The sequence below is a fragment of the Grampus griseus genome (assembly GCF_964374135.1).
Source record: "Grampus griseus genome assembly, chromosome: 11".
Taxonomy (NCBI): domain Eukaryota; kingdom Metazoa; phylum Chordata; class Mammalia; order Artiodactyla; family Delphinidae; genus Grampus; species Grampus griseus.
In genome coordinates, this window is record NC_139005.1 from 74,743,141 (window position 1) to 74,815,229 (window position 72,089).

General features: G+C 40.5%; 1 protein-coding gene and 1 pseudogene across 2 annotated transcripts; one reads left to right on the top strand and one right to left on the bottom strand.

Moving 5' to 3' along the window:
• Positions 1-3,793: 3,793 nt before the first annotated feature.
• On the top strand, positions 3,794-11,010 carry LOC309829922 (large ribosomal subunit protein eL39-like; annotated as a pseudogene). The gene is made up of 2 exons: positions 3,794-3,820; positions 10,843-11,010. The product of its transcript is annotated as a large ribosomal subunit protein eL39-like (transcript).
• Positions 11,011-49,177: 38,167 nt separating this feature from the next.
• On the bottom strand, positions 49,178-51,848 carry BTG1 (BTG anti-proliferation factor 1). The gene is made up of 2 exons (XM_082666777.1): positions 51,401-51,848; positions 49,178-50,489 (listed from the first exon to the last, which is right to left on the bottom strand). Exons 1-2 carry the CDS (start codon positions 51,546-51,548, stop codon positions 50,122-50,124), a joined length of 516 nt encoding a protein of 171 aa, XP_082522903.1. The 5' UTR covers positions 51,549-51,848; the 3' UTR covers positions 49,178-50,121.
• Positions 51,849-72,089: the final 20,241 nt, after the last annotated feature.

Below are 72,089 nucleotides of genomic sequence, written 5' to 3' on the forward strand. Positions count from 1 at the left end.
GGAGTCCTGTGGAAACGAGTTAACTATGTTTAGGTCTACCACCAAAGACTCCATCAGATAGGGCAGATAGGGATGCCACTTTGTAAATTCGTGTAAATACTCTGAATTCAAGAGGGTCCATGTTAAGGAGTATAGATAGTACTATACAGGATATACTGCCATTTCTAGAGAGACAACTCAGTAATCATTTTCTACTATTGTGTATCTGTATCATCATCACCAAGTAGAAAGAAGAGTCCATTAGACACCCTTCCAGAATAACATGGGAAAAAGACTCGTACTAAGGGGGTGTAGAACCAGAGGAGCTTATACTGCCTGCTCTCCTCCCCCCATGACTTTATGATATGAAAGAAACAACACCTCTTTGTGCAACCAACATTAGAAACAGACCAATCAGCCACCTTGCAGATGAAAGGTGTTATAAAAGGACAAGAAGCCGGGGGATGGCAATTGCAGATAAATGGAAAAAAGATACCATAGGGGACGGTGGTTCTTAACCAGGGGTCCATTGATTAACTTCTGAGAATCTCTAAACTCCTAATATTCTGACTCTTTGTGAATTAGGAAAAAGATCCTTCCATTCACAGGTTTCTCAGAGGTGTGTGACTCCCAAAAGGTTGAAAACCACTGTTCTCACATGGAAGAAAAAGTAACCTGAGAATTTTGTGAGTTAGGACAACCAACCAATAAAATGGAAAATTGGGATGAATGACTGGGCAAGAGGAGAGGACAGGCAGGAGTTATATTTGTATGTTCACATGCGCTAACGTTCATGAAACGATTGTCTCCAAAATGAATGGGAGAGGAAATGGAAAGCGTGCCGGGCTTTTGACATCACCAGCTGCATTTCTCTCTTCCTCCCCCGACACTGCACAGCCCAATCCTGCCACCTGGTCCTCCTAGCAACGTGGCATCTGGCCTTTGCCTTCGGTTCTTGACACTGCTCGGGACAGTGGTCTCAAATATGAAGGGACTGCATTTCTAAGACCCTAGGAGCTGAGATGTTCTAAAGACAAAATTACACACACATACACACATGCAGGTACATGGCCTTTAGTAAAAGGGGCCATTACTGCACAAAAACGTAATGTGAAGCTTATTAACAGCTCCCCCAAGGTCCCTTTCCTATCCTATTAACCCAAAATAGAAAGGAAAAAAAGATAGAACCACTCTGAGATGCACTTTTTCTTTTTACAGCACATTTTTAATGGTACAGTTTATAACCACCACCATCCCCAAAGAGAATGCATCAGCAAATGCAGATGGACTCTGCACCAGAAGTAGAAGAGGGGTGGAATCAGTCTTCTGGAAATATTTACTCACATTTACCTATGTTTACTGTGTTAAATGCCAAATTCTACAACTGAGTCAACACACACTGATCTCTCACTGTGTCTTTTTAATCACTTTCTCTCACATAAATAGTTTGGGTTTCCAAATTTCTGCTGTTCCATTATAAATACAGCTCATTCACATTTTGTTAAAACACTCCATGTTACTTCTTGGATTCCAATTACCCAACAGAAGGTGCATTGAATTTGCCTGGGAAACAAGGACAATGTCTGTTTGTAAAAATTTATGGCATTCCCTCCCTCCCCTCAGAGTGTTTTAGACATCTAAGAAAGTCAAACCCTGGGGGAAAATATAAACAAGCTGCTTGGAATAGACACACAATTACATATCCTATTTGTAAAAAATACCGCCACCATCTTGCCAGGCAATGCAAAAAAGAAAACATTTATCCCCATATAACTCACACAAACATTTTTTTTTTCTTCATCCTCACCAATGTCTAAATGGCTTAAATGACAAATACATCATTTGGTGGAAATAAACCACAGTTGCAAGTGTTAAGATTCCAAGTGTAAACTGGTCACATTGCATCCTACTTTTATTGATAAGTGAGGCAGTAAATATTAGAGGAATCAATAAGCTTCACGGAAAATAATAACACGAAAATTCTAAGAATAGCAGAGCAAGAGAATATATTTTAATAATCCTTTCTGGTGGTTGGAAAATGCATTTAATTCCCTAGAAAGCAAGAGACTTTATCATATATGCGTATGCATCTGCATATACACATATACATATATATCTTACATGTGACCTTGCATGTGGAAGCACCTCAAAGGTTAAATAAAATTGATTACATAGTGTGTCCAGACAAAATAATTCAAGATTTGGGGTCAAACAGATCTGGGTTCGAATTCTGTGTTTGCTACTCATTAGGTATTTGATCTGGGACAAAAGATGTTACTTCTCTGAGCCTTGATTGCTTTCCTCAATTATAAATGTGGGAAATAATGCCTCTCTTGTAAGAATTGTTGAGAAGACTGGCTTGTACCTGGCACATGGTGGGCACTGGAGAAATGAAATCTGTTAGCATTAATCATTAAATCGCTTAATTCATTCACCAGACGCTGAGTTCCTACTCTCTCCCCTGCACTGTGTCTTCACGGGATCCTAGACATACTTTGATCTTAGTGTACTAGGTATACATTTTAACTCACATATTTTTTTTTTTCTGTTGCTCAATATAACTTACATTTTGAACCCTGATTTGCCTGTTGGTAGATACCTGAGCTCAGGCCTCAAGGGCCTTCCTTCATCTTTTCTCTGGGGTTATGTCATGATTTAGAAGGTGATATAAAGGAAAGGTATAGTTTTTCTTTAATGTGATGACTACTATTATCCAAATAATGCGATGAATACTGCGACAGTGGGATAATGATACTTTGAAATATTAACAGCCCTTCTTCTCTAGAACCCCTGGTTTTGGCCCCTTTTTAGCATTATGGGATTCATTGCCGAAAGGCTGTTACAGCAAAAAGCAGAGTAAAAGTTTTTGAGTTTCAAAAGCCTGGGCCTGAGGACATAGAGATGACAGGATGGGGTTAGAGTTAGACTTCCTACACCCTCCTCCCACCCTCCACCCGTCTCACCACTGTTGAATAACATTTCCTCAGCTTGAGGGGAGTTACAAGAGTCACAATAAACACAGGAGAATTTCCGTGCAACCGGCTCTGCAAGAAGGGCCCACATGCAGAGAAAGACGGAGTGACAGGGCTCCCGAATGACCCTGAGAGCTCCAGTAATGGAGGGATTCTTGCTTCCATCTCTTGTGGAGCCTGGGAGGAGCATCAGAGCCCACAGAAGAAATGCCAGCACACTGCATCTAGGAGAGCCTCACTGAGTTAACAGAATGGGCTCATGTTTCTGAGAGTGATCCAGAAAGAGACAGACCTTGGCACCCTAAACTTTCCCATTGCCCAGCACAGCCTGGGAACATCTATGACTGTGTGCCCAGGAAGGGCACCAAAGCAGGGAATTTGCTAAACCTGAGAGGCCTTCAAAGGTGGGAAGGAGAGTAGGAATTCCCTGGCGGTCCAGTGGTTAGGACTCTCTGTTCTCACGGCCAAGGGCCCGGGTTCAGTCCCTGGTTGGGGAACTAAGATTCCACAAGCCGCGCAGTATGACCAAAAAAAAAAAAAAAGAGAGCTGGGAAGGAGAGTGATATTACAACCACCTGTCTGGACTGACTACCAAAGGAACAGTGGAGACAATGGGCATCAAGTAGAGGCCAGCAGGAAGAGGTGATAGCCAAGACCACATTCCCCAACCCAAGCGCTCTGGGTTTACACGAGCTGTGTAAGTTACGTGTTTAGACATAACCCCAGAAAAGAGACGGAAGAAGTACCCTGCTTTACCTGAGCTTAGGTATCCAACAGGAGGCAGAATGAGGGTTCAAAATATAAGTTAAATTGGTCAATATAAAAAAACTCTGTGAGCTGAAATGCATACCGACTGCAACAAGATCAAGGTATGTCCAAGGTCCCATGATTCCAAAGAGAAGAGGCTGGAGAAATCAGAACAGGGCAGCTTGACTTTAGCACTGAGGATGGAAAGGGCTTCCACCTGGGATCCGGGGTGCCCTGCACAGCGGGAAAATCTGTGCAGAGGAACAAAGCTAGAAATGGTGAATTGGGGAGATAGTCAGTGATTTGGTGTGGCTGATCTTAGGGGACAGGCTGGGGAGTCGTAGGAGGTCCAGCTGGGAAGGAAATCCTGGGTCCAACCATGAAGATTATTATTCACAAGCTCTAGTCCTTTAGAAGGAACATTCTGGCAGTCACGTGTAGAAGTGATTTGGAAGGGAGAGTGAGAGGCCTAAAATTAGAGGCCGCAAGTCCAAACTAGCTCAGACAGAAAATGAAAAGAGAAATGACTACAGGAGAAAGCCCATAAGAATGAAGCTGAAGAAGACACCCCAGCACCTGGGAGGAATAAATACAGAGGAAATAGATTCAAATGACATTTAGTTCACTAATAGGAATCCCAGCTGTGTATCAAAGTTTGGCTTTGCTTCTCTTCTAGACTTTAGCAATCACGATCAGAGTGGGACACAATCACCTGAACTGATTAAGAGTGTGGTAGAGTCTGTTATGCTAGCGGTCACCAGCCAAGAACACATGGTACACTAAGAACACGTGGGAAAAACATGTATGCACATGGTCCTATCGTGGATTTTTATAGACCTTTTATTTTTAGAAAACATTTTAGAGATAATAAAATTGTAATGGAACAACTCTGCACAACTATGATTAAAAGACTGTCCTGGAGTCATGCTGTCCTTGAATTTGATTCCTGACTATACCGCTTAGCAGCTGTGTGACACTGGGCAAGTTACTCAGTTTCTCTAAGCCTTAGTTGCTTCATCTGTAAAACAGGAAAGATAACGGAACCACCTCTTTAGGTTCTCATCAGAATTCAATCAGGATAATATATCTGAACAGTGCCTGGCATTTACTAAGTGCTACTGGCTGTTATTCTTTTGAGGATTGAGACAATCCATGTAAAACAGTGTTCTGCCTGGCACAATGTGTGCAATCCTTATATGCTGGCCATCACCGTAATTATTAGCCGAAGTCACTCAATAAACCCTTCTCCTTGCCCAGCCACCAAGAGGGCAGCAATGGTAGCAGCAGGGGAGTGGACTCTTGCTGCTACAGCAGCTGTGCTAATAAACACAGCTTCAGCTGCTATTGAGTTGTCCTCCCAGATAACGCTGGACTTGATACTGCCCAACTCTGATAAGGGAGGGGAATTATCTCCTACAAAAGCCTTTTGGAAACTCAGAGTGGGCAGCATCCTTCTCCACGTTCCTTCCTTTTTCTTGTTGGAAGAACAGACCCAGGCATAGGGCAAGGCCGGGAATGATTACCTGCTAGCTGAATGGCTCTCAATATGCTGACACTGCACAGTCCTTAACAGAGAAGCACTGTCGGTCTCCTCATGGCCGCTGCAGTCAGGCAGCCATGGTTGCTTTCCTCTCCCTCCTATAGAGCTGAATGTTAGTTCTCCCAGGATGTGGCGATGACACCCTTTATCATGTCAAAGAATTTCCACATGAAGGCACCTCAAAAATCCATACAACGTGCATTTTTAAATAGACTTTATTTTTAGAGCAATTTTAGGGTCACAGCAAATTGAGTGCAAAGTACAGAGATTTTCCATAGACTCCCTGTCCTGACACAGACAGGCACAGCCTCCTCCACTATCATCTCCCAAAAAGTGGTTCCAATCCACGAACTTACACTGACACATCATTATCGCTCAAAGCCCGTAGATTACATTAGGGTTCACTCTTGGTGGCATATATTCTATGGGTTTGAACAAATGTATAACAACCAGTATCCATCATTGTAGTTTCATGCAGAATAGTTTCACTGCTCCCAAATCTTTGGTGCTCTGCCTATTCACCCTTCCCACTCCCCTCTGATCTTTTTATCATGTCCATGATTTTGCCTTTTCCAGAATGTCCTAGAGTTGGAATCATACAGTATGTAGCATTTTTAGTTTCGCTTCTTTCACTTAGTAATATGCATTTAGATTCTCTCCATGTCTTTTTATGGCTTGATAGCTCATTTCTTTTTAGCACTGAATAATATTCCAACGTCTAGATGTACTACAGGTCATTTATCCATTCACCTACTGAAGGACATCTTGGTTGTTTCCAAGTTTTGGTAATTATGAATAAAGCTTCTATAAACATTCGTGTGTAGGCTTTTGTGTGGACAAGATTTTTCAGCTCATTTGGAGCATGGTTGCTGGATCCCATGGTAAGAGTATGTTTAGTTTTGTACGAAACTGCCAAACTGTCTTCCAAAGTGGCTCAACCACTTTGCATTCCCACCAGCAATGAATGAGAGTTCCTGTTGCTTCACATCCTCACCAGCATTTGATGTTGTCAGTGTTCAAGCTTTTGGTCGTTGTAATATGTAGGTAGTGATATCTCATTTTTGTTTTGATGTTCAGTTCTCTAATGACATGTGATGTTGAGCATCATTTCATATGCTTACCTGCCATCTGTATATCTTCCTTGCTGAGGCATCTATCTGGGTTTTGCCTATTGTTTAATCAGGTTTTTCTTTTTTAAAATTTTCTTATTGCTGAGTTTTAAGGGTTCTTTGCATATGTTAAATAACAGTCCTTTATCAGATATGCCTTTTGCAAATATTTTCTCTCAGTCTGTGGCTTGTCTTCTCATCTCTTGATAAAACTTACGTTTTCACATTTATTGCAAATATCTTTCTTTGCAACAAGTCTATTGTTATTGCTTTTTCTGTAAGCCATGAAAAGAACACAAAAAATGACAGAAAAGGAAACCACAATGAAAGAAACAACACACATTGCAGACACACTCAACTCAGGAAGTACAGATTTGTAGTCATTGATCAAACATGTATAGAATAGTTTGCTGGACCAGATCTTATTGGCTGAGAGCACATGATAACACTCAGAGTATGGAAACAATATGTGACCACAGTGTGCTGTAATAGATTATTATATATATTTTATTTTAGGAAAATATTTCTGAGACAAATATCATTCTGATGAGTCAACCATGTAAAACCACGATAAGGAGAATATTTTGGACGGCTGGGGAAGGAGTCTCTGGGACCCCACTTTCCTTCTGAATTACTGCCCTTCCAACTTGAAACAAAGGCTGACTGGAATAAAGCAAATGGTCTTCATGGGATCCTGAAGACCTCCTGAAACCAGATAGAAATTTATCTTGATTTGGTTAAGGAAGCCAAGAGTGCATAAATCCCTGAATCTGTCATAGAAGAAGAAGGATATTCTGCGTCTGATACGGTTTTTGTGCACTGTGCTCAAGAGCATGGAAATTTCCAAGAGAATATTCCCAGAGGCGGGTCTTGGGTCACCTAAGTGCATTATGTCTGACACATGGAAATTGTACACAAAGGTATTTTAGGTGTTGCCCGAATCATGCAGAAAGCTTGGAGATACTTGTCTCTGTTATGCAATGCCAAGTGTCAAACACACACGTTCACAAATTTATATGGAAAATGCTGAGCTCTGATATTACACATAGGCAAAACACTTATGGAGGTCTCTTGCTGTTGGAAATTTCAGTTGTTAGGAGAGCCTAGGGCTCAAGATGTTGCCTGGGGGAGGGGCCATTTCCTTCAGCCGTTCTCCCTCTAATCCAGCACTAAGGATGGGCTGTGTAATCCTCAAAGTCTAGGAAATGAATCACAGGGGTCTTCTACCTTTAGGAGAGCCTATGCTCACATTTCCATAATGTTACAAAGGCCAACACAAAAGGGTGTGCAGACTCTCCACTCACCTTCAAATATAGAAAACTGTGTTAAATATACTCTTGGGGAACTCCCTGGCGGTCCAGTGGTTAGGGCTCCGTGCTCTCACTGCTGAGGGCCTGGGTTCGATCCCTGGTCAGGGAACTAAAATCCCACAAGTCACGTGGTGTGGCCAAAAAAAAAAAAGAAAAAAAAATTCTCCTGGAGCTGGTCTTTCAGCAGAGTCCCCCAACTCCAAGCTGGAAGTTGACCCAGCAGAGAATTCTGATATACACCCTTTCTTTGTCCCTTTCTTCCAATAGCTCGTCAAGTAGAGGAAACAGTAAATCAGAGTACAGAGGCATCTGGGATTGATCACACCAGCTTTTGAGAACTTTGCATCTTAGTCCTATACTCAAAAATGCATGCTGGCCCTTATGCCAAATATCAACAGTCATTATAAAGGCTAAATTCTCTGTTTTTACTTTCCCTTCAACAGATTATATTTGTAATATCATAATATAACATGATTTTTGTAAGTTAAGACTTTAAGAAATACACAGAGAGTATAAATTAAAATGTGACAAAGTTCATGGGTCTAACCTCTTAATTTTTTTGAGAAAGAGAAACTAGATTCAGTAGAGATGAAGTGACTTTCCCCAGCAAGTTTGTGATAGATACAGCTCTATCAAGTATCTCATATAAGCACGAAGACATAGTATAATGGACTCTTCCTGCTTTTGTGCTCCAAAATCCACTCATCCTTCTCTTGGTTTCCCAATTTTCCTTAGGGGAACACTACACCCCCCCCCAAAAAAAACCCAGACACATAGGTACTTTTGCAGTCCATGCCATTCCAGTGGAGCAAGTGATACAAGCATAAAACAATTAGCACACAGCATTTACTCTGATCACAATAATTGGTTCAGAAATCAGCAAAGCTGCAATCAGAACAAGAGACAAAATGAGATTTTTGCTGGTGATTCTGACACAAAGACCTTTACTCTTCCCATAGAGTTGAAGTACAAGGAGGTAAGAACGGGAGACACTATAGCTCTCCTAGAGCCACAAAAGGCCAACCTATAAAAGATTGAAACCAACACACAGAGGAGAACAGAAAAAGAACATGTTTTCCTAATCCCTTTATCAAGCCATGCCTGAAGCCAGCCTGAGCCCTTGAGTTTTCAGATACATTGAGCCAATAAATTCCTTTTCTAACCTAGAAGTCTTTGAACTTTGCATTCTTCTGCCAGAAACACCCTTCCTCCAGATTAACCACATAGTTAACCTTCCCTTCAGATCTTTATTTAAATGTCACCTTCTCAATGAAACATTTCTTGATGATCATATTTAAAATTGCAACCCTCCTCTTCAACATGTCTATTCTCCTTCCCGCCGCCACCCACGTAGCACTTAACAGCATCTAACACTCTGTGGATTTTATTTACTTCCTTCGTTGTCTGTTTTTCCACTAGAATGTTAGCTCAATGAAGGCACAGATCTTTGCTGTGTTCAATGCTTTATTCCCAGGCTCTGGAAGAACCCCTGGTGCAGGACACATACTCAATAAAAATGGGTTGAATTAATTAATTTACCATATTTAACATATCGCCTATAAATGATTTTAATTTTAAACATTTTGCTGGTGGTCATGATGGGGATGGGAAATGACCACCATGGCAAACATGGACAAGTTACAAAAGTCTCCGAACCTGACAATGATTTCATTGTCTTTCTTTCTGATCTGGAGAATCTGACTCCCCACTGAGCAGGTTACCTGAAATCCCAAAGACCTCAGCTTTTTCTTCTAAAACACTGAAATTTGATTTCTCCCTCTTCTGGCCCTTATCTTTCAGGAGAGTCCTCTCTTTATCAAAGAAACAGTTAAGAAACACATTAGGTGCTAATGTCATCAAAATTGAGGAATTTGTATCTCTGACACCCACAGAGATCAGAATAATACATTTTCTGACTCTCAGAAGAATATCTCTCAGGAATTTTCTCACAAGAGCAAGAAAGATAAATGAGTACATTTTCTGTGATTAACCTCTCTCTCTCTCTCTCTCACACACACACACACACACACACACACACACACACACACGCTACATTTCCAATGGCTAAGATGAGAAAAAACCCAGAATGCAGCCCTGCAAGATGCCATGAATACCTACCTCCTTGAAAGCTGCAGGGTAGAGTATAACTTTTCCTGTCCCTTCCCGTGTTCTTTCCTGGGACTTCAAATTAACACCTAGGGCCCAGGAAATTCTCCAAACTCTCTGTGGCAATCTAAAACTGATTGTGTTACATCACTTTTTGATGGCTTTTTGAAATACACCATTTCTTGGTCCAAAATGAAATAGTTGGCAAAAGCAGGCTGAAGGACAACTCATTTTGTTGTGAGTAGAATTAAGAGCAATAGGGTTTCCCTGGTGGCACAGTGGTTGAAAGTCCGCCTGCCGACGCAGGGGATACGGGTTCGTGCCCCGGTCCGGGAAGATCCCACATGCCGCGGAGTGGCTGAGCCCAGTGAGCCATGGCCGCTGAGCCTGCGCGTCCGGAGCCTGTGCTCCGCAACGGGAGAGGCCACAACAGTGAGAGGCCCGCGTACCACAAAAAAAAAAAAAAAGATTATCATTATTATTACCCACCAGCACCAGGGCATGGGTTTCTACTAGTAGGGATGGATTCCCACCGAACTTATCACATATTCCATCCCAGTCTCTTCATCAGCATCCTCACACATCTGTGAGTTGACTGGCTAAGACTGAGGTATAAGTGGAGGACAAGATTCAGACAGTCTTCTGACCCTAGCTTCGATGTTATTAGAAGCATGATATATAATACTCGGAACATTTCAAATGGAACCAACATTTCAACTTTTGCAAACCTTTATTGCTCACTACCATGAACAAAGCCTTGTGCTTGTGCTCATCCTTAAACACAAAATTGACCATTCTTCTAGCTTCCTAAGGGGGCATATGGTGTAGACAAGACAGATGACTACTCTCTAGAATTTAGTGTGTGCTCTTGTGTGGGGCATAAGGGGTGATTCAGTGGTGAGCAGAGTGCGCCAGATCTCTTCACTCACAGAGTTTAAAGTAACGTGGGGGAGACAGTTCTTAATCAAATAATCTCATAAATATCAGGTACCTTTTAGTACCAGAGCTATGACAGTTTAATCTGACTAGTATAAGAATGGGCTCTCTTCTCTTCTCCACCATCCTACGTGTGGTTGAAGTTGCTCCTTGCCACGTCTTCTCACAAGACTTTCAGGATTAAGCGATTGCTGGCCAAGAAACAAAAGCAGAATCATCCCATTCCCCAATGAATTCGAATGAAAACTGGTAATAAAATCAGGTACAACTCCAAGAGAAGAAATTGGAGAAGAACCAAGCTGGGTCTATAAGGAGCCTCGCATATGAAGTGGCACACATTTATGCTATGTCAAGGTCACTTGCCTTTTACCATATCACTCTGAGAACATCACTACTATATGAACAGTTGGATGTGTTTTCTTGCAAGATGATGTTTTCTCTTTCTATTGGTGTTTCTTCTCCACTAGTGCTTTGGTTTAGTAGTAAATCCAGGGATTGACACCGAAAAAAAAAAAAAAAAGATTGGGAAACAGGGAAGGCTACCTTGGAAGGGATCATGGAAAGCTTCGCCGTGAAGTGATTTTGGAGTGAGATCTGGAGAATGAGTGACAGTTAAACAACTAAGTGCAGTTGGCAGACAAACCGGGGAGGGCATGGCTGGCAAAGACTACAGTGGGAGAGGTCTTGTAGGGCAATTAACTGAAAAGAGCCTGTGTGGCTACAGCACAGAAAGATGGAACAAAGACTAGTTGCACAGATTGTGGGGTTTGTCCAGGAAATGACAGTACACTACTACCCAGGCTGGAGAAGAATGTGCATGGCAGGAGACAGAATAAACTGAAAATAATGACTGGGACTCTTCACTTTCTGGAAGAATATGCAAAGCAGGTTAGACGGTTTGAACTGTATTTTATAGGCAACAAGAAATCATCACAGACATATAGGGATGGGGGTCACACACGTTTAAGGGTGATTGTTCTAGAAGCAATATTAAAATGGATTTCGGTGAAGTGAGAGAGAGGAGAGAAGGAAGGGATAATGAAGAGGGGGAAATTTGAATGGCCAAGTGAGAAGGAGCAATGTCTTGAACTAGGGCAGTGGGAACCATATGAACGGAACAGGTGTAGAGACAGTGTAAAGTAGAATCGACATGTTTTGTGGATATAAAGGGGGGTGGGGGGAGAGAGAGAGAAGAGAAAAGGATCGAAATGATGGAAACAGGCTGAGCCTAAACATTAGGAGGAGGATGCCAATATCAGAATTTGGCAATAAGAGTCAGAGGCTTGGGGATGTCAGACTGGTTTCAGATATGCCATAATGAAATCTGGGGCAGACAAATCGCTAATTCGGAGAAGCTGGCATTTTTCAAAAGTTCTGTTTGGAAATAAAGGAAGACAAGTCATTCAACCAACAATATTTTCTGGGTACCTACTATATAACAGGCATTATTTTATACACTGAATAGAATTAGAAATTAGATTTAATTTCTGCCTTCATGGAATATGACTTGTATATGAAAGGATGTTTGGCAAAAAAAAAACCCCACAGAAACCCAAAGGTCACATGATATACCTCCAAATAAACCATAAACCCGTGATATATAAGTGAGACAACAGTTCAAAGAATTGTCCATTATCTAGTATCAAATTTGCCAAGTATAGCACTGTGAAGCTTAAGGCTCTCCTCTTAGGAGAGACGTGAGAATGCAAATTCAAATCACCAGCTATCATCAAACGGGAGGGAGACCTTAAAATCTCCTTGTGATTTTCATCCAAGAATTTAGAGGACACAGCAAAGGACAGGACAAATAATAGCTTGTTCTTTGGAAAAGAGAAAGAAGACATAGGGAAATCCCACTAGCAAGGACACTTAAACATCTTGGCCCTTCATCAACACTCAGAGTATATATTGAATTTCAGGGAAAAAAATAAACCTTTGTCATTTTTACTTCCAAGTAGGTGCCAAAATTATCTCATATTGGAGATCCTAGGGCTCTTAGCCCTTATCATTTTGGGAAATAAACAGATAATGGACAAAATATAATATGCTAACTAAAATTATCTTCAAAAGGAATGAAAAACAAAGGATCATTAAAGGCTCAAAACAAGAAAATAAGTCTGGGGAACTGTACTCAATATTTTGTAATAACCCATAAGGGAAAAGAATCTGAAAAAGAATAGATGTATATGGATAACTGAATCACTTTGCTGTACACCTGAAACTAACACATTGTAAATCAACTATACTTTAATTTTAAATATATATATAAAGAAAAAGAAAATGTCTGAAGCTAAAAATAAAATATTTTTGATTAATTTAAAAGCTAAAAACCAAACATATATACACACACATATATCTACATATATATCTCTATATGCAGATGTAGAGATATATAAAGATTAGATAGATAGATATAAATTTATATAAAATTAAGCCAAGATAGTAAAAAAAAATTAAGTAGGAGATTAAAGCTAAAATATCTATATTATGCAGCTTGTCAATGAGTTATTAAAAATCTGGTCTATTTAACTACCTGATGCTAAAGTTCCTTAGTGAACTATACTAACCGTATACTAACACATATATATGGAATCTAAAAAAAAAAAACGGTTATGAAGAACCTAAGGGCAGGACAGGAATAAAGACGCAGACCTAGAGAATGGACTTGAGGACACGGGGAGGGGGAAGGGTAAGCTGGGACGAAGTGAGAGAGTGGCATGGACTTATATATACACTACCAAATGTAAAATAGATAGCTAGTGGGAAGCAGCTGCATAGCACAGGGAGATCAGCTTGGTGCTTTGTGACCACCTAGAGGGGTGGGATAGGGAGGGTAGGAGGGAGAGCCAAGACGGAGGAGATATGGGGATATATGTATACATATAGCTGCTTCACTTTGTTATAAAGCAGAAACTAACACACCATTGTGAAGCAATTATACTCCAATAAAGGTGTTATAAAAAAAAGGTTCCTTAGGGCTTCCCTGGTGGCGCAGTGGTTGAGAGTCCGCCTGCCGATGCAGGGGACATGGGTTCGTGCCCCGGTCCGGGAGGATCCCACATGCTGCGGAGCGGCTGGGCCCGTGAGCCATGGCTGCTGGGCCCGTGCGTCCGGAGCCTGTGCTCCGCAACGGGAGTGGCCACAACGGTGAGAGGCCGGTGTACCGCAAAAAAAAAAAAAAAAAAAAAAACAGTTCCTTAGAAGAATAAATGTGAGAGAGCAGTGAGAACATGTTGAAAAATAATTCTAATAGGGGTGTAGAGGGAGCTTACTCACTAGTTACCAACACTACTTTAAATCTACAATAATTAAAAACAATGCAGATTAGGCAAGAAGATTGATGAAATAAGAGTTCACACATAGACCCAAGTATGGGAATTCAGTGAATGAAAAAGTTTCATTTCAAACCAGTTGGAAGAACTGATCAGTGCCTACATACATGGTGTCAAAATAGTAAGAAACTCATTTAGAAAAATAAAGTATGATCTCTGCAGAAAAGGAGCAACTTGATGCCATTGATTTGGCCCCAAGAACCTTTTCATTCTGGTTTTATCAATACAAACAATTTTTAAAAATCATAATTTTACCAACACTGAATGAATTTTCCTTGGAAAATTTTCTGGAATCAAACTATTTTTATTTTTCCTTGATGAATTTGCTATGTAGTATAACTAAAACATTTCTCTAATTATCACCATTTCCATTTTTATCTTACCAAAAATTATTTTGAGACCCAAAATTTATTTTTCATGTAAATCTTATAACAGCTTACAGAACATTGCTTTACCCTTATTAGATCTTACTAATTAAAACTTCTGGGGCTTCCCTGGTGGCGCAGTGGTTAAGAATCTGCCTGCTAATGCAGGGAACACGGGTTTGAGCTCTGGTCCGGGAAGATCCCACATGCCGCGGAGCAATTAAGCCCGTGCGCCACAACTACTGAGCCTGGGCTCTAGAGCCCTCGAGCCACAGCTACTGAGCCCGCGTGCCACAACTACTGAAGCCCGCGGGCCTAGAGCCTGTGCTCGGCAACAAGAGAAGCCACCGCAATGAGAAGCCCGCGCACCGCAACAAAGAGTAGCCCCCGCTCGCCGCAGCTAGAGAAAGTCCGCGGGCAGCAATGAAGACCCGACGCAGCCAAAAATAAATAAATTAATTAATTAAAAAAAAACAAAAAACAAAAAAAACTTCTGCCACTCTTAGCTTTTCTCTATGGCCACTGCTTTTATCAAGTCCAATTTTTCCCAAGTCAAATACTGCAGATATAAATTTGTCAAGATTTATTCTTCTGGAAGCAACTAGTTAGTAACTGATTTTACCATGTGCACTTGTAACTGTCAGCTTTAATTTGTGTTGATTACAAAATGGTGGGGGTCAAAACATCCTACCTCAGATTCCCACCTCACAATTTATACACAAATAAATTCCAGATGGATTAGAAATTGTACAATAAGCACAAATAACAAAGGAAAACATACCTGACTATATATATAATACAACCTTGGAGCAAAGAAAGCTTTTCCATGCATAACTCAAAAACCTGAAGCCATAAAGAAAGTTTGACTCCTTTTCCCATCCCAGATGAGCTATAAGACTAGCATTTTTCAAATGTTCCATGGAGGGTGATCTAGGGATCTAAGAGTCAGGGTTGCTTGCCATGGGAGGGGGTGGGAGTGAGGGGCTGATTAATAACAGATGTAGGTGGGAACAATGGATATTCAAAGGGTCTGTGGGAAATATATGTTGCATTGGAGTTTTTAAATTATTTTCAAATATTGTTTATCATTCTAAATGTAATATATTATCACAATTAAAAATTTAAAACAATCCATCAAGTTTAACATAAAGTAAAAGTATCCATTACCTCTCAGTCTACTTACGGAGATACCTACTCTTGATAATTCAATGAGAATTATTCCAGGTCTTTTTTTCAGTTTGTTCAGCTTTTTACTTATTGTCCTTGGAAACTGGAAGTCCAGGTTTGTTTGTTTTTTAATGCAAGTACAACGCTCTCAGATACTCTCTATCTCTCTCACACATATGGTTTTTTGATAAAATCATAATATATAAAGTTGATCTATCTAGTTTCATGGGTTTAAATACTATTTGTACACATCTGGGCACACTTCAAGAAGAGATGGAAGGAAGGAAGGAATTGAGACACACTCATCAGTAAGTAGCGATTATTACCAAATTGTTACTTTAAAAGTATTTTCCCTTTTTTTAAATCTTTTTTTCTCTTTGATATGAAAGAAATACATGGTCCCCTTAAGAAACACAGAAAAGCACAAGAAAGAGTCACCCATAATCCACCATATAGAGCCAACTGCTGTATCTTTTCATGAAGAAAGACTCTACATTTAATAGACCCCCGAACGGCTGTGGTCCATAATCTTGCGAAGCCAGAGTTCAAAAAGAAGGTCCCAGCACCGTAAGATAAAGTGGAGTAGGTAGGAAGTTACAGACCACACACTCAGTCCCCCCTGACAAACAGGATGAAGAGGAAACAAAAACGTGGTCAGTGACTCTGTTTGAAGAAGACACTATTCAAACTAAGAAAGGCAGAGCTCTGAGCAGAAACAGACACCAGTTATGGGATGGGCAGATCCATTTCTGTTGGCTCAGATAAGCCTCCAACCTTGAGCTGTGAACCCAAGGCTGTGGATTGGCAGAGGGCATCTGCAAAGTGAAAACGCCACAATAAGAAGCTTTATCATCAGATTCCTCCCACCCCAACATTTCCCCACAGATTTCCACTTAAGCTGAACAGACACCCGTGGGGCCTTTCAAACTTAAAGTTTTTGTTTAAAGGTCATATAGGTGTTGACTGTGGAGAGACAGAGTGCAGAAAAGAAACTTTAGCAAGAACTTCAAAAACTGGTTCCATTTTAAGCTAGGAAGGAAGGGAAGTGTCTCAAATGGTAACACGAACAACTTTTTCAGATAAAGGGGATATGACAATATTGGGGTTGTGGAGAACTTCTCACCCAGCTAAACTTATCCTCAGACTTTAGAAAGTATCAGAAAGATGCACTGAGCGACCGCTCTGTGGTTCTGCAAAAAGCTTAAGGTAGGGATCAAACATTTTCTGTAAAGGGCCAGATAGTAAACATGTTAGGATTTGCAGGCCATCCTACAGTCTCTGAAGCAACTACTCAGCCCTGCAGCGGCAGCAAAAAGCAGCCACAGATGTTATGTAAGTAAGCGGTGCGGCAGGGTGCCAATCAAACTTCACTTCTGGACGTTAACATTTGAATTTCATAGAATGATCTTGTGTCACCAAAGATTCGCCTTTTGATTTTTTCCAATCATTTAAAAATATAAAAACTCTTAGCTTTGTTAGTTGTACAAAAACAGGTGGCCAGCTGGATCTGGTTCCTGGGCTGGCCCATCGTTTCCTGACCTTTGGTCTAAAAGGAGAGTTTCTGCCTGAGTTTACGTTCTAACAACATAGATAAGAGCAGACTGCAGAATCAGGAGGCTTTTTTTTTTTTTTGGCCATGCTGCGCAGCATGTGGGATCTTAGTTCCCTGACCAGGAACCGAACCCGCACCCCTGGCATTGGATATGCATGGAATCTTAACCACTGGACCGCCAGGGAAGTCCCAGAAAACATTTTAAATGGAGAGGATTTCTGCTTAGATGCGGGGAGTCCAGCTGGTGGAAGAAATTTTGGTGGCTGGCAAATCATTGGGGATTGGGGCAGGGTTGTGGGGCAAAGGACACAGGAGGACTTCCCGAAGGGACTGGTACCCGAGGTGTATCTCCATGGAGCTGGCCTGTAGCATCAGGGGAGAGAGGGGTGAGAAAATGCCTCCCTATCCAATTATGCATGCTCTACTTTCCCAGTGAATCAGGCCAGCGAAAAGATTAGTGGCAGCAAAGTCAAATTTAATTCAAAAGACCTTTATTTTTGCATAAAGATGAGGCCCTACTTTGTACAGAAACAAAAACTAACAGGTCTCAGATCACCTCCACTTCAGTCCGTATTTGTTTACCTGTTGCACCAGGCTCTTATGCAAATTCCAGCAGCCACTTCAAAATAAGGCTGAGCTTGGCCTGGATGGATTTCTCTCTCCTTTGCTGCAGGCACAGACCACTTCTACTGAAGAGAGAAAAATACCAGCCCTTCCACAGCCACTGGCCCAGGAGTCCCGGGCCTGCCTGGCAACGAGCCTCTTTGCTCCCTCTCCGGCTCAGGCCTGCCATTACCTTGCCATTGAATAGTCTGGTAGAAGAGTTCAATGCAGGGTTTACAACTTTCCAGCCATTAGCCAGCTGCCAATGCACTTCAGTATCTTAGGAGTGTTTTGTACATCAAAGCATGCCCCCAAACAGTGTGATCAAGTGGAAGTAACAGTGCCTGGTCAACATTATAACTTGCAGCATTTTTGTTTTTCGTGGATATAATGCCATCTGGCACCCAGGAACAGCCAAGGCCAGTGATGGAAAAAACCCTGCCGCCCTGTTTTGCTTACTGGTGTAACAGTTAATCCTGATAAAGGCCAAGGCCTCTGAGCAACTGCCCTGTTGCTATCTTGCATATCTATTGTCTTACACAGGGCAAGCCGCCCTGAACCTGCAAAATCAGAGGTTGCATGTGACATTGCTTGGGGGGAAAATATCCTGGAGACCTGGGAAAGGGGGCATTATTTGTCTCTTTGTTTAATTGTTTAGCAAACAGACACACACACACACACACACACACACACACGGACACAAGGAGAGTACAAGGATTTAAAGATCTCTCCTTTCCAAGCTACAAGACTGTCTGGGAAAACATCAAGTACCTGGCCTTGAAATCCCCTAACTAGACTCTCTTTAAGAGCTTTAATATCTTCTACACCTACCCTGCTTTCAATAATTTTGAAAAATCCCTCCCGCTTTGGATTAGATCATAGAGCACCAACCCTCTCCCAAATCAGAGACTCCTAAACTGATTTCTGGTAACAAACTTCTCCATGAGGCTTTCATTGCTCTCTTAAAATTAAGAAAAACAATTTTCTGAAGTGACAGCTAACAGGTTCTGAATAAAACTCATCTGCAGCACACGCAAAATCCTGCCTTCTCAGAAGTTGCTTTTCAATGGACAAATTAGGAAAGAAAAGACCATGAGTATCTCATTGCTTTTATTTTGACATCAATCTTCAAAGCATGGAAGAACAAGCCACAAAATGGACAAGAATCTCCTTCTCTGCTGAAAGGAGGACCAGTGGTTGGGTTTATGGTACATTCCCCTCCCCCCCACCCGCAGTCTCAAATGCAGCTGCTTCAGTGCTCTGCGGCTGTTTATAAACTCTTCAATGACTTTTCCACTCCTTACGCAAACCAAACCCCTCCCTCTTCCTATCTCCCCTTCTAACGTCCCCCTCCCTGCTTCCATCTCTGCAGGAGGGAAAGCCTGAAATTTCGAGTAGGACTTTTCCTTCTCTGGGTTAGGTTCACATTGAGGAATGATTTTGCAATCTCCACATGAGCAATTATGTAAGCCTTCCCAAAGCATGGAACATTTCTAGGGCAATTGTTGCCTAAACATAGTTGTAAACGACTTTAAAAATAAGATGTCACTCAATTTCAAACCTGTGGATTGAAATTTTCTCGGAAAATCCAACTTGATCTACCTTCTCCCACTGTGTTTCCCTTCACAGTCATAAACTGTAGTAGAATTATAACACACGTTAGGCACCAGGTTGCTATTTTAGGCTGGCATGGAAATGGCTCAGAGAAATGAAGCTCCTAGCAGCCAGCATTACGAACAAAGTTCTCTGACCTTCAATATCTTCAATACAATGACTGTTTTCCTCACTTCTATTCTTACCCTAAGAATCAGTGGAAAAGAAACAAAATAAGCCAGAAAGGAGAGTAATTGAAACCTTTGGCAAAGTGAGAAAAAAAGAGTACACGATATCCACACCATCCAAAACATAGTGGTCAGATATCACAATTCGAAATATTCATTTGTAATGTGTTTTATACTTCACATTTTATAAAATGCTGTGAATCTCTTGCTCTAGAAAGAAACATTTGTGGGAAGAAATTTTCAAAATCATCTTTTATAGATGAAGAAACATTAAATCAGCCGTCAAAGTAACTTAGTTAATGGCAGAGCTCAAATAGAATCCAGGACTTGTAACTACTAATGTATTGCTTACACCATGGCATGCATGCACTCATTCATTCATACATTCAACAAGCATCGGTTGACTGCCTACCATGGCATATACTGAGAATACCATGTACCAGATATAATGGCATATACTGAGAATACATTTTATAAGAGTGAATAAGAAGAGATTCCTGCTCTCAAGGAAGTCATAATCTAATGGTGGAGATAGGCATATAAACCAAGAATTGCAACAGAGAGTAGCAGATACTAAAATAGAGAGGGTGGTACAGTGGTGGCAAAAAGAAAAAATAGATTAGTTTTATCGGGAAAGGTCTTCATGATTCTGGTGACATTAATGGTAAAATAGTGACCTGCTATTTTGTTGAAGAAGTCAAATAAGCTTTTGTCCTCGAATTATCCTAGTAAGAGAATCTATTACTTATGGCAGGCCTTAAATTCCACTTTAGGTAAAACTTAATCTGTCTTGTGTTTCCTCTGATTATTCTGGATTTGTTGGTGCGTAATTTTAAAGAAGTGGATCTCCGTGGTTTTCCCACTTAGATTGTTCTAAAGTGACGTGCACTGCAGGATTTGGCCGACATGTTAAGCAGCTGAAATTTGGGAAGGAGTGGGCAAAAGGAGACTAGTTCAGATGAGAAAATTACACATAATTTCTTTCCTCCCATTTTGTAAAAATCTTAGACCCACAGTCATTAGGGATTAAAAAGAACTTTAAGCGAATCCCTGCTTCTGCAAGGGTTTTTTCTTCTTCTTCTTCTTAAAATTTTTGAATCCAAGTCCAAAATTTAAATTTCTAAATTGACAATTCCATCATAATTTCCTTGCAGAATTAATTACAGTCTTAAGGGGATGTCCATTAATATCTTCCTAATAGTACTTTGAGAGTCTCAAATGTTCATTATTCTATTTTTTCCCACAACCAAGTAAATGTTCTAAGTGGAAAGTTAGTGACTACCTTGAGCTGGTACCTGAGAACCTGATTTTGTGCAAATGTAGTGAGTGGGAAGGAGAATGATATTATGTCATAGTGCTTACTTTGAGTCTAGCTTGAAAGGCAAGACAAACTCTCCATCTGCTTGAAACCCAGCGTATCTTCCAGAATCTCAAATTCAGCACCTACCAGTCTCAACCTAGGCAAAATCAGCAAGGTAGAATAATATTCTTATATGATAAGATTGTTTTTATTTTTTTCTCTCTGAATGAGTTCTAAAAAGAAAAACAAAACTCAAACTGCAGTTAGGGATAATAATTTCCTAAAGATCTTCCCTTTCCCCATTTCTCTCTTCTCTTTCTCCCTCTGTCTCTGTCTCTTTCTTTGTCTATCTCCCTCTCCCCCTCCTTCCACTTGGTTTTTGTTTGTCTCTCTCTCTAGCCTATAGCATAAAACTAAAGAAAAGATGAGCACGTAAGGAAAATAAGAGGCAGACGAGGTTTACTGCGCATGTTAAGAAAATAACATAACCTACCATTACCATTGGTTTAGTGTTTTCACTGGCTTATAAAATGTTTTCTTATATACATAATAATATCTGCCTCAAAATGAGGATTAAATATGCTAATGAAATTAATAGACTCTGCAATAGTTCCTGACACATAAAATGCTGTCAATCAATGTTAGATAGCATTATTACTCATGCTATTATTTTCATCACTGTTATTATAGTCATAATTTGTATAACCATATATGGAACAGTTCAGCAAGTACAAGTGCACATTTAATTGGTCATAGTATCACTTAGTTTAAGAAAGAGTAATTCTGTTTTATATATATATATATATATAAAATATACACACACATAAAGAACCTGAAAAAGAATATATATAGTCCCTTATAGGTTATTACAAAATATTGAGTCTAGGTCCCTGTGCTATACAGTAGGTCCTTGTTGGTGTTGGTTATCTATTTTATATATATGTATAACTGAATCACTGTGCTGTACATCTCAAAGTAGCACAATATTGTAAATCAACTATACTTCAATTAAAAAAAACAAACAAATGAAAAATCAAAAAAGGTTGAACAAATGTACTACTTTTTCACCTTGAAAGTCCAAACCCAAAGGCCTTTAGTTTTTCTTGTAATCAGTGTGAACATAAAACAAATCCAAAGAAAAAAAAGAAAGAAAGAAAGAATAATTCTATGTCTAAGCCCTAAATTCCTATCAATGCTTGACTACTTAGGGAACATGCATACTGAATTTCTTCCATAAACTGAAAAGTACAACTATACCTTAAGTATAACTTTATTTGAAGGTTCACTACAAAAGAGTGGCCTTTAAAATAATCCTGAATAATTCTAAATCTCATGGAAAAGCAGTCACAACCCAACTCTGGCCTGCTGTTCCAGCCTTCACAAATGCCACTTCCCATTCTGTTCATCTGATGTTCCCCACACTATGGGCCATTAGCTACTCGCCAGCATGGCCAGTACTTCCATTCTCCTCTATACACATGTACTTCTTTATGCCTAGAATCTCCTCTCCAGCCTTTCCTTCCCAATCCATTGGGAAGCCTTCCTCTTATGACCCAGCCAGAAAATATCCCTCTCCTCTGCTTCCAAAGTGCATTCTTCATCCTACATCTTTCCTCCTATTAGCCATATCCCACTGCATGGAAATCCTTTATTCATGGAAATTCTTTTTTATTTATTTATTTATTTTTGGCGGTATGCGGGCCTCTCACTGTTGTGGCCTCTCCCGTAGCGGAGCACAGGCTCCAGACGTGCAGGCTCAGCGGCCATGGCTCACGGGCCCAGCCGCTCCGCGGCATGTGGGATCTTCCTAGACTGGGGCACGAACCTGTGTCCCCTGCATTGGCAGGCGGACTCTCAACCATTGCACCACCAGGGAAGCCCTATTCATGGAAATTCTTAACTCACAGGTCTGTGAGCTCCTTCAGGGGTACAGCCTGTGCCTTACTGGAGAACATTCTCAGTGCCAACTAGAGGGCCCGCACATAGGAACAACTCCTTCACTGTTTGCCAGATTTGGGGAAATATATTTCAAGTAGGAAAGACCAGACATATTACTAAGCTCCTGGTTCAGAGTTGAGGATAGAGCAAGACCAGAAAAAAATGCTGTCCAGTTGGTTTCCTTAGACTTACTGAAGCAGTATTTAATTTAGATACCAAAACAATTTCCCATGTAAAGGCATAATTTTAATACCAATAAAACATAACAGCCATTTGTTAAGCATTTACTATGCTCCAGCCATTGTTCTCATATTTCATGAATATTAACTCATTTAATTCTTAGAACAAGCCTAGTAGTTACATTCTCCCAATATTCCCATTTTATAGATTTAAAAAACAGAGGTTCAGAGAGGTTAAGAGTCTTTGCCCATGGTCATACAGCTAGGAAGAACTGGATGCAGAATGTGAGGGCAGAATTTGAACCCAGGCAAATTCTGCAGAGCCAGAGTTCTTAATCACCACCACTGTACTATTTGAGGGTGATTAAGGAGATTTTAACACTTACAGTAGGTAAAAATAGACTTATTCCAATAATCCAAAAGCTGTTAATGAGGTTGATAATGACAGGTTTAAATTTATTTTTCACTCCCACTAACTGCAGTTATACCAGCTTCTCACCGATTAAAGTCATGACCAAATCTATGACATATAATGTCCATTGAAAGAATTTGCAGGCCTTCCCTAATCTGATCCCATCTTTCCAAGCCTATGTTATCTCCCACTAGTTTCTAGCACACATGCTCCACATTCATCAGCCCATTTACTCCATTTTGCCCACTGTCGTCAGAGAGAGGTTGGCTCCTTCAAAAACATTGCTTACACTGAATGCTTGGTTTCTCTCTCCTCCTCCCCGCCACAACAACTTTTTCTTCTTCATTTTTCATTAGTCTACTTTTAATAACATAGTGATAATAGCTTTCTTTTGGGTAATTTTTGCATGATATAACTTTTCCATCTTTTTGGTTTCAGTCTCTTCTGTGTATTTTAAGTGTCTCTCTAAGTAAAAATAACATATAGTTGGTTGTTTTTATTTTTTAATCTAGTCTGACAATATGGGTCTTTTAATTGGAATATGTAGTCCATTTACATTTAATGTAATTATTGATATGATTGGGTTTTGCTATTTGCTTTTTATCTGTACTACTTATTGTTCTGTATTCTTTCTTTTCTTTTGATTACTTTTTTATAATTCCATTTCCTCCTTCTATTAACTTGGTAGCTATACATTATCTTACTATTATTTGTTAAACTAGAAATTACAACCTGCATAGATGACATATTGTAGTCTAAGATAAATGAGTATATTTACTTCTTCCCAGACAATGCAAAAAACTTAGAACACTTTAACTCCTTTTATCTTCTCTTAACACATGTTATTTGTGATACATTTAGCCCTACAAGATACTATTATTATAGTCTCACAACAACATTAAATATTTATCCTTTTTGAGGCTCTAAATCTGTCCTATATCTTTGAGTTTCCATCCAAAACAACAGTCTTCTTTCAGAATAGAACATGTTAGTACTTCCTCTTGTATGGGTCTGTGGGTGCCAAATTTCCCTCAGTGTTTATCAAAGGATGCCTTTATTTCATGCTCATTTTTGAAGGATGAGACTTTAGCTTATAGAAACTCTTTTGCAGGAGTTTTCCCATCATTTTACTTTTATTTTTATCTTTATTTTTTTGGCTGCACCATGCAGCATGTGGGATCTTAGCTCCCCAACCAGGGATCAAACCCATGCCCGCTGCAGTGGAAGCACAGAGCCCTAACCACTGGACCATCAGGGAATTCCCTCCTTTTGGGAGTCTTAACAAATAGGTTAGAACTTTTCACTAGTTACCCTATGTTTCTTACATTGTTTTCTGTGTGTGGGTGTGTTAATCTTTTCATCTTTATGTGCTTCATTCTGTATATTTTTTTCATATTTATCTTTCAGTTCACTAATTCTCTCTTCTATGTGTCTAGCTTCATGTTAAACCTCCACTGAATTCCTGATTTCAGTTATATTTGTTTTTCTGTTCTAGAATTTCCATTTTGTACCTTTTTATAATTTACTGTTATCTGTTGAAATTATCAGTCTCATGTTTTATTATCTCAGATATATTAATTATATTTACTTTAAAATCCATTGTATGAAAACTCCAATTTTAAGGTACCTGATGGGTTCCTTATACCAACTGCTGCTTCTTTTGATTTTCCATTACACTGTCTTGATTCCTTGTATGTCTGGTTATTTTTGACTGAATGTCAGATATTGCATGTGAAAAGCGGTAAGAGGTAATTTGAGACTAGGATGTTACCTTCCTTCAGAGATTTTGTTTGCTTATGACAGGTGGCTAGGGACACTAGCAATCCTGAATTATGTTAATTCAATCATATATATGACAAAATCAGTCCCTTCTGGGGAAGACCTGTTTCAGGACCATCCTTATTCATGGAATGTAGCTCTTTAGTTTGGAGTCCCAACCTAAAACCTGTGAGTTTACCAATGCTTCCCTCCTTGGCAGCATTGAACTTCTTTTCCTCCCCTAGACCTAAGCGTCTTTAAAGGCTCAGCTCATCTTATCAGCCTCCCACTTAACTTCCAAAATTGGCAGATGCCTCTATGGAAAAGCAGTCCCAAATGCAAAGCTCAGTTCTCTTTTCTTTTTTTTTTTCTTCTTTTCTTTGACTTATTAGCTCACTGGTGATTTAAATGGTTTTTTTCCTCTTAAAATTTTGTCCAGATTTTATAGTTTTCTTAGCTAGAGGGAAAGGATTGTTTGCTAATATATTTGTTTTCACATACAAAAATTAAAAACTATATAGTCATATTTCTTGATTGTTTTCCCCATCATTCATAAAAAGGCCTACTCTACTTCAATTTACAGTTAAATTTCATCTGGTACTGATTTTAGTATGAGCTGTGAGATAAGGATCTGGTTTATATTTTTTCTCAAATAACTAATTATTGTCTAATTATATATTGAATAATTCATATACTCTCTTGGATTTACACACACACTCTGTTAATGTGTTAATGTGCTAAGCCATCTTTATATTACTTTAGTCTTTTTCTGGATTTTTCTATTGTGTTTAACTATTTTCTCTATTTGTTTTTTCACCAGCACTCCATTGCTTTTAATTACTGTAGCTTTATACTATGTCTATACATCTGGTGAGAAAAGGCTTTCTTCTACTTCAAAGGCCCATTATACCTGGTTTGGGGGTTTTTTGTTTTGTTTTGTTTTTTAGACATTTTCTGGATAGTATAGCATAATTCATTTCATCAGATGCACTTTTAAATCTTTTGTCTCAACTGCCAAACCTCCCTCCCCAAACACACACCCCAAAGAGAGTATTTTAAAGAGGACAGACATCTTTACAAAATTAAGTTTTTCTAGCCAGAAACATCTTAAATCTCAAAGTTAATATGTTTTCATATAAATACTGCATGTTTCTTAATAAATATATTCCAATATATTTTATACTTAATATTTTCTTCAATTATATTTTCTAATTGGTTATTCTTTGTAACAGGAAAACTATTGATTTTTCCCTTATGAATATTAATATTCCAACAACAATCTTACTCATTATTTCTAATTATTTCTGGTATGTTTTATCAGTTGATCCATCTGGCTTCTGAAGATATAGAATTATATTGTTATGCAATAGTGAGAATTGTGCTAACTTCTTTACAGTTCTTACTCTGTTCTCTTGAATAATAGCACATTAGCTTGTGTGGGAATTAATCTCAAATTTTAGCTTTAGGCTTGAGCCTTAATTCACCCAAACTAACCATTTATCATGATACCAATCTCCTCACCAAAGTGATTGGTTCAAGGATGAATAATACAGGCCCAGACTCAATGGGGCATGGCACACCATTGGTCATAGTGATTTTTTTTTAGGGTTTGACATGTGATTAAAGAGTTTCCAAGGTTTTCAGAAAAGGAGTTTTCTCATTCTCTGGACTGTGAGGTATAAACACATGGGACGCCTGGGACCCCTCTGGCCATTTTGCTCCCATGAGAGAAGCAGTCCAACACACAAAGGAGCACAGAGCTGAAAGAACTGAGAGAAATCAAGCAGCAAAACTGAAACAAGCCATGCTTGAAACGAAACCTATCCTGCAACTTTATAAGAGCAAATATATCTTCCTCTATTTTTTGAAACCAGTGCACATTACTTACAACCCAAATTATCCTAACAGATACACCAGCCCAATGTGGTATTCAAGAAACACACCTAAAACAGAATGATAAAGAAAGCTTGAAAATAAAGGCACGTGGAAAATTACACCAGGCAAACGTAGGCAAACAGAAAGTAGAAATGGCAGAATCAAGATAAGATAAGAATTCAAGATCAAGACCATTAAGCAAGGAAAAGAGGCATATTATGACATCTACAAATACAATGAATGAATTCCTTCACACCAAAAACTACAGCAGCAAAATACATAAAGCAAAAAACTCTGACAAAGACAGGTATAACCATCATAAAAATCACAGCCATAGTGGGCATGATTTTGCATGAGAATTTGATGAATCAAGCAGATACAAATAAGTAAGGATATGGAGATATAAATAATACAAAAAAGACAATGTGAAACAAAAATAACATTTTCCCTCTCTTCTTCACCAGAGAAGAAATTAGAATATCATGAACAATCTACCATTAGAAAGAGTCTGGGCCCAGTTCATTTTACTGCAGAGAGTTTAGGTTGCAAAATAACAAATTACAGTTCAGATAGTACTCCTTACTAATCTCAATTCTCACTATACAATTAAGGAGCCAAATATATTCAGAAAATTTGAACAAATTCTTTGGTTTCTCAACTCATGAGAACAGATATTTGGCTTTCTCATCCAAACCTTAGAAACCAAATATGATCAGCTATTGTGGTATTTTTCATCTCCTATGTGGAAAGACTCACTGTCATTAAAATGTTAATCCTTCCAAAAAGAACCTAAAATTAATGCAACTACAATTAGAATTTCTAAAAGTTTTCTTTAAACCTTGTTGTATACGTTAAACATTTTATAATATAAAAATTTTAAGATATAATAGAAGAAATCTGAATAAAGGAATGCCTGAATATGAATTTTGAAAATGCTCACTGAGCTCCAGAAATAATTTAATAGGATTTACACTCCCATCTATAAAGTATGAGGAGGCCTGTTCTACCACATCTTCAAAAGCACAAAACAAAGAGCTATAAATAATAATACAATGAATAATCATCTTCCCACTACCTTACCTGAAAAAAAGAAAAAATATAACAATGCCATCAAAGCTCACTGTGTATACATTTCAGATTCCATCCCCCAATCCCTTGAGGTAGTCACTCTTTCAAATTAGGAGTTTATCATTCTCATCTATTGCTTTATATTCTCACAATGTGTTATACACATAGAAATGTTTATCTGTTTTTAAGCTTTAAATAAATGATAAAACCCTGCATGCATTCCTCTGCCACTGCTTTGTTTCGTTTTGGAAAACAGTATGTTTATAAGTTGTTGATGCATTACTTAGTTCCAGCTCATTCTAGTTTTTCATCGTCTGGTGCTCAAATTGTCCTTGTGCTGGGTCTCCACTTCTATGAGCTCCTAGTTAATTTCTATCATTGCCTTCTATTTTTCCACTGCCTCCTGTGTGCTTACGCTCCATATCTCTGATCTTTTTTCAATGTTGATGCTGCTCCTCTCTGTTTCTAAAGCCATTTTCATTTCAAACCTGATCATATTCTCCCCTTCAATTTCTTTAAGCATGCCAGGTCACCTTTCCATTCACCAGGACTGAAATCCCTTTGAGAGGATGGAGGAAATCTAGTCTATTGTTTTTAATTTCCTGAAGTAATTATTATTCTAACACGTATTATGTGCCACCTTTCTTTTACATGTCACATTGCTTTTTCATTTTTTTTTTATGATTGTAAGGAAATCCCATTTTTCCTGCTACTTATTCAACTTTTATTGGGCACAATTTCATCTGGTCCTGATATTGCCCAATAACTTTGGAGGATTACCATCAATCCATTTCAGTGTTTACCTGGTCCCCTTGAATTGTCCATTAGGACTCAGGCTGGAAATCTGAACATTTGAGAGAATGTAATGTGTATTGTTTCAGTCATTCGGAAAACTGAGGAGGGAAGAGAAGGTAGTGAGTAGCTAAAGCTCAGATATGGTTCTATTGTCTGTAAGTACTTTTCCAACAAATGTGTTGATCCTCACCCCAGCCAATCCCATTAAGAGAAATATGTCTTAACTTCCTGTCATTCTCCCCTTTCTCTGTGAAAAGTTAACTCCACAGGAAACTAGGTTAGTGTGAGAGCTCTTGGCTCAAAGGCCTTCCGTTTGTTCTTACTTATCTCTGTCTAGTCAACTTTCCTCAGTAGATGCGTTGAGTCTCAGGTACTCCTCTCCCTTGTTCCCTTAATTCTCTTCTAGGTTGCCTCTTTTTAAGAACAGCGTAAAGAACACTGTCCCTGGTCACTAGGTCTCTCTTCCCCTCCAGTTCCCCTCCTCCTCTGTGGTATGGAACTATATTCAGAGTAGGGATCTATTCCTCCTGTTCTCATCTTTCTGAAATTGTGAGGCCTTAAAAAACCCTTATAAGTTATTTCCCTAGAACTGCACCATCTGAAATGGGGCTACGTCTTTGTTAACTCTGCGTCTTTGCTGAAATTGTCTTTAATTGGCTGATCTTCAGTCTGTGGTGTGAGGCTGTGGCTGTTCCATAGTTGATAAAGCATTGATACAACCATGAAGTTTTCATGGGGAATAAGGGAACTGTATGCTCTAATGTGGTTGGGAATCACTCAGGGGTCTTGTTCAAATTGCAAGGCGGGGGCTTCCCTGGTGGTGCAGTGGTTGAGAGTCCGCCTGCCGATGCAGGGGACATGGGTTCGTGCCCCGGTCCGGGAAGATCCCACATGCCGCGGAGCGGCTGGGCCCGTGAGCCATGGCCGCTGAGCCTGCGCGTCTGGAGCCTGTGCCCTGCAACGGGAGAGGCCACAACAGTGAGAGGCCCGCGTACCGCAAAAAAAAAAAAAAAAAAAAAAATTGCAAGGCGGGACCTGAGAATAGGTATTCCTAATGAGCTCCCAGATGATGCTGATTCTGCTTGCTGCAAAGTGGTTACACTTTGATTAGAAAAGCTGTGTATTAGGTTCTCCGGAGAAAAGAACCAATAGGAATATATATATATATATATATATATATATATATATATATATATATATATATATATATATATATATAGAAAGAGATTTGTTATGAGGAATTGGCTCACGCGATTATGGAAGTTGAGAAGTCCCACATCTGTCTGAAAGCTGGAGATTCAAGAAAGCGTATGGTGTAGTTCAAAAGCTTGAGCATTCTCAAGAGCAGGAGAACATTGATGTCTCAGCTCAGTCAGCAGAACAAGGACCCAAGTTTCCTCAGTCTTTCTGTTCAGTTCCTGGTCCTCAATGGATTGGATGATGCCCACCCACACTGGAGAGGGCCATCTGCTTTATTCAGTCCACCTGCTCATGCTAGTCTTTCAGAATCACCCTCATGGACACACCTGGAAATAATGTTTAATCAGATATCTGGGCATCCCATGGCCCAGTCAAGGTGACACATAAAATAGACCATTGCAGGCTGACATCATACAGCATACAAAGCAAGAAGGTGCTATATGGCTGGCCAAAAAATGTAAATAATAGCTAATATTTATTAAAATGTGACTACATCCTAACCACAGTGCTAAATGCTCTCCATGGATTATCTCATTTAATTCTCACAATAACCCTGTGAGGTAGGTACTGTATTATTTCCATTTTATAGAAAAGGAAATTGAGGCATAGACTGATTGGGTAACTAGTTTGAGATTAAACATCTACTAAGTGGCAGAATTGAGCAATTTGACTTTAGAGCCTCAACTTGAAACACCATCTCCTGGTGCAATCCTGAGGTCGTTTCTTATACTGCTATTCTGTAGAAAGCAAGGGTCCCACCATGCATTTATAACAACTAGGTGTTTTGCTTAATGAAACTGAAGGGATGCTGGGGAAGATGACCTGAGATGGTGACCTCTGGAAGGTCATCAGCATGGTGACCAAACAGCGTGGGTGCTTCCTACAGGGTCCAGGTTGAGAAGCAAATGGAGCTTTACTGAGGAAAGAAAAGTGATAAATACCAATAAGAACAGTGTGAGGAAAAAACTAAGAGAAATCAGTAAGGAAAGAAAAAGCAGAACTTGGTGTCCTCACACATCAATTCAGAGAAGGGAGAACTACTGCCTAGCAGAACCTTGAAATAAAATTTCCTCAGAAAGCCCCAGAAAAGTTGTGTGTCTGTTACAAGTTAAAAGGGTAAGGGGAATTTACATATGCTTTTCTCTTATTTCTGTGGGCAAAGTACTACTCCTTCAAGATTCAGACCCCAGTGAAGCTTTCCAACCAACCCCAGCCTCCACCACGGTTAGGGTTTCTTCTTCGATGTTCCGAAGGTCTTTGGGCATGACTCAGGGTGCACAGTGTACTCTCATTCATTCGTTTATTTACATTTCTCCCTCGCTAGACTGTGATTTTTTTTTTAGGACAAGGTCTTAGTTTATACACATACCTTGAGCTCTAGGTACACTGGAATACTCTGTTCACTGAACTTAAGCCTTCAGTCTTGACATCCTTCCCTTTTCACTATTGACCCATCAGTCTCCTTTAAATGCCCCTTTTCTTATGAAGCCTTCCCTAAATTGAGCATTTCACTCTGTACCTTTATGATGACACAATATATTGTCTTACTATTAGATTTTGTCAATCCCTTTTCTGCATTAGATTATAAACTCCCAGTGGTGATGACTGTGCCGTCACGACCTTTGAATTCTCATTAGAGCTGAGCCGAATCCTGCACATTGGTTGATGCTCATAAAATCAGATACTGAACACATATTCAAAAAGAAAGGAAAGGAAAAGAGGTTTAGATACAACAAATGTGCCTGGACTGGCTAAAGTGGACTCAAACAGCTTGAAACAAAGACCTTCCAGACCCTTTCATGCATAGAAACTTCCCAGATCCTAACTTCTTCTGCTACTGAACACGTCACTCGAGAATGAGCCATTTTCTCCTCAGTCTTTGGTAAACTGTCATGCATGTGTTTTTAGTACAGAAGAAGGAGGACACCAGGAGCTAGATTTACCTTTGAACAAAATCAAAATTAAAAACAATTCACTGAATGAAAAAAAAAAATTAAGAAACAAAGGACTCAGAAATTTAAAAAGACATTTAAGAAACAAAAAGAGATTAAATCCTATTTTGTTTGAGGGGAAGATCAGACTTTGCCTGCTGTGGTTCCATACCTGGGGACTGAATAAATGCAGCCCTGATCACAGGGATGGTGGGGAGGGGGCGTGGTTACTGATTTATTCTCAAGTGGATTCCATGGGCTGTGAGTGCCCTTAGAGAAAGCCAAGAAAAATGTGGTTACTTGCGCTCTTCCGTTACAGGATAAGGAGAGAGCTTTTGTGATTCCCTTCTTTTCCCCTCACACCAATTGTGAGTGCTTTAATGTTCTACACATTTTGTATTTGTCTTGAGACAATATGACCTGAGGAGGTGGGGGAGCTGTGTGCCATTCAGAACTCAGAAAGCCATGACAATTAAAGAGGGAAAATGTGGATTATATAAAAAAATTCATAGCAATTGTGCTCAAGACAAATTTATTTCTTCAGCCTCTAAAATAGCTGTCAACAAGAAATGACTTGTGGCTGAGTTTACAAAGTAAAACATTATTAAAACTTTAAGTTCTCATTGCTGTTTGCATCTCTTTTGCACTGACTATGATTTATTTCACTCGTTTACTTTTTTTTTTTTAATGAAGACAACAACACAGAAACTCAGATCTTAGAATCTGAGAATCCAAAATCTAAACAACAAAACACAACAAAAAACAGAACCAAAAATACTTCTAACAACTTAAAATATTTCATGGAGTGCATCCTCAGAAAACAGTCTCCACTCAGCAAGAGTTTGGAAAACTGGCTTCAACAGGCAAAATGAATCCACAACTTCCTGCCAGTTTTTTCTTTTGTTTTGTTTTTACTAAACATCAGTATTTCTTACAATAGAAGGATACTTTGATTATCTTATCACCATGGGACAAAAAGTGTTTAATTTTTTATTTCAATCAGTCAAGCTCTTCTAGCTCAGCCCTCTTTATTCTTCCTCATACTCAAGCTCCTAAATTTATAGGCAGGAAAAAGAATTTTAACTACCTCAGGCAACAGGCCATACCATGGAGGAAACACCGAACAAAATAGCACTCTCTCTCGCAAATCAGCTTATATTTATAGCCAAAGTTTTACATTGTGTGTGTTCATTTTCCATTTCCCCCACTAAGTTGTCCCTGTTGAGAAGTTCTTAGCACCTGGCTCCGCAGAAAATGTCCTGAGAGCTTTCCTGAATTACTGTTTCACATTTAGCATCTTTTGACCATTAATCACCACTGTCAGAGAAAGGCTCTGCAGCATCATCAGTAATCAGCTCTCTGGTTCCCTGTGATCAAGAAGAAAGGGCATTTAAGTGCTAGAGAGAGAGAGAGGAGAGAGAGAGAGAGAGAGAGAGAGATGGGTGGGGGGCAGCGGTGGGAGAAAATGCTATTTTTCCTCATAAAACAGTCGAGTTAGAGGGCATTGAGAAACCACCCCAAAAGAAAATCGGAAGCAAATTCAACACTCAAGATAAATATAGACAACAGAAATAAAATAAGCTGATGTGTAACCTGCAGGGTCTTAGGTACTTCCTAACACAAAGTTTTGTAGCTATTCCTGGAGCTAGACATAGCCTCCCGCTGTCATTCAAGAGCACAGTGCAATGGTGAAAGTGGCAACACTGAGTGATTATACCATGCTGGCTCCCATTAAGCCCCTCACAGCTATTAGCTATGCCCCAATACCCTCCGAGGTGGATAACCTTATCCCATGCCTAAGGGCCACTTGTGTTTCTGCAATTCAGCATTTTTCAGATTTTGGGAGTCCATATGGAGCATGTACCACAGGGTATGAATCCCTTCCTTGGGGCCTGGAACTCAACCATATGAACATTCCTACAGCACAATGTGTGAACAGATACAAAGGAAGAAGACTGCTTTTTCACGCCAGGTGAGGTTTTACTGCCAAAAGTGTTTTTGCCAAACCTAGATAGGGAAAAAACCCAAAACCTGCTTTCAGAGGCTGAATTTTGGAGTTGAAGGTTGGATATATTCTCAACTCCATTTTCCAGGCCAAGAACCCAACCCGGGACTCGGAGAGGATCAAGTGCCTTGCCTCTTGGCACCGGCAACAGTGCTTCGGCTGGATTCAAGCAGCCGAATTCGAATCTCAGATTCCAGAGCCTGTGCCTAAAGCATCCCGCCGCCACTCTGACCCTCAGGCTTTCTTGGGGTGTCTAAGTACAGGCAGGTGTCTCTGAGGTCTTTCTGCTAATCCTGAAGACTCAAACTGTCCTTCCCCGTCCCTCATTACTTGTCTTTCTCTGCAACCTCACCCAAAAAATGACTGTAAATAGAAGAAAAAAAGGGAAAACATTGTTTTTCCTTCAGCGATAGCAGAAAGAGGCAGTTATCAGCCTTGATCTCTTTATTCCCTTAGGAATTTGAGGTTTGCTCCTGAGAGACAAAACTGACAAGGAAAGGAAGGGAAAGTGGGAGGAGGAGAGAGGAAGGGAGGGAGAGAGAGGAGATGATGGCGGTGGGGAGGGGAAAGGAGAAAGGACCTGGAGCCTGGGATCCAGAAAGAACCAAAGCATTACAAAAATCCAAGTAATTCAAGATGTCTAGGCTGCTGCAGTGTCAGTCTCCTCCATCTTCTCGGCTCGTTTGCTAAAGCCACCTGCACAAAGAGATGCTCTGCTTCTATGAGTGAAGATGCCAGATGAGTTCCACACCTGGCTAGACAGCCCACGCAGCTGGGGGATCAAGGACCGAGTTCAGAGAAGAGGGTGTGCTACCTAGGGATGAGTGAAAACTTGAAAATGACATTGGACTTTATCAGGCCGGAAGTGGGGGGGGTCTGATCCTTCCAGCTCTTGAGCAGTCGGGTGAACCCGGCTGCCATCGGGGTTACAGTAGGTACCGTGGTGTGTGGAGGGTTAACTTTTTATGTGCAGAGATACAGTATCTTTAGCAGTGTTACTCTTCCCTCCTACGTTCTAATGTTCTAATATGCTTTCTCCCGGGAGAGAATGGAGTATACCCAAAATTACACATAACCCTGAAATGACCACAGGAACTTGTGGTTTGTGATTGTTTTTTGCTGAGCCTATCAAAGCAGGAAAAGGGCTGAGACCCTTTGTTGGCAGTTTTCTGGGTTTTTTTTGTTTTTTTCATTTGTTTGTTTTGGCTGCATTGGGTCTTGGTTGCTGCACGTGGGCTTTCTCTAGTTGCGGCCAGCGGGGGCTACCTTTCTTTGTGGTGCACGAGCTTCTCATTGTGGTGGCTTCTCTTGTTGCAGAGCACGGGCTCTAGGCGTGCAGGCTTCAGTAGTTGTAGCACGCAGGCCCTAGAGTGGCATGGGCTTCAGTAGTTGTGGCACGCGGGCTCAGTAGTTGTGGCACACAGGCTCAGTAGTTGTGGCACATGGGCTTAGTTGCTTCGCAGCATGTGGGATCTTCCCGGACCAGGGATGGAACCCGTGTCCCCTGCATTGGCAGGTGGATTCTTAACCACTGCACCACCAGGGCAGTCCTTGTTGGCGTTTTAAAGTTGAAATCCTAACGGCTAAACTTGAGCTTGGTGGCCAAGCTAATGCCAGAAAAAACCAAGCCCACAGAATCAGAGCCTTGCATGGGCACAGCAGCCTCAGTATCTATCTTCTGTACTTGGAATCAGGGCAACCCCACCTTATAATTAGTGCCCCCTTAGCATTACCATCCTGGGTGCTAAGTTCATAGATGGGCATTTAATCCAGGTCTAAGTATAAAGGGGGAATTCTAACTTCACCTCTTCTTTAGGTAATGGAAGGCTCCTTTTGCTCCTTTGTCCTTTTTAATGCTGTAGCTTTTGGTACTTCACCACCAGTGTGTGGCTAGGACCTTGTCGGTTTGCCAAGTTGTATACTGCTTTGTCCAGCGTGAAGAACTTGATTCTAATGAAGAGAGACCCTGCACGTAGTAGGCGCTCCCTAAAGCCTGGTGATTTGAAAAGCTTATGAAAATTCTACCCTCCTGGTTCATACATTTTCTTTGTCAGGTACTTTAGTCTCAATCAAAATGGATAAGGTTTTAAATGTTATGGACCCAGGGACACAGTTTTCTGGTGTGATGACAGACCGTGGTAAAAGAAATATTCTTCTTTCTCTGTTACTTTCTTTTATCAAAATCAGTGGCCAGGCAGCAGAATAAACCCTATTTTTTTTTAATTAAAGCTTATCAGCACATTTCCTTCCCTGATTTAAGCACTGATTTAAGAAGAGCATACACAGGGACACACATGTGACACTCAAAGGCTGCAGAAGTTTTCCTTTTGCACCATTTCTTGAATTTTACCCTCTCCTCTTCCCAATGCTAACGCTCTACTCACCCCAGCCCTCCAGCAAACATATGTAACACACCCAACCACACAAACATGCTGGGTTTTATTCCCTTGATATAAATTTCTGGTGAAATGAACATTTTCACAGAAAAAATATACTATACTAGGCCAGAGAGTTATACTCAAGATGCTGAAATGTATTTTTATTCTAATAACACCCTAAAGCCGTTTAACTATGCAATAGTCAACTAAAGAGCCCCATTTCAATTAGCTTTACCAGAACTTTAATTATTGCCTAACACACAGTGTTACACCAAAAAAAGTTAAAAATAAATTTGTCCAACCACACATTTAGATGTTTTTACTTTATTCTACACAGGAGAGTGTTTTTCTGTCTAAGATGACAAGTTCAGTGTGAGTTAGGTGGAAGGAAGAAAAACAAAGGGGACACTCATTAAGAAATGAAGGCAGGGGTTTCCTGGTGGCACAGTGGTTAAGAATCAGCCTGCCAATGCAGGGGACACGGGTTCGAGCCCTGGTCCAGGAAGATCCCACACGCCGTCGAGCAACTAGGCCCTAAGCCCGTGCACCACAACTACCGAGCCTGAGCTCTACAGCCCGCGAGCCACAACTACTGAGCCTGTGAGCCACAACTACTGAGGCCCGCGCGCCTAGAGCCCGTGCTCTGCAACAAGAGAAGCCACCGCAATCAGAAGCCTGCACACCACAACAAAGAGTAGCCCCCACTCACCGCAACTAGAGAAAGCCCGCACGCAGCAATGAAGACCCAACACAGCCAAAAAAAAAAAAAGTGTATTTTCCCTTTTTAAATTCATTCTCTTCCCCTTTCCCCACAATCCCATCCCACCATCTTTAGTCAAATGGCCAGAATTATCTGGTTACTATTTATCTGGACTCAACTTTGAAATGCCTAAAGTACTCATCCAATTTTTATACAGCAAAAAGAAGACCACCTAGACTGGATGGATACAGCAAGTTTCAAACTGTTTGAAAGGAGTTATTACTTCTTGGGCTGCAGCATGGATGGGGCAGAATTCATAGTGAAACATATTTGAGAAAGTACATTTCATTCATCTTTGATAAGGCAAGTGGAACCAGAGAAACATTCATTTTTATATCCTAACAGCAGGGACTTCCTGTAACTCAAGAATAGACCAAATTACCCGCCAGAACTTAAAGAGTAAGTATTCCATGATTTTTTGAGTGACTGTATGATGAAGGTAATGTTACCCTTGCTTTTATCTTGTCTCATATATGAAAGGCCTGGGGCTCTAAATGATAACAAGTCTCTGTACTGTAATCTCAGATTCTGTAAGAAATAGACATTTTGGATAACTGAATTTTCCAGTTATCTAAATGTCAGCAAGAAAACCCTTTTTGTTTTCAGGGCTTGTCTGTTAGCTTGCCTAGCTAAACATCCTAACAAAATATTGAGCACCTTGCTGTATCATATTGAACATCAGTTCTCGTTTCATATTTATTGTAGATATAGAGTTTAAAGGAATCAGGGTAGCCCCCGCTCACCGCAACTTTTTGTACAAAGTTCAAGGCAGCTTATCAGCCTGTTTATTATGATTTGCAATACTCTCTAAGACGGAGAGGAGAACAAAAAAAAATTCCAGCTGGGTTTTCCAGTAATCAAAGTTGTGCTAATTCCTGGGGCATACACTAACCAGAAAACTCAGTAAAAAGTGGTCAGGAAAAAACTGCTGTAAACCAGGTTGGTTGACATTATAACAGTGTCCAAGAATGCCAAATTACAATTATATATTTGGGGAGAAATGAGCCTAGAAGGATTTTGGAATTCATTCAATTATTTGAATGGAATGTTCTTTTCCCAGATATCTCCTAGGCTGTTTCTCTGGTCTCCTTCAAATTTCTGCTCATATGTCACCTTATCAGTGATACCTTCCCTATTTTACTTAAAATAGAAACCTGGGGACTTCCCTGGTGGCACAGTGGTTAAGAATCCGCCTGCTGATGCAGGGGACACGGGTTCGAGCCCTGGTCTGGGAAGATCCCACATGCCGCGGAGCAACTAAGCCCATGCGCCACAACTACCAAGCCTGCACTCTAGAGCCTGGGAGCCACGGCTACTGAGCCCGTGCGCCTAGGGCCCGCGCTCCACAACAAGAGAAGCCACCACAATGAAAAGCATGTACACCACAACAAAGGGAAGCCCCCACTCACCATGACTAGAGAAAGCTCGCGCTGAGCAACGAAGACCCAACACAGCCATAAATAAATAAATAAATAAATAAATAAATAAATAAAAAATAGCAACAGTACCCTCTTCCCTGTATTACACCCTTTTCTGCTGGATCCCCACAATGCTGCAAGACTGGGGCCATTTTCACAGCACCAACACAGTAGCCCTGCCCCTCAGCACAAGTGCCAATTGAGACAGCATACATTTTACTGGCCTGCTTACCTCCCACTCTAAGGGTATGATTTTCGTTTGGTTCATTGCTATAACTCCAAGTGCTTAGAACAATGCTGGGCACATAGTAGGTGCTCAGTAAATATTTATGAATAAGCAGATTAACTAATTGTAGTAGCTTCTAAAGCTCTGGCCTAAGAGTTCCTGTCTTTAAGACCTTCTGTCTAATTGGAAAATCAGACATGGATACAAACCATCACAATACTATGGGATCAGAGAGCAGGGCACAGGGACCTGATATCGATTAGGAACTGGTGCTTGACCTCAACAAACCTGGATTCCAGCCTCAAATTGTCCCTTGGGCAAGTCTTCTAATATCGCTATACCACGATCTCTTTGAATCAGAGGTGACTATAGTAACAATCCGTCTGCTCTTACAGGCCTGTGATGAGGAGTCACTGAAGGGATGCAGATAGGTGCTCGGCACAGTCCCAGCACTCACAGAGTCTACAGGAAGTGTCCGCAGCATCAGGTCTGATTCTTACAGAAGCAGAGAAGCAGAGCGGGGAGTCTAAAGCTGTCTGGTGCTACAGGAAGACTTGCCAGTAAGAGGACTGAGGCAGGAAGGAAGGAAAAATCATCCTCAACATACATACAATGAAATGTCATATTAAATTTTCCTGTGCTTAATGCATGAAACTTTAAAAATGAGGCATGAATCTGCTAGTAATGTCAATATGTGATCAGAGAAGGGGCTTCTCCAACTGGAAATGGGTTACTGACAAGCCTCTCCACTAACCACATATGGCTTTAACCTTCTATACATTTTGACTCATTCTTTCTAAAACAGAGTTTAGGGGGGAAAAAATGTCTAACTAGTAGTGAAATATTAGGTAGTATTGCCCTGAGAAAGAAACGTCTAAGCCGCTCGCCACCATCACCATCATGACCCACCACTGCTTTGGCAGCAGATACTTTGCTAAGAAAAATAAATGCACTGTCTTCCTCAGGGGAAAAAAAAAACTTAATTCAAGATCTGATTCCAGATCAGGTTCCAAATTAGAACGTTAAATCTACAGGCGAAAAAAGGAGTAAACTCCTTTTTCAATCACTGATGATTATCTCCTTTCCCCTATCCCTCAGTAGATTCCAAACTCACTAACAGTCACTTTAGAACAAGTCTTCCCATCTCCGCATTCAAGAATCTTTAAAGACAGTGACATACAGCTCTTGAGTTCAATCAATTTCACAACTAATTGTGCTGTAACTTAGGTCAATATTCTAACTGCTCCTTGGCAACTGGAGTTGAGAATTTTGAGATGGAAGGAAGTACGCAAGGCTAGGACTCAGCTCTACATACAGGTTTAAGATTTGCTTGTCTCCTCTTCATATCTGCAAAGTCTATAGACTGACGTCATCAGGTTAAAAGAAAAAGGTGGGGACTTCCCTGGTGGCGCAGTGGTTAAGAATCCACCTGCCAATGCAGGGGACATGGGTTTGAGCCCTGGTCCGGGAAGATCCCACATGCCACGGAGCAACTAAGCCCGTGCGCCACAACTACTGAGCCTGCACTCTAGAGCCCGCAAGCCACAACAACTGAGCCTGCGTGCCACATATACTGCAGCCTGCGCTCTAGAGCCCGCGAGCCACAACTACTGAGCCCACGTGCCACAACTACTGAAGCCCACGTGCCTAGAGCCCGTGATCTGCAACAAGAGAAGCCACCGCAATGAGAAGCCCGCGCACCAGAACAAAGTGTAGCCCCTGCTCGCCACAATTACAGAAAGCCCGCACGCAGCAACGAGGACATAACATGGCCAAAAATAAATCAATTAATTAAAAAAAAAAAAAGAAAGAAAAAGGTGGTGGCTAGGGAAGAATATTACGTAAATTTGGCATTATCACAATCTTTTTCAGTTGCTCAAGATTCTAAAGTTTCGGCCTAATAATAAACACCAGGCAATCCTTAGTAAGTTTGTGAGTCAGTGATAGGGATATGACTCAAATTTTACTACTCACTTTAAAAGACTAAAAAGCCATAGCAAATTGGGCAGGGATGTACTATATTAGTAACCACTAAATCATAACTAGTTGAAAGGCAACTTAACAAATTGAAAGGCAACATAACAAATTGAAAGGCGACAATTTGCTTCATGTTTAAAGTAACCATTACCGCATGTTTAGGAAGCAAAAATAAAGTTATAAAAGGAGAGCGAAAACAACTCATTTTGAATTTGAGGCCTGGCTCCACAACCATATTTCTTAATCAAATTTTAAGTGCCTCAAAAGGGAGTTTTCTGGGGTAGAAGAGATGTCCTATCTCTTGATCAGAGTGTGGATTACATGGGTGTGCAAAATTCACTGAACTCTATGCATTTAACTGTATAAAGTTCTTACATCAATTTAAAGGGAAAAATTCAAGTGGCTCACACCTTGAAAGTTATGTACAGGAGGTACTTACACTCAAAATGTAAACCCAGAATGAAACTTTTTAAAAAATTCTATTTAAATAAACACTCATTGCAAAATGACAAGTGCTGGACTTCCCTGGTGGTGCAGTGGTTTAGAATCCGCCTGCCAATGCAGGGGACACGGGTTCGATCCCTGGTCCAGGAAGATCCCACATGCCACAGAGCTACTAAGCCCGTGCACCGCTACTACTGAGCTTATGCTCTAGAGCCCGCGAGCCACAACTACTGAGCCCACGCACCTAGAGCCCGTGCTCCGCAACAAGAGAAACCACCACAATGAAAACCTCGTGCACCGCAACGAAGAGTAGCCCCCGCTCGCCGCAACTATAGAAAGCCCGCACACAGCAACAAAGACCCAACACAGCCAAGAATAAATAAAATTTTTTTAAAAAATGACAAATGCTATAACAAAAATATGTGCAAAACACTCAAGATATGTTTGAATTGTGCTGTTTCATACACCATGGAAGTACCTCTAATCCAATAACACACTAAAACCCAACTTGCCAGGCTAAACCTTTAAAATAATGAAAGTCATTTCTGTCTGTACCAAAACAAATCATTACAACCTAGCTGTTCTGAAAAACACTCTTTTGAGGTCTATTTGGGTTCCTTTTGGACTGGATAAGGTGTTTTAACTCCCTGACATGTTCACTAGGAAGTAGAGGTGCCGCTGGTTGCCCAGCCCTTATTCAAAGAGATATCAACATGGCCCATAAAAGTGAGGTGACTGCGTGTTCTGACCAAAGCTCGTAGTCTGGGTTTAATTATTAATAGCATCCTGTTTTACTCTCAAGAGTCATATTCTGGCTGATAAACTTAGTGATCAAATTACATGGTCACTCTACCTAAAAAACCCCTCATTCCTTAATTCCTCTCCACTCCAGACACACCAGTCTTCCTTCAATCTCTCCCATTCACCGCACACACTTCACTCTTCCCTGCCTTCTTCATTTAAACCCCTACCCATCCTTCAGATCTCAGCTCAAGTATCCCTTCCTCTGGGAAGCCTTTCTGTGGTAGTCACATCTCTCAGAACACCACTCCACCACATTCCTTTCCTATGTCTCAGGTCCAAGTTTTGCATTTGTTGGGTAATTTTCTCTCTGCCATTAGGCTCTAAGCCCCTTGAAGGCAGAGACAGTGACTACCTTTGTATCCTCAATGCTTATAGCACAGTACTTGACACATAGAGGACTCAGTAAGTATGTGTTCTATAAATGTAACAGATACAGGACAAAACACTGATCATATTTTAACCATTAGAAAGGATCCCAGGGAATCCCCTGGTGGTCCAGTGGTTAAGACTCGGTGCTTTCATTGTGGGGGCCCGGGTTCAATCCCTGGTCAGGGGAACTAAGATCCCACAAGTCGGATGGCCAAAAAAAAAAGGATCCAAGCAGACTTAAAGGACAGGGCAATGAGGCAAATGCAAGAATCTGGGAGTTAGAAGAGAGCGGACATCTATTATTTCAATATTTCATAAGAGCGTCATCTCTAACTCTATAACCATAACTACTGTCTCAAGGGATAACTGTTCTGACAACACTGGCCACCCAAACCTTGTTTCAGTTAGGTTATTCTTAATCACAATTATTCTAACATCACAAACTTAAGCACTATAGGAACACACTAACTAATTTATAAAGCTACACAGAACTCCAAGCAGGGCCTGAACTACACAGGGGCTTTAAGATGCAAGACTTCTGAAAGGGTTAAAGGAATTTTGCCTATAAGTCTCTTGAGGCCTTTTGTTTCCTATATACTATTGCAAAATAAATTAGCAAGAAGCTCTGCTGGCTGAGTGCGTACTTCATAGAGCTATGCAATTTTATACAACCTAGCACCAAGCTATTCAATGAAGACATCTTCACATAGAAAAAGGGACTTGAGTTTAAACCAAAAAGAACCCGTGGTCACTGAGTCACTTATGACTGACTAGAAGAAATCAATTACATTATTAGTGATTCAAGCAAACGTTGCATCAGGTTACATCACAAGAAGAAACTCAAACCCAAACTGATAACTTATAAAAAGACTGCTTTTCTTTGCAGTAAAGGAAGTACTCAAACCACTCTAGATTAAGAAGATTGGGAACCCCTGAGTTCTGTTTGAAAATCTCTTGCAAAAACATGCCAAATACATATGGCTGGAAGGACTGCAAACCCTGGGAAAAGTCAACTTAGTTTATATAGCAAAGAGTTGTGAGGATTAAAGATGATAATGGATGCAAATGTGCATTGTATGGGGCTGCATTTCTATACACTATACACATTTGGTAATGTCACTCCCTGTCCCAATTTAAAGTGTCTTCAATACAGATAAAAGATCTGAAGAATTCCCACCCCCCCACAGCCCTTTGCTCTGAAAACCACAGTGTTAAGGGAAAGTCTATAAAATAAATATGCAAGGCCTGGGTTATCTGTATTCTCACCCTTAAAAGTGGGAGGAAGGGATAAGCAGTTCACTTTCCATTATTTCAAAAACACAAGTATATTTCTCTCAGTTATTGGCTAAAGCAGACTTTCAAGAAACTCCAAACACAATCAGGTGACACCATCAAAGTTTCAAGAAACCAAGAAATCCACCTTCATCTGCTTCCATGATATAGAGTATCTATCCACCTTCTAAGAATCCAGCCATTCCTTGCTACGTGTTTTCCCATGTTTGACGTTAACAACAGACATGTTTTTATCTCCAGTTTTACGTAAGAAGTGAATGAGCTCAGAGAGGCTAAGCGACTTGTCCCAACGTCACAAGCTGGGAGCTGGTACAGGCATGAGTTCCTACTCACTCTTCCAAGTCCAAGACTAGTATTTTTTATACTAAATCCCAACTGCCTCCTAAAGAAAGAAGCCTAGTTTTAAGACCTTTCTATGCTTCCTGGGAATGGAGAGTAAAATAATTTCTAGGCTTAAAATGACCAATGATGGTCAATTAGCAATGAGAAGTTAAAACATGCATGTTCTAACAATGTGAAAACAAGGTAAATCAATCGTACACCACAATATACCAATAGTTAACAGCTTGGATTCTGGGGTCAGAAAGGCCTGAGTTCAAATTATGAATTAACCATTTACTAACTGTTTAGCTTTGGTGCAAGTTAAACTCCCTAAACCTCAGTTTTCTATCCATAAAATAAACATTAAAAAATACTGACCTACCCACCTGCCAACCTCACCCAGTTGTTGGAAGGTCAAATAAAAATGTACATTGGTAACCTGAAGGCTCACAAGTGCAATTTACAGGAAATACAACTCCATTTAGTCTACTGACGTGAGGGGACAAAACTGCCATAAGTCAAGACTGGAAAATGCATTCAATCCTGCTTATAGCGTAACCGCTACATATTATCACTTTGGGTTTATGCCCATATATAGAATCGTCTCAAATAAAGTCCAATTGGTTAGTCATCTTTCCTTCCTAAACATTTAGGGATTGCTCAGAAGAAGAGGGAAAAGATACAGGGGATTTCTGGCTAAACTATAATTGCTAAAACTAATCTAATCACTGACGTACAACTTCATTAAGTCAGTTCCTTTTACAGCCATGCAAATAAATGAAATGTTACAAGAACCCTAACATTTAAAAAGAAAATTTCTAAAAACATAAAGTATGAGTTTCAACACATAGCAATACATAATATATAGGAGGATGTGGATTTTGAATTGGTATTAGCCCTTAATATTGGGTATCTGTTGGCTGTAAAAGATGTCTCAATTTTACAACTAAGGATTCAAGCAGATAGGCGAAAATTAGACAAGACCACCCTCTTTGGATTGCTACAACAGCTTCTTTTAAGACTTATCACTTAAAGAACATAATAATCACAACTTATTCTTGAGAGGAAAAAAAACTCATCTACTTTAGTGATAATCTAGAGAAATAGTCTCTAAACATTTTTGTTCATGCACCCGTCAATAAAATGTTTAGTACATCCCCAATATATATAGATACATTTGTTTAAAAAATGTACCATGTGCTTTTGCATACACACATGAAAACACACACAACGATATTTTAAAAGAATGATATAAAATAACTTTGGAGATGACCTATCTAGACAATTAAGTATACCCACGAGTAAACATGTCTTCTGTCAATGTACAGTTTGAAATAATTAGTATCTCAAGTAATATTCTCCAAATACAGGAATGCAGTTAACTCCACTGCTTTTCCCAGCCTTGTGGTCCCTTCTCTTGTGATGTTAGGTGTCTGGCCTACACTCAATTATCCTTCTATCACCAGGAATGTAGTCACAAATGGTCTTCACAACTTAAAGGTACCGGAAAGATAATCATCGAACGGTTTATGGTTTATAACAGCTTAAAAAAATCTTTTCCCTTTATAAAACACTGAGAAAAAGGCATTAAACACTTATTTGAATTTCTTTAAAAATGCCTGTAGGAGTATGCTTTATTTATGCTTCCCACCCACTCCTCCCCCAAGCCCAGTTTCCACTTAGTATGTGCCATAAACCTCACTACCAGTTTGACCTGCTTGTTCACAAACAAACTGAATGTAGACTTTGTCCCAGATTCATGAATTACAGAATCCCTACAGTAGTATTTCCCAAACTCTCTGCCAAAGACCATGCTGCACAAACCTCTCTTGATAAACACCTAAGACCATAGCAAATGCCTTTTTATTACCAAACCTTTAAATTCCTCCATGTCAGCTAAGTTTCCCACTATTCATTTCCCCCATCCTTTCCCTTTTTATCCAACCCTAGACTCAAATCAGTTCTTCCCTCAGTATTATTACTTTATTACAGAATTCCCAAAAGATCACTGCATCTTCAACACTAAAATGACAAATTATCATGCAAAGGCTCATATAAAAGTCAGAAGTTGAACTCCAAAACATTCCTTGTAAGATTATTCAACTATGAGACGACAAAGCATTAAAAAAAGAAAAAAAAAATTCAGAATACTACAACTGGAAGCCTTACCATTTTTCTATTCCTGTTTGACACACTGAAAAATGCCAAAAGGAACTGGTAAACCAAGTTAAAATGGCAGTCAAAAAAACTGTCATATACTCCACAAATTGTCATTGAGGAAATGGTGTCAATCCTCACTATTAATACAATTTAAGGCTTACTTGTTTAAGAGCATCTCAAAAATACCAAACTTAACATCTTGCTTAATGATCTTCCTTCACCTCCTGCTATTCTCAGAAGAAAATATAAAGATCTATAGAAATAACCAGAAATAACTCAACATATGAATTCCTCTGGCCCACTTGTATTAATGTAAATTACTTAAGGACTCAGTGAAGCAGCTTGGTTTGGGTTTGGTTAGCAGTACAAACTATTTCACTACAAAAGATTTTTTCATACTGTTATGTTCCAAACATGAAAAATAAACCATTGTTATATTTTGGCAGCAGCCATATATAAAAGTTCGACTGCAGAGACTGAGAGAAGAGACTCAACTATTTGCAGTCTGTATACCTTCAGATAAGTACGAAAGCTACCGTTTCAGACAATCCAAAATACACTTTTTGAAATCTCTTGTGTATATATAAAACTTTGGACAAAATCTCCCTATATAGCTTATCAATAGCATCTTATCACATTGTCTGAAATAAAGTTGAAAAGTGGAGAGGATATATCTTTAAACTTCAATATACAAGACTGTTTCAGTTGTCTCATATCTCTTCTGCAAAGAGGAAGGAGTATCAGGTACGTTAAAAAATCACCTAAGAAAATGTCTAATAGTAGATGTATTTGTTCCTAAGATTAAAGGGAGTCTGAAAACCTTTAGTCATTAAACACTACAACAGTCAGGAATACTGCTTCCTCTTAACTTGAAGGCCAATTCCGTAATCTATAACACCTATATACAAAACAAAATTATTTGCAATTTGAGTTATAGTGACTTAAGGAAACCATTTGTGCAATAGTACCAGAAAGCAATTTTCTGGTCGCCTTTCCAGTCTATTATCACAGAAATATTGGAAATTAAGGGTAAGGACACGTGATTCTCATTCCAGACTGCATGGAAACAGCCACATTACGCTGCATGAACTAGGATAACTCTTGCCACACAATTCACTTTAAGCCCTGCTTCATTCAGTGTCATAGACCAAGACAGTACTTAACATCTGGAGAAAAGGAAGTAATTTTAAAACTACCTGTTAAAACTCAGAATAATTATTTCTAAACTTTATTGCCAATAACTATGAATCCCTGGTGCCAGTGGCAACTAATGATATTGAAAGCAGTCACCCTTTCTTAAAAGGATCTCTTAAGAAACTATCTTTTAACTCAGGCAGTGTAAAAAGCCCTTTAAATTCTACCACTATTAAAGTTTTTTTTAAAAAGTACACAACACACTGGTGCGTACGTAAATAAATGTCTACGTGTGCAGGCCTGGCACACACCTGCCTGTGCATACAACAGACACTCAAATGCTTTTATCAAAATAGCTCCGCAAAACGTTCCCAGAAGCAATGAAAAAGATGTATCAAACAGCTACTATCCTGGAGACAATTGTTTGGGGAATGTTAAGGTTAAAGTCACAGGAAACAGCTGGATGCTAGGTCTGAGATGTTTGCAAGTCTTGGAACTCTAACAGCTCCTTACATGCCAGACATCACCTGAATTCTAAAATAAAATGTTTTCATTAAGTTCTCTTCCCACCAAATTTCTTTAAAGTACCAAAAAGTCCGATGTCAAAAATCTTGAAGAATGACTCCCCATCGGAAAAAAAAAGTTTTAGGTACTAAAATATTGACCTATTCCTAAACTGCCTGGAAGTCATCCTTTGCCTCGGGTCCCAGTGTGCAAAGCTTTATCAGTTATCTAGCTTCGAAGGAGTTACCAGATGAAATGCAGTTGGTAAACAGTAGCAGTTAGCACCTGTATAGAAACCATACTATCAGTTGTTTTATTGTAAATTTAAGTTTGAAAAACTGGAGGAGGTGGGGGGGGGGAATTCCAAAAAACAGACTGAAAAATAAAACCATTTATGTAAGTGGCAAGGGTAGTCCATGTGTTGTGGTTATAATTCAAACTCTCAAGGACCGCCTGCCAATAAAGTACACAAACATCCTTTGTATTCTAAACACCTGCTTGTTTAGCTGTGTATTCCTGTGGCTACAAAATCAGAATTTAATCTTACAGGGAGAAATCAATTTCCAAATTTATTTGGAACTACTGATTTCAAGTAACCTAGATTGCATATTTCCAGTGTGAACACGTTTACATGAATACCCCCCAAAAGTCACTATATGTTAATACGTTACTTGTGTAGAGAAAAACAAAATTTTCCATTTTTAATTTTCACTGAAAAACCATGTTGTCCTCCTACAGCCAAAGAATTAAAAACAAGCTTTATCATATGGGGTAGTGGAGTAACCTACACTCCAGCATTCAACGTTCATTTGTTTCATTTAGGTTCTTAGTACTTATCTGAAATAAGTCTGAGAATGAGGAATCAAAAACTCAGCATTTCAATTTCAGAATAAAAATTCAAACATACCTTTTGTTGAATTCCAGCTTAAGTGATTTTTATGTAAATCTTGCAGCTGACGAAAGGCAAAAAGCAACCAATCTCTGTGCAGTGATTATAGCCTGGTGGTTAAGGCTACGGGTCACCTGCCCCAGGGTTTTCTAATTGAACAAGGAATCCATGGGGCAAAATAACTGTTTTTCAAAGGTGGGCCAGAATAGAACATTTATATCTTCACTTCAACAGGGAAGCAGTGAAATGTAATCCTTTGAGTATCATTCTTTTTGGTTGATGTTACCTTTGTCTCTTATCCTCATTTCATTAGCCTGGGAATGTGTCCATGTTTTCACTTTAGAACTTTTGAAAAATCATGTTACCCCTGTGTTTATCTTCCAACACCTAAATATGTATACACAGATCATCTTCACTCCTTATCAAATGTTTTTCAGCATGACCAGTGTGCAACTGACATTCACATGGCTTACAGAAACTAAGTCTTCTGAGAAATATATTTCTTTTAGCTGAACCTCTGTAATCATGACAAGAGATTAATTAAAATGCCAAGATAAGAAACAATTTATTATAGAGAGAAGAAAAATTTCTCATCCAAAATATAGAAATCTGTACAACTTTGCCACAATCAATATACATGAACTGTACAAATTTACACCAGTTCATAATTTACCAAATAAAAGATGACTAACAAAGTTCACAAAATAGATGGTGGTTTGTGGAAAAGACTTTTTACCCAATTAAGTACAAGGAAAGTTACAAACCAGACCTCCACTTTCTAAAAATAAGAAGTTTACTCAGTCTTAGAAAACTACAAGCTAGCAAATGTACAGAGAGCTGGCTGGTGCTAACACCACAGTTGAGACAGTGTCTTTTTAAGGGTCTTTTTTAAAGCCTGCTGCCAAGGCAGATTCTGGTCACTTGCTACTTTCAAGGCCAAAAACATAATACAAGGTCTGACCATTTTCCCAGGTCATGCTTACTAGTTTGTCTTATGTACATTTATACATATTTAAGTGCTAGGTAAAAATCTTGTCATAAAATTTCCAGTACTACCATGTTTAAAATGTTGAGCTTTCCTATTGAGCTGCCAGAAAGGATAACAACTTTAAGTGTCATAGTGCAAATTTTCTCTGCAAGTTCTACTGCAGAGAAAGGTTCTTTGAAACACAGATTTGCGTTAAAGGGACTGATGTAAAAATTTAGGTATCATGTCTGGGAGAAACTAAAACCACCCTAGGACTTCACTCCCTAGCAAATAAGGTGATCATTTACTTGGACTCACAGGCTATTAAACCATTGAAAGGTACTGTCCAAACTATGGCACTGTCACTTAAAAATTTTTTTTACCACTCTATCTTGTGCCAGATCTTCACAGCTGTGACATGGTTTAAATTCCATAATCCATCCCCAAGAGGAGCCCACCCAAAGCAAAAATCAAATTTATCCATCCATTATAAGATGATGCATCCATAGACTATATCTTAACCTGATACAGTCATCATATTGTAGTTTTTGGAAGGGCTTGTTCTGCCCAAGAGAAGTTCCTCCTTACAGCTGATTCTGCTGTCTACCATTTGCACGTTGGTGCTGTTTTGGGTGCTACCTCCTGCTGGTGAGGCTTCGTACAGCACACAGATGGAGCCATCCTCTCCAATTCTGTAGGACACTTCGTAAGGATCAACCCAGAGTGTGAGTTCACTTGGGAGAAGCCTGAACAGCTCCTGACTGCTCAGTCCAATCCGCTGTGCTGCCTGTCCAATCAGAGGATCCATTTTATGGTTGATGCGAATACAGCGGTAACCTGATCCCTTGCAGGGCTTTTCTGGGAACCAGTGATGTTTATAATGTTCTATAGAAGAAAAGAACAGAGAAAACAATGCTTAGACACCGTTACTGCTGGTTCCCGCCGTAGTTTCCTTCTTCCGCTGGCTCCTTGGAGTGAAAATGCGAACTATCAACTTTTTTAAATGCCCAGCATCGCGTTCGCGGCTGTGCGTGTGCGGGGATGGGAAACGCGGGCCGGGTTTTAGAAATAGCAGTAGTACGGGACAAAACAATCTCCGGGAACCAACCGGTTGGGCCGCCAAAACGGGAATCACGCGCGCAGCCTCCGCCAGCCGGGAGCCTGTTTACTTTCCCCACCCCACCCCAGACGCACACAATGGGGTTTACAGCTTTGGAGGAGAGAAGCGCCACCAGACTGTTAACCCCGAAGGGAAGTAAAACAACCAACCCTAAACCACGCTCTGGGCAGGGCTGTAATTGTACCGGTGACAAATCCGATGATTAATGGGAAGGGGTAGGAGGAGGGGGGAGACGGCACGTCCGTCCCGGGCTGGCTTCGGGGCAGCGGCGCGCTTTCCCACCCCGGGGCCGGGCCGCCGAGCCCGCAACGGTTGGACGGGATTGGGGAAAGGGGGCGTCGAACCAACCCCAGCCCCGCGGCTCCTTTGTCCCCCAAACCCGCGGACCGTCCGAAGACCACAGCTCCAGACTCGGTCGGCTTTAGTTTCTTTGTTGTGCGTCTATTTTCTTCTCCCCTCGGTTTGCCAGCCGTGGGGGGAGGAGGGAGCGCCCTCGGCCCAGCCCCCAAACCCTCCTCGGGACCCGCCGTTAGCGACCGCCCAGCGCGCCAGCCACCGTCCCGCGGCCGGACCCGAGCGCGGCGCCACCGAGACTCCCGCGGCCCCGACGGCTCGGCCCGGGGATGTGCGGCGGCGTTCCCCGGCGCCCATCGCCCTCCCGCCGTGGTCTGCTCACCTGCCAGCAGCTCCTGCAGGCTCTGGCTGAAGGTCTGCAGCTGTCGCTCGCTCGTGAGCCCCTTGGTGCGGAGGAACTTGGAGATGAACGACACGGCGGCGGCGATCTCGCCTATCATGGTGGCGGCCCGGGTGTAGAAGGGATGCATGGGGGCGGCGGGCGGGGGCGGCCCGGGGCGGCCGGGGCTCGGCGGCGCGACCCCGACGGCGGAGCGGCCACCCCGGGCTCCCTCACAGGTCAGAGGGCTGAGAGAGAGAGAGGGCGTGAGGCGCGAACGGCTACTTTTTTTCTCCTTTCTTTATAGTAAAAAAGTTATTTTTGAGGTAGGAGGCGGCAGGAGAGAGGAAAAGATGAGCGACGGCGGCCTCGTCACATCGCTCGGACCTCCCCAGCCGCCTCCGCCTCCAGCTCCGCAGCCTCCGAAGGTTCAAGCAATTGCATTTCCAGCTTAGACCGGCAACGAGCAGCAGAGGCCGTGCATCACTTTTTATAGCGCCGCGGAAAGGAAGTGGCGTGGCGGGAGCGTGACGGCCGACTCCAGCCATTCCGGAGATCGCACCATTGTGACGCAAGCAGATTCGGAGCCGGAGGGGGCGGGAAAAAGGGGCCAGGGGGCGGGCCCATAGACCGGGAAGAGAGGGAGGAGCTGACGTAATCCGCTTGTAAACAAATAAACCCCCGAGTGGCAGCCGGAGAAGGGGGAGCAGGGGCGGGGGACGGAGGAAACAGGGTGCGCGTGTGAAAGCCCCGCCCCCAGCCCTCGCCCCTCCTTCTCGCTTCAGCAAGTCTAGGCGCCGCGCCAGCGCGTCTTCTGAAGGAGTGCGCTGCCCAGGCTCGCCTGCAAGGAGGCTTAATGCTGTGCAGATAAAAGCCGCCCGGCTCAGGCTGTCTACACCCGCGCCGGCGGCACGGATCGGCCTGCACGGCACCGGCCGCTAGCTGTACTCGGTGTTTACATCCCGTCCCCATGCCGAGTCTGTGTGGCTGGTTCCAAAGGCCGGAAGAGCGTACGGGGCAGCGGGATGCGGGTACAAGTGTTGAGGATACAGGGAGTGCGGAGAAAAGGAGGGAGAACCGGCTCTCGCGGGGCATCCTGCAGCCTTCGGAGCCGAGTTCCCCTCGCAGACGTGCAGCCGACGCCACAGAGCCGTTTATGCTCCACCCTTAGGGAGGATTGGGGGATGTCTTTGTCAAAGTTTAATTGCAAAATAAATAAATAAAAGGTTAGTAAGCCTTTTGTGGTTGCTGTTTCAGTAACTTCAGGAGTCAGAGTGGAGACCTTACTGAATCCAGGTTAAAACTGGTAAGAAAGCCTGTTACTGAAGAGAAGTATGGCAACCGTAATAAGTTTAGTCTGTAAAAAGAAAAAAATCTATGTAATGCATTTTACACCGTTTACGCGCAAAACCGAAGGTTGTTTCCTTTTTTTCTAATCCAAGTAACTATCTGAGCCTTAGCGTTCTGCTGTTCTTTATAAAAACAAAAAAAGGTAAAATGTGAAGGTTGTGAAAGTATTAGGCACAGACATTTAAGTTTACTTGAAGTCCTACTTGCAAAACTAGGGAAAAAAAAAATACGAAGGCGCAAGCCTGCTAAAAGGATTAGGCCTGCGAGAGGGTTAACCCGAACTCCATTAAGGAGGAGGAAAAAAAAAAGATGGTGAGCTGGGTGGGCAGATGGAGAAAGCAAACAAGAGGCAGAAGCTGAACTCTGCCAGATGGAAATAAATATCCTGAGCTTACTTGGTCATCAATATTGCAAAACACAGTACTGAGCCAAAGGGTATAGAAATGAAGGAAAAGTAGAATTTACTATAAAGCAGCAGGAGAAAAAATTTTGTTGTTTAAATGAAATACGTAAAACGGGGCTTGAAAGAATAACTTCTAGATTATTTTTTCATTCATACACAGTAATTAGGTAGTTACATGTGAAATAAATACTTTAAAGGATAATAAAAATAAATTCTTTAAAAGCATTGACTTGTGAAATTATTTTCTTTGATTAAATGCATCAATGCATCAAAAATAATGGGAAATAGGTACATTTGTTTCCTTCTAGGACATTTCAGATATAACTGTGCTTAAAAATAAACGTCATGCTAATTACTTCACTAGGGATCTGAAACCTTTCACTACTCAAAAAGGAGATAGGGAAACAAGTAAATCTTTAAAATTACCATAGCCCTAGAACAAGATTTTCTGATATCCCTCTAAACCCCACCCACCCTTAATCATCTGCTCTGTTCATTTTCCTTACATCATCAGTCATTTGAGCATTACATTAGAAATCAGGTGAAAGTTTTTCTCCTTCAAGCCTAGTCTCCAACTTGGACTCCCACTAATTCTGAGCTTAAATTGACTCATCTACAAAATAGAAATAATGAAGATAACAAAATGCTTGGATCTGAACTCAGACCTGTCTCCCAGCTCATGTTTTCTCCACTACTTTTTTTTCTTTCATTGAAATATATTTGATATATATCATGTTAGTTTCAGGTGTACTATGTAATGACTTAACATTTGCATACATTATGAAATGTCCACTACTTTTTTTTTTTTTTTGCAGTATGCGGGCCTCTCACTGTTGTTGCCTCTCCCGTTGCGGAGCACAGGCTCCGGACGCGCAGGCTCAGTGGCCATGGCTCACGGGCCTAGCCGCTCCGCGGCATATGGGATCTTCCCAGACCGGGGCACGAACCCGTGTCCCCTGTATCGGCAGGCGGACTCGCAACCACTGCGCCACCAGGGAAGCCCTGAAATGTCCACTAGTTTTAACTGCCTTCCCAGGCAGCAGCTGGACCCTTTCTGAATGCTTCTGAAATTCAGCTGAATAGAGTTAACAGAAAGTTTAACTCACATATTCTTGAAGGGTTTTTCCTCCCACTGTTTTTTATTGTATGTGTGTGTTTACCATTTTAAATCTTTCCTTTAACAGACAAGTGGATTTAAGACATTCCTCTTTTACCCCGAGAGGATCTAGGGAGTACTCAAGGAGAAAAAAAAAAAAGGAAATACATATTGGTCCTAAATGTAAGCTTTAGATAGTGTACAATGTTAATTGCTAATGGTTTTCAAATCCAGACATATATGTTTAGTAATGTTGTTCCAGAAGTTTAGTAAGGCTCTTCCCATCCAAGAAACAAGGAGGTGTTTCTTGACAGCTTTTGAGTTTATAAAGGCACTTTCTCATCTTGTTGATATGCTAAACTACAGGGCACTCCCAACTATTTACAAACCCATCTCTTGACTCTGTGTCCTTAGGCAAGTTATTTAACCTCTCTGCATTGTAATCTAAAAATTATAAAGGTTGTTGTGAAGACTACGTGGAATAACTAGAGATTATTTAGCACTGTCTCCAGCACTAAGTAAACACTCAAATACATATATCTATATCTTTATATATATATAAGCTTATATATCTATATAAGCCAGCTTACATATATTGTCATCAGGCAATTTGATAATTATCTAATTAATTTCTAAAACCTAGAAAATTTTCAATCAAAGCACTAAAAAAAAATCTTAGGAAATATGTCAAAACAATCCAGAAAATGAACCTGGGTTTCAAAATAAATTTGCAAGTAACAAATGTCAGGTCTTTGGAGTGCTTAAGAGCTCAGAAAGTACTTTCTATAAAGGAAACTATCAGGCAACTAACTAGAATCCTCAAAGGGCTGGGCATTATATTCCCATCCCTCAGCTCAAATGTTACTAGAACAGTTTGCTTTGGACTAACAAATCCAAATCTGTAGACTTTTTGAGTAATTGTGTTATTTAACCAAAAAGAAGGAGAGAAGAAGAAAAAAAAACATTTATATAGGGTGAGGGAATGAACTTCTTTTTCTATTTCATAGACTAGTAAAACTTAGGGATCAACACAGTTTGAAAATCTTTTATTTTGCCAAAGATGTTTTTTAAAGAATTACCTTATCATCTGCTGTCACTATCATTTTGGGGAAAACATGACATTATAATATCCCCAAAGTAGGAAAGGTATCCATATCAGAATAAAGCATGGCCTTTTGAATTGAATAAATTTTAAGTCGTTAAATGTCACCTTTTGCATTTCATTATTGGGAACTCATCTAAACTATTAATCTATGAACACGATAGCACTAAATTAAGCTAATAATAGCTTAATAGCATAAACTATTCATTGTATATGCTATTCCCACCGCCTGGAATATCTCCTCCCTTTTTTTTTTTTCCCTAGCTAATTTCTGCTCATCCTCTAAGAAGCCTTCCCTGACTCTCTGGACTTGAGTAACTACAGTATTCTGCTTCCCCTTGTCCTGGCCCTGGTACTGATCAGACATACTAGATTTACTATGTTTACTAGACCCTCTTCCTTTCTAGTCTGTAAATTCTTACAGAGCAGGCATCTTCTGTCATTCATTATTTAAAAAAAAAAATTTATTTATTTATTTTAGTTGCACGGGGTCTTAGTTGTGGCACATAGGATCTTTGTTGCGGCATGTAGGATCTAGTTCCCCAACCAGGGATCAAACCTGGGCCCCCTGCATTGGGAGCACGGAGTCTTACCCACTGGACCACCAGAGAAGTCCCTGTCACTCACTGTTGTACACCCAATGCCTAAGAAACAGGCCAACACATAGTAAATGCTGTTGACTGATGTTAAATAGACATCTAAATACAAATGAGTCCATCAAAACCATTACTTGCAAAAGAAAACACACAAAACCCACAAAAAACAAACAACAAAAAAACCCACATGACTTGCAATTTGTCAGGTGACGAATCACACAGAGTTGTTGCTGCTTAAAATCGGACAGTCAATATTTAAAAAGATAAGTAACTCAACTCTATGGCACTGTCTTCCTGGCTGCCATAAGTGTTAGATTATTGCATAAATAGTTTTTGTAGATAAACGTTGTTTTAGGCTGCATTTCCAAAGCAAATGAAATGGAGACCAAAGTGACTTGGATATGCTGCTTAAGAAATACTGTGGTAGTGTCCACATTGCGCCCATTTAATGTTTCTTGTTTTGTTTCCCCACATGTTATTATGTAGACACATTTTAGTATTTTTACATCAGGTTACCTATGCGTGTCATTTGCTTGTGTGCCGCTCTCTCACGTTGCCATTCTATCCTGAAGTTGCTCAAGAGGTGTCCTTCCTAAACTCCAGTCTCCCGCTTCATCCCTGTGATCCAGGCTTCCTGCATCATTGCTAAGAAAGTGTCAGGGTTTTTTTGTATTTTTTTTTTAATTTATTTATTTTTGGCTGTGTTGGGTCTTCATTGCTGAGCACAGGCTTTCTCTAGTTGCAGAGAGAGGGGGGTAGCGGGGGTTACTCTTTGTTATGGTACGCGGGCTTCTCATGGTGGTGGCTTGTCTTGTTGCAGAGCACTGGCTCTAGGCACGCGGGCTTCAGTAGTTGTGGCTCGCGGGCTCTAGAGCGCAGGCTCAGTAGTTGCGGCGCATGGGCTTAGTTGCTCTGTGGCATGTGGGCTCTTCCTGGAACAAGGCTCCAACCGTGTTCCCTGCATTGGCAGGTGGACTCTTAACCACTGCGCCACCAGGGAAGTCCCAGATTTTTTTCTTTAATGGCTGTATTACAGTTCACAAGGTTGTCCAGTAGGCCTTCCCCCCTCACCCCCTCACACCTCCCCTCCCTGTAATCCCCACTCAGCAAAGGTCTTATTCCCTATCTGGCCCCTCCCTCCCCAAAGGCACCTTTAGGCCCATAGACTTCCTTGCTGAGCTGGAGGAGCCTCATTGTTGCTGGTCAGCTGACAGCATTCACTAAAGTATTATCTATTGCGACCTCTGTTGTGAACTTACTTCCAGATAGAGTGCTAGGTGTCCTTGGTGCTTGCTTTAGAAAACTCACAGCTTAACCAACAAGTACAGGTTCAAGCAGGAGAGTTCTTTACAGAGTGTTAATAGCAAAGAGAGACAGGGCATTTATTTGGGGGTGTGTATGGAGGCAAAAGGAGATAAGGAAGCCCCAGAAGTGAGTGATCTCTGCTGAGTCAGTGAAGCTGGCCCATAATTAGGTCTCTGGAAGGAAGAAAAAGAGGGGGCCTGACCTTGGAGTATCTTAAAGACTTAAACCAGTATGAGGAAGATAAACTATGTTGAAAAAACTGGTGGGTAGAGAGGGGCATAGGGTGCTGGGAGTGAGGGGTGGGTGAGTATTTTTGGCAGGGAAGTGATATGACCAGATTTATTTTTTGGAAAGCCCTAAGGATGATGAATTAAATAGGGGTAATTTGAAATGACTTCTATTTTTGTCTCCAATTCTTACTTAAATCTTTAAATAATTTAGCTTTCATGTGGGCTCATCTCTTCAACTAGAGACTTAATGCCTTTTGTTTATTCTTTTTTTGGTTACCCACAGGAAGGAGACCACTTTTAGCAGCCTCCCCATCTGGCAACCTGCCTTGCTTTGCTTAGGTAGGAATCCAAGGGCACAAACTAAGTCAGTTGTACTAGGTTTAGATCAAGAAACATAAGAGAACTAGAAATCAGAGGGTGACGTACAGATTTAGGGCAACGCTGTTTCTTCTCCATAAAGCAATTGGGATTGTTTGGAAAGAAGAGGAGAAAAAAGGGTTAAAGAGTTGCCTCCCAGCAGCAGTAACAATGATCATACAGATTAACATCACTGATGGTGTACCAGACATTGTACTAAGAATTTAGAGGCATCCCATTTAATTCTCCCAGAAACACCACCAGGTTTAAGCATAACTGACAGCATTTAACATGTGAGGTTTCAGTCCTAAAGAAAATAAGTAATTTACTCCAGGTCTTATGACCAGACTTGAACCCTCAAGTCCTAAACTGCAAAACTTGGAGGTGAGTTCCTGATACTACCTTTTCTAAAAGGGACTGTGAGAAAGAAAACCTTATAAAGGTAGAAAACTATTTGGAGATGAGTAGAGATGGTAGAAGGAAAAAAAAAAAACAAAACTCAAGGCAGCTTGGGAGACTTCTCATGGCTGACATACCCTGGAAAACACAGCTACATTTCTTAAAAGGCTCACTGAAAAATGAATCAAAGGACATATTAAAACATTAATCTGCCAAATAAAATAATTTCTCTGGAATGAAAACTATCCCTAGGGGCAGATAAGAGAAAGCAGCAAAAATACCTTCTATTTTAGACTATTTAAGCATCTCATTTCTCCTTTGGCCTAAATTGGCAGGAGGAACGAGGAAGCGGATTGACCCCGCGGTCCCTCTTCCCCAGCAACTAACGGGAGTCTGGTGACCTCTGAGAGCTAACATGGAGGGCCTGGAGAGCAGCAAGAAGGGCTGCTTTTGTGTCTATCTCTCCTCCTTCTCAGACCTTCTTATTCTTCTTTTTAGCAGATCCTATGACTCTACTTACTTTCTTCTTTTTAAAGCTGTCGCTATCTACTCTGTCTCCTGGGGCAGACCCCCAGTGTTCAGGCTTATTGGATGTTTTTCTGCATCTTCCCAGCACCAACAATCTATTTCAGTTTTAAGATTTAACAATAGTGTGGGGAAAGAGACAGATGATAAGAATCAACTTTGGAAAACTGAAAACTTTAAGGAATCATACAAAGTTCTTATAAGTTATGATCCTGGCCTACAGTAGTTATAACCTTCTGAATGTGGAGCACATGGACCTCCCCTTCTAATAGGGCAGGGGAGTTTCAAAGTGTGGTCCCCAGACCAGCCATCTCAATATCACCCCAGGAAACTGATAGAAATGCAAACTAGACCTACTAAATCAGAAACTCTAGGAGTGGGGTTCAACTATTTAGACACTAATGTTTCAGAACAACTGCTTTAAAAAAGTAATGGCAAAAATTCTGTAATTTAAAGCTGGCAAACAAACTTCTTATCCAGGCATATACTATCTCAAACAGAAATCCTGTCCCTTAAAAAAAAAAAAAAAAAAGCATACTAATTTAATATGTAAACACTGCCTTTAAGTATCAAATAAATTTTGAGTGGTTATTTGCTTTTCTGAGGTTCTTCAGTCTAGGTAAAATGAATTTTTCTCAGCTTCTGAGACAATAGGCAAGTGAGAATATAAAGTGATGTCCATATGTTACTCTCAAGAGAGAAGATAATACTCAGGAAGCTTGGTAAAATCATCATATAATCAAATGTTGGCATGGTCCATGCTTTTATTTTCACTTCTAAGAAAAGCAGCAACTTGCCCTTTTTAAGGAACTTGAATTTAAAATCTCAAAGCAGATTAGCATTTACATGCATTAAGTAATGTCACGTCATCCATTTAAAACTAAATGTCCAACTAAAACAAAACCTCATTCTAGTTGCAAAAGTAAGTGCAATAAAAAAAATAAATATAGAGGGCTTCCCTGGTGGCGCAGTGGTTGAGAGTCCGCCTGCCGATGCAGGTGACGCGGGTTCGTGCCTTGGTCCGGGAAGATCCCACATGCCGCGGAGCGGCTGGGCCCGTGAGCCATGGCCGCTGAGCCTGCGCGTCCGGGGCCTGTGCTCCGCAACGGGAGAGGCAACAACAGTGAAAGGCCCGCGTACCGCAAAAAAATAATAATAATAATAAATAAATATAGAGGTTCTAATAGATGCCCAACATGATTGTGGAAACCATCATGCATTTTGGTATACTTTAGCAGGAATTCCAGGGTTGAAATCCCACTGGAAAATGCAATTTAGGAGGTATCATTTATGGGGCATAGCAAGTTAGTCTGATCCAAATTCCTGAAAAGACTATATTCTAGCTACGGAGGAGAAGTCCTCCAAAGAAAAAAAAAAAGGAAGGGGGGGCTATGATTAGCATGTCAAATTGCGTTTATTTTCTAAAGGGGATAAAGTAAGAAACTTCCCATTATCTTGTGTTCTTAGCCATTTGTTTAGTAAATACTTGTAAATGAAGCAGAAGCAATCTTCAGCCTAGATAATGTTTACAGTTTGATTTAGTTGAATGTGAAAGCAAAGGATCCTTTATTAGCATTACTGCATGTGTTGAAAACATTCTATATTTGCATGTTTCTTAGTAGAGGCCTCTTCTTTAAATCTTTCATCATTTTCAGCAAAATGTAGGAAACATTCTCATCTTCTGAGAACTTATTTGAATTCTGACTGTGATGACCACCTTCAAACTCAAGGAATGGTCCTTCTCCCTGTTGTTTTTAATGTCTGACCTTGCTATTTATTGCACAAGTAGACTTCAAACATTGAAACAGTAGTAAGAGACACAGCATTAAAGCACTCAGGAATGGTTCATTTCATGGTCTTCTCCCTTGTAGAAACAAAGTTGTCTGTATAATCTTTAGGTGATGGGGACTATGAGAGTTAAGATGAGCACTTCTATCTTTATCCTTGGAAGATCTATCCTTAGTCCCTTTGAATAGATGATCTCGCCTTTATTGAGAGCTTTATTGAGATACATTTCACATATCATAAAATTCACCCATTTCAAGTGTACCATTCAATGATTTTGAGATAATTTATCAACTTGTGCAGCCATCGCCACAATCAGTTTCAGAACATTTTCATCTCCCTCAGCAAAATCTCAGTCTTACCCCTGGCCCTCCCAGCCCCAGGAAACCACTAACTTTCTTACTGTCTCTATAGATTTGCCCATTCTGGACATTTTATATAAAGGAAATCATGCAATAAATGGGCCTGTTGCAGGAGAATGGGGCACAGAGAGGATGGTCATGTCGCAAGTCTCAGGCAAGGCCCTGGGATGGGCTACCAAGTGAGGGTCCTTGGCTTCCTGCAGGAAAGAATTCAAGAGTGAACCATGGTAAGTGAAAGCAGGTTTATTTAGAGAGATACACATTCCATAGGCAGAATGCGGTCTGTCTCAGAAGGCTAGAGTGGCTCCCAAATATGGGGTGGTTAGTTTTTATGGGCTGGGTAATTTTATAGCTTAACGAATAGGGGAATTATTCCAACTATTTTGGAGAAGGGGCAGGGATTTCCAGGAATTTGACCACCGCCCACTTTTTGGCCTTCTGTAGTCAGCCTTGGAACTGTCATGGTGCCTGTGGGTGTGTCATTTAGCATGTTGATGTATTACAATGAGCATATAATGAGGCTTGAGGTCTACTGGAAGTCAAATCTTCTGCCATCTTGGACCTAACAGGTTCTAACCAGTTTATGTTGTATCCTCAAGGGCTATGTCATTCTTTTAATGGTTGTGCCCTGCCCCCTTTTCTCCTGTTCCAGGCTCTTATATCAGACTTCTTCCACTTAGCATAATGTTTCTGAGTTTTATCCATGTTCAGCATGTATCAAAGAATGATTTATTTGTTTCTTCGTTTGCTTGCTTGTTTAATTATTTTTCCTGTTGTATCATCCCAGAACTTCCTCTTGACCGAAACTCTGCATTAAGAAAGCTTCATGTTATCGTTGCATGCTAGGCTGATGGGGGACAACTTTGGGGGCTTCTACATCCTCTTTCCACGGCCCTTCTCCTTTAGACATTTGTCACCATTTCTAAAGCCTTCAAGATGTCATTTCTCCATAGGTTGACCTAGTCACTCCTCTCCCAGGCCATTGCCTGCTGCAGAATGACTTGCTTACTTATGGCGCCTAGCATATTCCACACACCCACACCCTAACATCACACTCCATGAGGAATAAGCTAACCGAATTGAGGGAAAAAGCCCTTTCCTCAATACATTTACTTCAGAGGAGTCTTCGGGGGAGGCAGACATTTCAGGTAGGAAAGAGGGTAATAAGAACACTCCAGTTACATAGTCCAACTAAGAACGAAAATTGCCAGATAATTTAGCTGAGAGGACTTAGCTCAACAGTTAAACTCTTAACAGAAGTTTTATTTAGGCTCATTCGAACAAACAGAATCAGCAGACAAATTCTTTTTAAAGAAAGTTCTCTTTCATCTGACTAAAAAGAAGGAACACATTTAAACCAAAACAGGAACTACTCTGGCAATATATGTGTAAAAAAATAAGCACCCTATGGGGTTCTTTTTAAATTAGCCAGAGCACACAGAGGACTCTTTGAAAAGAAAGCTCTGGGGGGGAAATATTTTTCTTGATTTCATAAACACTCATTGTTTAATAATCTGAAGAAAGTGCAGAGCTATGATTAAGTTCCCCCACCTCCTAAAGGGATGAGTTCCTTTAAGTCACCTCCTCTCCCATCCATCCCCAACCCCCTGCTCTATTTAGGGAAGTAACTTGAAAACCTGCCTATGAGGGAAGCAAGAATTGACCCAGCAGGTCCTAGTTTTCAAACTGAATACACACAGGCAAGGCTACGCCCCACACTTATGGCACAAGAAGCTGAGTTCTGCCTAGTTGCTTCCACAGTGTACTAATAAGTTGTTTGAATTTCATGAGGAGTGCATAACCGACTCCAGTTTATTTTGCTGCTTTTTTAAAAAAAGAGCGACTTCAAGGACATCTACCCTCCCCAACCTCTTTCCCACGCCTAAGGCCATCATATAATTTCATTCAGGACACTCAGAACCACCTGAATCTTGGACTTCCCTGGTGGCACAGTGGTTAAGAATCCGCCTGCCAATGCAGGGGACATGGGTTCAAGCCCTAGTCCGGGAAGATCCCACATGCTGTGGAGCAACTAAGCCCATGCACCACAACTATTGAGCCTGTGCTCTAGAGCCTGTGAGCCACAACTACTGAAGTTCACGTGCCTAGAGCCCATGCTCCACAACAAGAGAAGCCACCTCAATGAGAAGCCCAAGCATCGCAACGAAGAGTAGCCCCCACTCGCTGCCACTAAAGAAAGCCTGCACACAGCAATGAAGACCCAACACAGCCAAAAGTAAATTAATTAATTAATTAATTAAAACAAAAAAAGGAACCATCTGAGCCTGGTTGTAGCTTCCATTCTTAGCAATTGTTCAGGTATGGCCAAAGATGTGCTATTTATATATTTTTCTGGACTTACTACAATGAGAAAAGTTATATCTTCAACACAATCAAAATAAAATTACTCAAAATTGAGGCAACTTGATGTGAAGCAAATATCTAACAGATTTTTAAATTTTTTTATGTTAACTTTTAATTTTATATTAGAGTATAGTTTATTAACAATGTTGTGTTAGTTTCAGGTATACAGCAAAGTGATTCAGTTACACATATACATGTATCTACTCTTTCTCAAATTCTTTTCCCACTTAGGTTGTTACATAGTAACAGATTTTTTAAATAAATAAATAAAAGGCCTAATATGCCATGTAAAGAAAGTAGAAAGAATTTTTACCAGGAATCTGGGTTTGGAGAACATTCCTGTAAATAAGCCATATATTTACTTTTGAGCTTCGTGGAGTCCAGGAAAAAGAGAAACACAACAAAGTATTTTGCTCTTGCTAACTAAAAAAAAAAGGACTCTATTCCCCCAAAATTGTATTAGCATTAAATTCTGATAAATTTATCAATTTATAACATAGAACAATTTTACATACTTATATAAAACGTTCAGGGAAACATGCTTCAGGTAGTGCATTCTTAATTTGACCCTCCCAACAAGAGCTGAGAATAAGTTCACTGTTAAACTGTCTGATGTATGAGTGTTCTGAGGTGTTCATAAGTTCATTCCACAAGTTTGATTGATAAATAAGGTACTGGCTGGAGACCATCAAGATGGCGGAGGTGTTAAGATGTGGAGATCACCTTCTTCCCCACAAATACATCAGAAACACGTCTACATGTGGAACGGCTCCAACAGAATACCTACTGAATGCTGGCAGAAGACCTAAGCCTTCCCAAAAGGCAAGAAACTCCCCATGTACCTGGGTAGGGAAAAAAAAAAAAGAAAAAACAGAGACAAAAAAATAGGGATGGGACCTACACCTCTGGGAGGGAGCTGTGAAGGAAGAAAAGTTTCCACACGCTAGGAAGCCCTTTCACTGGCGGAGACGGTGGGTGGCAGGGTGCGGGAAGCTTCAAAGCCACGGAGGAGAGCACAGCAACAGGGGTGCAGTGGGCAAAGCAGAGAGATTCCCGCACAGAGGATCGGTGCCGACCAACATTCGCCAGCCTGAGAGGCTTGTCTGCTCACCCACCAGTGCAGGTGGGGGCTGGGAGCTGAGGCTCAGGCTTCGGAGGTCAGATCCCAGGGAGAGGACTGGGGTTGGCTGCGTGAACATGGCCTGAAAGGGGCTAGTGCACCACAGCTACCTGGGAGGGAGTCTAGGAAAAAGCCTGGACCTGCCTAAGAGGGAAGATACCATTGTTTCAGGGTGCACAAGGAGAGGGGATTCAGAGCACTGCCTAAACGAGCTCCAGATACAGGCGCAAGCCGCGGCTATCAGTGCGGACACCAGAGACGGGCATGAAACGCTAAGGCTGCTGCTGCGGCCACAAAAAAGCCTGTGTGCAAGCACAGGTCACTATCCACACCGCCCCTCCCGGAAGGAAGCCTGTGCAGCCCACCACTGCCAGGGTCCCATGATCCAGGGACAACTTCCCTGGGAGAACGCACGGCGCGCCTCAGGCTGATGCAACGTCACTCTGGCCTCTGCCGCCGCAGGCTCACCCCACATTCCGTAACCCTCCCTTCCCCACGGCCTGAGCGAGCCAGAGCCCCGAATCAGCTGCTCCTTTAACCCTGTCCTGTGTGAGCGAAGAACAGACACCCTCAGGTGACCTAATGCAGAGGCGGGGCCAAATCCAAAGCTGAACCCCAGGAGCTGTGGGAACAAAGAAGAGAAAGGGAAATCTCTCCCAGCAGCCTCAGGAGCCGTGGATTAAATCTCCCCAACCAACTTGATGTACCCTGCGTCTCTGGAATACCTGGATAGACAATGAATCTTTCCAAAATTGAGACAGTGGACTTTGTGTGATTTTGTCAGTATAACTTTGCTTTTACCATTTGTCCTATGGTTCTGTCTGTCCGTTTTTTGTTTTTGTTTCTGTTTTTCTTTTAGTATAGTTTTTTAGCACTTATTATCATTGGTGGATTTGTTTTTTGGTTTGGTTGCACTCTTCTTTCTTTTTTTTAATACTTCTTAATTTTTTTTAATGATTAATAATTATTTTTTATTTTATTAACTTTATTTTATTTTTCTTTCTTTCTTTCTTTTTTTCTCCCTTTTCTTCTAAGCTGTGTGAATGACAGGGTCTTGGTGCTCTGGCCGGGTGTCAGGCCTGAGCCTCTGAGGTGGGAGACCTGAGTTCAGGACATTGGTCCACCAGAGACCTCCTGGCTCCACGTAATATCAAACGGCAAAACCTCTCCCAGAGATCTCCGTCTCAATGCTAAGACCCAGCTCCACTCAAAGACCAACAAGCTACAGTACTGGACACCCTATGCCAAACTAGCAAGAGAGGAACACAATCCCACCCATTAGCAGAGAGGCTGCCTAAAATCATAATGTCACAGACACCCCAAACACACCACCAGACGTGATCCTGCCCACCAGAAAGACAAGATCCAGCCTCATCCACCAGAAACAGGTACCAGTCCCCTCCACCAGATAGCCTACACAACCCACTGAACCAACCTTAGCCACTGGGGGCAGACACCAAAAACAACCGGAACTACGAATGTATAGCCTGCGTAAAGGAGACCCCAAACACAGTAAGTTAAGCAAAATGAGAAGACAGAGAAACACACAGCAGATGAAGGAGCAAGGTAAAAATCCACCAGACAGAACAAATGAAGAGGAAATAGGCAGTCTACCTGAAAAAGAATTCAGAGTAATGATAGTAAAGATGATCTAATATCTTGGAAATGGAATGGAGAAAATACAAGAAACGTTTAACAAGGACCTAGAAGAACTAAACAGCAAACAAACAATGATGAACAACACAATCAATGAAATTTAAAATTCTCTAGAAGGAATCAATAGCAGAATAACTGATGCAGAAGAATGGATAAGTGACCTGGAAGATAAAATATTGGAAATAACTATCACAGAGCAGAATAAAGAAAAAAGGATGAAAAGAATTGAGGACAGTCTCAGAGACCTCTGGGACAACATTAAATGCACCAACATTTGAATTACAGGGGTCCCAGAAGAAGAAGAGAAAAAGAAAGGGACTGAGAAAATATTTGAAGAGATTATAGTTGCAAACTTCCCTAATATGGTAAAGTAAATAGTCACCCAAGTCCAAGAAGCACAGAGGGTCCCATACAGGATAAATCCAAGGAGAAACACGCCAAGACACATATTAATCAAACTATCAAAAATTAAATACAAAGAAAAAATATTAAAAGCAGCAAGGGAAAAACAACAAATGACATACAAGGGAATTCCCATAAGGTTAACAGCTGATCTTTCAGCAGAAACTCTGCAAGGCGGGAGGGAGTGACAGGACATATTTAAAGTGATGAAAGGGAAAAACCTACAATCAAGATAACTCTACCCAGCCAGGATCTCATTCAGATTCAACGGAGAAATCAAAACCTTTGCAGACAAGCAAAAGTTAAGAGAATTCAGCACCACCAAACCAGCTTTACAACAAATGCTACAGGAACTTCTCTAGGCAGGAAACACAAGAGAAGGAGAAGACCTACAATAACAAACCCAAAACAATTAAGAAAATGGTAATAGGAACATACATATTGATAACTACCTTAAATATAAATGGATTAAATGCTCCAACCAAAAGACGTAGACTGGCTGAATGGATACAAAAATAAGACCCATACATATGCTATCTACAAGAGACCCACTTCAGACCTAGGGACACATACAGACTGAAAGTGAGGGAATGGAAATAGATATTCCATGAAAATGGAAATCAAAAGAAAGTTGGAGTAGCAATTCTCATATCAGACAAAATAGCCTTTAAAATAAAGACTATTACAAGAGACAAAGAAGGACACTACGTAATGATCAAGAGATCAATCCAAGAAGAAGATATAACAATTGTAAATATTTATGCACCCAACATAGGAGTACTCAATACATAAGGCAAATGCTAACAGCCATAAAAGGGGAAATCGACAGCAACACAATCATAGTAGGGGACTTTAACACCCCACTTTCATGAATGGACAGATCATCCAAAATGAAAATAAATAAGGAAACAAAAGCTTTAAATGATACGTTAAACAAGATGGACTTAATTGATATTTATAGGACATTCCATCCAAAAACAACAGAATACACTTTTTCTCAAGTGCTCATGGAACATTTTCCAGGATAGATCATATCTTGGCTCACAATCAAGCCTTGGTAAATTTTAAAAAATTGAAATTGTATGAAGCATCTTTTCCGACCACAACGCTATGAGACTAGATATCAATTACAGGAAAAAACCTGTAAAAAATACAAACACATGGAGGCTAAACAATACACTACTAAATAACCAAGAGATCACTGAAGAAATCAAAGAGGAAATCAAAAAATACCTAGAAACAAATGACAATGAAAACACAATGATCCAAAACCATGGGATGCAGCAAACGCCATTCTAAGAAGGAAGTTTATAGCAATACAATCCTACCTCAAGAAACAAGAAACATCTCAAAAAAGCCACCTAACCTTACACCTAAAGCAATTAAAGAAAGAACAAAAAAACCCCAAAGTTAGCAGAAGGAAAGAAATCATAAAGATCAGATCAGAAATAAATGAAAAAGAAATGAAGGAAACTATAGCAAAGATCAATAAAAGTAAAAGCTGGTTCTTTGAGAAGATAAACAAAATTGATAAACCATTAGCCAGACACATCAAGAAAAAAGGGAGAAGACAAATCAATAGAATTAGAAATAAAAAAGGAGAAGTAACAACTGACACTGCAGAAATACAAAGGATCATGAGAGATTACTACAAGCAACTATATGCCAATAAAATGGACAACCCGGAAGGAATGCAGAACCTTCTGAGACTGAACCAGGAACAAATAGAAAATTTAAACAGACCAATCACAAGCACTGAAATTGAGACTGTGATTAAAAATATTCCAACAAAAGCCCAGGACCAGATGGCTTCACAGGCAAATTGTATCAAACATTTAGAGAAGAGCTAACACCTATCCTTCTCAAACTCTTCCAAAATAGAGAGGGAGGAACACTCCCAAACTCATTCTACAAGGCCACCATCACCCTGATACCAAAAGCAGACAATGATGTCACAAAGAAAGAAAAGTAAAGGCCAATATCACTGATAAACATAGATGCAAAAATCCTCAATAAAATACTAGCAAACAGAATCCATCAGCACACTAAAAGGATCATACACCCTTGATAAAGTGGGGTTTATCCCAGGAATGCAAGGATTCTTCAATATATGCAAATCAATCAATGTGATACACCATATTAACAAATTGAAGGAGAAAAACCATATGATCATCTCAATAGATGCAGAGAAAGCTTTCAGTAGAATTCAACACCCACTTATGATAAAAACCCTTCAGAAAGTAGGCATAGAGGGAACTTTCCTCAACATAATAAAGGCCATACATGACAAACCCACAGCCAACATCATTGTCAATGATGAAAAACTGAAACCATTTCCTCTAAGATCAGGAAAAAGACAAGGCTGTCCACTCTCACCACTATAATTCAACGTAGTTTTGGAAGTTTTAGCCACAGCAATCAGAGCAGAAAAAGAAATAAAAGGAATCCAAACTGGAAAAGAAGAAGTAAAGCTTTCAGTGTTTGCAGGTGACATGATACTATACATAGAGAATCCAAAAGATGCTGCCAGAAAACTACTAGAGCTAATCAATGAATTTGGTAAAGTAGCAGGATACAAAATTAATGCACAGAAATCTCTTGCAGTCCTATACACTAATGATGAAAAATCTGAAAGAGAAATTAAGTAAACACTACCATTTACCAGTGCAACAAAAAGAATAAAATACCTAGGAATAAATCTACCTAAGGAGACAAAAGACCTGCATGCAGAAAACTATAAGACAGTGATGAAAGAAACTAAAGATGATACAAACAGATCAGAGATATACCATGTTCTTGGACTGGAAAAATCAACATTGTGAAAATCACTATACTACCCAAAGTAATCTACAAATTCAAAGCAATCTCTATCAAACTACCATGGCATTTTTCACAGACCTAGAACAAAAAATTTCACAATTTGTATGGAAACACAAAAGACCCCAAATAGCCAAAGCAACCTTGAGCAAGAAAAATGGAGCTGGAGGAATCAGGCTCCTGGACTTCAGACTATCGTATAAAGCTACAGTAATCAAGACAGTAGGGTACTGGCACAAAAACAGAAATATAGATCAATGGAACAGGATAGAAAGCCCAGAGATAAACCCACACACATATGGTCACCTTATTTTTGATAAAGGAGGCAAGAATATACAATGGAGAAAAGACAGCCTCTTCAATAAGTGGTGCTGGGAAAACTGGACAGCTCCATGTAAAAGAATGAAATTAGAACACTCTTTAACACCATACACAAAAATAAACTCAAAATGGATTTAAAGACCTAAATGTAAAGCCAGACACTATAAAACTCTTAGAAGAAAACATAGGCAGAACTCTCTATGACATAAATCACAGCAAGATCCCTTTTGACCCACCTTCTAGAGAAATGGAAATAAAAACAAAAATAAACAAATGGGACCTAATGAAACTTAACAGCTTTTATACAGCAAAGGAAACCATAAATAAGATGAAAAGACAACCCTCAGAATGGGAGGAAAATATTTTCAAATGAAGCAACTGACAAAGGATTAATTTCCAAAATTTACAAGCAGCTCATGCAGGTCAATAACAAAAAAACAAACAACCCAATCCAAAAATGGGCAGAAGACCTAAACAGACATTTCTCCAAAGAAGATATACAGATTGCCAACAAACACATGAAAGGATGCTCAACATCACTAATCATTAGAGAAATGCAAATCAAAACTGCAATGAGGTATCACCTCACACCGGTCAGATGGCCATCATCAAAAAATTTACAAACAATAAATGGTGGAGAGGGTGTGGAGAAAAGGGAACCCTCTTGCACTGTTGGTGGGAATGTAAATTGATACAGCCACTATGGAGAACAGTATGGAGGTTCCTCAAAAAACTAAAAATAGAACTACCATATGATCCAGCAATCCCACTACCAGGCATATACCCTGAGAAAACCATGATTCAAAAAGAGTCATGTACCACAATGTTCATTGCAGCTCTATTTACAATAGCCAGGACATGGAAGCAACCTAAGTGTCCATCGACAGATGAATGGATAAAGAAGATGTGGCACATATATACAGTGGAATATTACTCAGCCATAGAAAGAAATGAAGTTGAATCATTTGTAGTGAAGTTGATGGACCTAGAGTCTGTCATACAGATTGAAGTAAGTCAGAAAAAAACAAATACCGTATGCTAACACATATTTATGGAATCTAAAAAAAAAAAAAATCGTTCTGATGAACCTAGTTGCAGGACAGGAATAAAGACGCAGACGTAGAGAATGGACTTGAGGACATGGGGAGGGGGAAGGGTAAGCTGGGACAAACTGAGAGAGTGGCATGGACATATATACACTACCAAATGTAAAATAGATAGCTAGTGGGAAACAGCCACATAGCACATGGAGATCAGCTCGGTGCTTTGTGACCACCTAGAAGGGTGGGATAGGAAGTGTGGGAGGGAGACGCAAGAGGGAGGAGATATGGGGATATATGTATATGTATAGCTGATTCACTTTGTTATAAAGCCGAAACTAACACACCATTGTAAAGCAATTATACTCCAATAAAGATGTTTAAAAAATAATAATAATAAGGTACTGACTAAGCCCTGAAGATCCATCCACAAACAGAACAGACCTATCCCACACTTTATGGAATGTGGTAGGAATACTGAAATTAAGTAAATAGTGTAAGTAGATATTTGCCATTTTGAAAATTGGTGTAAAAGAGAAATACAGGCACTATTAAAGTCTAATTTAGATGATGGGACAGAAGGACAATCAGAATAGTCTTTCCTACAGCAGCAAAAAGTCAGAGATCTGAAAATGAGTACGAATTAACCTGGATGGGACCTGAGGGGATGAGAATTGCTCTCCAGACTAATGAAACGAATTTACAAAGAGGACACAGGTTTGCCCAAAGCAGAATCCTGTGGTCCTTACAGGGAGAGTAAGAGAGAGACCAAAGGTAAGACTGGAAAAGTATGTGAGGCTAGAACCTGAGGCACCTTGTAAATTGCATTTAAGGTGTATTTAAGATGTTAATCTTATCCAAAGAATAACTAGGAAATCACCCAAGAGTTTTAAGCATATTAAGAGTTACACCCAGGGCTTCCCTTGTGGTTCAGGGGTTAAGAATCCGTCTGCCAATACAGAGAACACGGGTTCGAGCCCTGGTCCAGGAAGATCTCACATGTCGCGGAGCAACTAAGCCCGTGCGCCACAACTACTGAGCCTGCACTGTAGAGCCCGCGAGCCACAACTACTGAGCCCGCCTGCTACAACTACTGAAGCCCGCATGCCTAGAGCCAGTGCTCTGAAAGAAGAGAAGCCACCGCAATGAGAATCCCGTGCACCACAGTGAAGAGTAGCCCCTGCTCGCCACATCTAGAGAAAGCCCGTGCGCAGAAACAAAGACCCAATACTGCCAAAAATAAATAAATTTTTAAAAATAATTGAGACATTTTGAAAAAAAAAAAAAAGAAAAGTTACACCCATTAAGCACCAGGGCAATGAGAATTTTGGTATCATTATAAAAATTAAAAACTGAAGATCCATTCCTAAGGCGCTCTATTCCTTATTTGCTTTATAAGAGAGCTATAAGAAAGGGGACTTCCCCAGTGGTCCAGTGGGTAAGACTCTGTGCTCCCAATGTA

Coding starts and splice junctions, on each gene's coding strand:
- BTG1 (XM_082666777.1), bottom strand. CDS start 51,548: ATGCATCCCTTCTACACCCGGGCCGCCACCATGATAGGCGAGATCGCC. Junction 50,490..51,400: donor CCTGCAGGAGCTGCTGGCAG/GTGAGCAGACCA, acceptor TTTCTTCTATAG/AACATTATAAACATCACTGG.